Source organism: Garra rufa, chromosome 6 (assembly GCF_049309525.1).
Source record: "Garra rufa chromosome 6, GarRuf1.0, whole genome shotgun sequence".
NCBI classification, from domain to species: Eukaryota; Metazoa; Chordata; class Actinopteri; order Cypriniformes; family Cyprinidae; genus Garra; species Garra rufa.
In genome coordinates, this window is record NC_133366.1 from 35967472 (window position 1) to 36039560 (window position 72089).

The 72089-nt window shown below is 38.8% G+C and overlaps 2 protein-coding genes across 2 annotated transcripts; both read left to right on the forward strand.

The window, feature by feature from the left end:
- The first annotated feature begins 16127 nt into the window (after nucleotides 1–16127).
- chrna6 (cholinergic receptor, nicotinic, alpha 6) lies at nucleotides 16128–48084 on the forward strand. Its single transcript, XM_073841743.1, has 6 exons — nucleotides 16128–16382; nucleotides 26242–26381; nucleotides 30296–30340; nucleotides 33500–33609; nucleotides 33781–34834; nucleotides 47037–48084. The coding sequence occupies exons 1-6, from the start codon at nucleotides 16325–16327 to the stop codon at nucleotides 47160–47162; spliced, it is 1533 nt and encodes a 510-aa protein (XP_073697844.1). The 5' UTR covers nucleotides 16128–16324; the 3' UTR covers nucleotides 47163–48084.
- Nucleotides 48085–59147: 11063 nt separating this feature from the next.
- On the forward strand, nucleotides 59148–71313 carry LOC141336928 (zona pellucida sperm-binding protein 4-like). Its single transcript, XM_073842650.1, has 9 exons — nucleotides 59148–59230; nucleotides 69602–69873; nucleotides 69949–70136; nucleotides 70210–70307; nucleotides 70380–70537; nucleotides 70606–70798; nucleotides 70871–71018; nucleotides 71095–71167; nucleotides 71240–71313. The coding sequence occupies exons 1-9, from the start codon at nucleotides 59148–59150 to the stop codon at nucleotides 71311–71313; spliced, it is 1287 nt and encodes a 428-aa protein (XP_073698751.1).
- Nucleotides 71314–72089: the final 776 nt, after the last annotated feature.

Below are 72089 nucleotides of genomic sequence, written 5' to 3' on the forward strand. Positions count from 1 at the left end.
TCTTGGAAAACCTCTGTTTTGCATGGTTAAACAACATACTGCTGTTATCACTTAGAGTGTACTCACTTTTGTTGCCAGCTATTTTGACAATAATGGCTGTATGTTAAGTCATTTTCAGGGGACAGTAAATCTGTACTGCTATACAAGCCGCACATCGACTACTTTGTATTGTCCCTTGAGAAGATATACTAAAATGGTTGCTGAAATGTGAGAGGTGTACTTACTTTTGTGAGATGCTGTATATATATATATATATATATATATATATATATATATATATAAACCATCAATCAGATGACAGAAGGCATGTAGTAGTTTAAGTACAAAGTTTTGATCATGTTGATAATTTAAGACATTAGAATTTTGTGCATCAAATATGATACAGAAAGCTTTATGAAGTTGAAATATGTATGGTATATTGGATTTTTTTCAAGGTCTGACTTCCAGGAATAACTCTGGTTCTTACTAAAATGCTTCTACAAATGGCGGTTGATGAGCCACTCAATGGACCCTGAGTAGTGATATTATCTGGAATGTAGCCTTTGTTACCGAAAACGGTCTTGCTATGCTAGGAAAACTAAATGTATTTCTAATGATCCTTGAATTTGCGAGAATGCAATACTGGGATCTCTGCCACGAGGCACCATGCAAGACAAATAAACCGTCTTAGTGAAAACTGGCATTTGACCCAATCAAACAAAGGCCAAAATTGGACCGTAATGCATCAAAGCTGTCCTCACCTTTTTTTCCCCATGTACATTAATACTATTCTCTTATTTTGTCACTTACTCTAAGTGTGTGTGAATTACTTTCAATACTCAGTAGTTCAGAAATGAATTAGTCATCTTCAGAGTCATGCTTCAATGGTCGCAGATTTCTTCCATCTGTAAAAAAAAGTATTCTATTCGGTATATAAATGAACATAAGTAAGAGTGTCTGCACATGTGAACAGAGACACACAGTCTTCATTTAAGGTCTTTTTTGATGCCATTCATCTTTTCATTGCTTATCACACTGTGAGTGGTTAAATGAACACATAAAACATATAAGACCAAATTGAATGTCCTCTTCTCCACTGATCTACTCATACATTCTGTCACATCAACTACAAATTACACCCACTTCTCAGACTGGACATAAAACATTACTGATGTGTTGTTTAAATCTCTGTCAGGTATTCATAATATCTAGAGAAATGTCACAAGAAGCTGTTCTTATGGTAAATATGCACTTAAGCACTTAATCTGACTGACTAAAAATGTTTGAAATAAGCAGACAATTAGAGCTATGTGAGAATATTGTGGCCGTAAAGTAAGTGGAATGAAAGAAAATCCATGAAATATGTTATTTGTTGAGAGGCGAAAGACCATATTTTGTATGGTCTGTCAGGTTTATTTATATATTTATTTTTTTATTTGCACATATATTTTCAGCTGCCCATACCGATGATGTCGGGGGGAAGATTTAACATGGTGGAAACTTCATTGCCTCAGCAGAGACAGCCGCTGTTGTCTGCAATGCTGCTGATCAGCAGAAATGCCCCTCCATTGCTTATAGCGTGCTGAGATATCGACGTCTCTCATATTTACTGTCAGATTCTCACATATGCACTGCTGCATTCTGAAATGTGGAGGAAGGAGGAATGCGTTTGGTTTCAGTGTGTATCTTGAATAAATATTTAGTATAAGCGATTAAATAAATATAAGTGATAAAAAAACATTTTTAAAATGTTTTGCTTAAGTTATATGCACAATTAGATTTTTATGTTATGTTTAGCTGAATTAGATTTTTATCATCCCTAATAGTTTGATCTAATAGCATTTAAAACTATGTTTGAAAATATACACTCTAAGAAATGTCCATAAAAATATGACCAAACTAAATACACTACCAGTCAAAAGTATTTGAACAGTAAGTTTTTTAATGTTTTTAAAGAAGTCTCTTCTGCTTACCAAGCCTGCATTTATTTGTTCCAAAGTACAGCAAAAACAGTATAATTCTAATATATTTTTACTATTTAAAAAAAAAAAATTCTATTTAAATGTATTTTAAAAAGTAATTTATTCCTATGATTACATTTACATTTTTAGCAGCATTACTCCAGTCTTTAGTTTATATTTTTTAATTTACTTTGGGTCAAATAAATCTTACTGTTCAAAAACTTTTGACTGGTAGTGTATATTTGAAAAAAAAAAAATGTATTTATGTATTTATTATGTGCAGAATAAATCACATTTTTATGAAACACTTTCACCAAGTCTATAAAAGTTAACAAAGCCTCCAGGGCTCTTTAGATTATTCCAGAAAGTTTGCTGTGGTTGAGCGTGGCATTTCTGGGCTTATTTCTGCAGAATTATCAGTGCAAACTGCTTGGCCCTTTAGCCAAACCAGTCTTCTGCAGATTTGCCAGACGGCTTTTTGCCTGTTGTTTTGCTCTAATTTTACAGCTGGAATACTACCCATCTTCAAATGTTGAGGGAGAGAGAGAACGAGAAATAAAAAAACAAAAAAAAGCAAGTGACTATAAATACCATTAGAAAGGGGTAATCTGAGGAGCCTATGCAACACACACACACTCACACACACATGCACATACATACAAAAATAATTTCATTAGCTTGTGAGTCTCTTCCAGATATCTCTCATTAAATATTGTCTTAAGGTCACATGTCCCCAGAGGCTTATGGAGAGACTAGCTGTGCTTGCGTTTGATCACTCTTGCTGCCATTGAAGATTAAAAATAACAGAGAGCAGTGACGTTAACAGCTAACACTAACCACACACAGCTGTCATTTCAAAACAAGCACAGAAGGACTCCTGAACACTCTGTTTGGACTCTATAGTCTATACTCACAAGGTCAAATTTGCAGGCATGCTTTGATTGGATAATTGCTGTAGTTCTGCTTGATTAAAAAAAGGAAGAATTATGCACTGAAATTCAAATCCAGTCTCCATTTAAATGTCATGACTCATGTGGGTGGTTCGTGTGACTTGTGAAAAAAACAACAACACATTTTTTCAGATTTCAGCAATGTCATTTCCTGTCAAATGATGTTGCATTTTATATAATTCTGTAATGGAATATTTAAAATATTAATTGCAATAAAATGGTAAATGCACAAAGGGATAGTTCACCTAAAATCTTAAAATTCTGTCATTAATTACTCAACCTCATGTTGTTCAAACCCGTAAGACCTTCGTTCATCTTCGGAACACAAATTAAGATATTTTTGATCAAATCTGAGAGCTTTCTGATCCTAGACAGCAAGGGAACTACCACGGTCAATGTGTATCTCAAAATATCTTCTTTTACACTGTAAAAAATTTCCTGTAAATTTTACAGTAAAATACTGGCAGCAGGGTTGCCAGCCAGTTACTGTAATACATACAGCAGCACTGCTGTAATTTTAATTTACAGCATCATCCTGTATTTCCTGATTACAGCAAATAACTGTATTTTTTTACATTGCTGTGTTTTTTACAGTAAACTACTTTAATTTTTGTATTCTTTATATGCAGTATTTATTTTCCAGATTGCTGAATAATAATGACTAGCAATTTAAACAATCTATTAATTGCATAAGCTTTAAACAATATTTCACTGCATAAAGTGTTGTATAGTATAAAACTCAGTGCACCTATTATTTAATAAAAACAAAAATAATAATTTGACACATCTTAATCTTGAAAAACAGGTCCAATTTTATTTAACATATAACTCTCAAATTTGCATGAAAGAAATGTCATAGAACAGTGTATTTAGTACTATTTTTGAAGATATTTACTTGAAACATATATTACCCTGCGAAATACAAAGTTTAACCAATATTTAGCCAAAGTTTAACCAACATCAAGTTAACCAACATTGTCTTCACGAACAGTGCAACATGGCCAAACAACAAGGCCTCAAGTGAGTCCAACGAAACTTCTGATCAAAAAAGGAGAACAGTCAGCTCCAGATGCTGCTCCATCCCAGGATGCAAAGAGTGGCTAAACATATAGAAAAGTACAAAAAGGGCAATACATTAGATATTTTACAAAACAATGATACAGTCAGACAAAGACAGAGAGATGACAGATACAGTCAAATGCAAAGAGAGTGATGATTGTTACAGTTAGATCAGTATGATATTAAACAGTAAAATTGTGAAAAATTATTACAAAAAAATTACAAGTTATTACAAGTTTTATATTTTACTATACTTTTAAATATAATTTATTTCTGAGATGCAAAGCTGAATGTTTAGTATCATTACATCAGTGTTACATGATCTTTTAGAGAACATTCTCATTTATTATCAATACCCTGATTTATTGTCAATGTTGTCAGTGTATTGTTTTGGAGCCTGTGATACTTTTTCAGGATTCTATGATGAATAAGTTTAAGAACGAGTGTCTGTAATAAGAACATCAGTTATTTAAAAGATAAATTTTATCTAAAAATATAAATCTTTACAATCAATTTCAATGTAACATACTTGTTGGATAAAGGTAAAAAAATTCATGAAAGAATCCTGAAAAAAGTATCACAGGTTATTAAAAATATTAAGCAACACAATTGCTTCTAACATTGATAATAATTCAGCATATGCAATAATTTCTAAAGGATCATGTGACACTGGAGTAATTAGAAGACTAGATAAATAAATTACATTCTAAAGTATATTAAAATTAGGGGTGGGCATAGATACATTTTTTTTAATCTAGATTAAATCTTGGAATTAATCTAGATTAATCTAGACTAAAATGGCTAATTTGAATTCTGCAGAAGGCATTTTCAGAATATGTGTGCTACCCAAATAATGACTAAAAGTAAGTCTTCGAGAACGGGCCAGGTGGCGCATTAGACCAGGCGCTCATCTCCTGTTTCCAAAATGCATCACAAACTGCTTGACGATTGCATTTACAACATAATTACCTATACAAACTTGTGTAACCAAGTACTTCTGCGCAAAAGGCTGCACGACGTGCGCGTTGCCGTTAAATACACAGACACGCACGGGCATGGATTTCTGCGTGCATAGTCTTCCATTAAACTGCGTTGCTTTTAGAAGCGTCAATTCAGTTGTTGCATATAGTTTAATGTCTTTATTTCGGGATTATCAAAGTAAATTATAACTCAAACTTGAGATTTTACTGGGGCACAGCAGATTTTCACTGGGGCACGTGCCCCAGTAAAAAGGGTCTAGCAACGCACGCACCTGCCCTGAAGCGGCTTCATAACTGCATCAATGTCAGCACGTCTCATTTGATGTGGTAATTTCACAGAAGTTGAAGTCTCGTTCTCGCCTCCTACAGTGCAATTCCACTAGGTATACGTCATCCGCGCTAAAATATCAAGGTGAAAGTCATCATAGCTTACGTAGTTTACGTAACTTTGAGAATAGATTAACGAGTCTCACGTTAACGCAGCACGTTAACGCCGATAACGGCCCACCACTAATTAAAATGGATAAAACTTTTTACATTTTAATAATATTTCACAACATTATATTTTTTATGTATTTTTGACCAATTAAATGCAGCCTTGATGAGCAGAAGATACTTATTTCAAAACATAAAACCTACTGACCACAAAGTTTTGAACGCTAGTGTAGATAAAGGATAAAAGAACATAATAAAAGGGAAGAAAATATCTTGGTGTATGTGTACTTACATGTCAGTAATTCCACTGAAAATCCTTCACATTGCAAAGAAGACTGGTAACTTGGGCTCACTTTAACTGGTTTCTTCTGTGCCCTGTCGTTTTAGATGGGTCTTTTCCTTTCAACTTCTTTGTTTCTCTCTCAGGATAAGTATCCACAAAACAGTCAGGAAGAAGACAATATGTAGCCTAATTCACATTAGTTTTAGCTTTTGTACATCTGAATTATTCTCCCTAAAAAAATGTCTCTCTTCTTGAGTTGAGAAACATATTCTATCACATCTACATGTAAAATGCAGGTACTCAGATTGTTAGAATGCAAATATTACCTTTGAATGAACTCCAAAGCTCCGTCTGTCTCCTCTTGGTAACGTTACTCCAGAATATGCTGCGAACAGGCCAGACAGGACAACGGGCTGGATTAACGCATTCTTTAAATAAAAGTTATCAAAAAGCATTAACGTTACATTCAAACAATAAGCGAATAAGCAAGTTACCAAAGGTCCTCGCACATCTCACTGCTTATGTTAACCGCTTTAACAGCACCGTTAAGAGTTTACGTGACACACACATCCTCCGTGAGCGGCTGACCGCGAGTTGCGAGCCTTCAGTACGCGTTTTATTTCGGCGCCCGTGTTAACAGATGCCTGCCTGTGCAAATTTGTTTTACATCATAAAATAATCACGAGAAGGTCTGCTGACCTGCACAAGTGTCTCTCGCGCTCCGCGGACGGAGGATTCGTTAATCTGCGGTTACCGTGAATGTTTATGACACCGACCTTAATATACCACTACAGTTATGAAATGTGAAAAATAAAACAGAAATAAGTCACTTACCACAGCTGTGAATGGTTCTTCTTGCCGCTACCGAATGTCGACTGTTGAAGATAATCCCGCCTCTTTAGGTTTGAAATTTTACAGCATTATGCTGTATGTTTGCATCAAACCACCGCATCACCCCAGAATGCATTGCGGTTTACAGCAATATGCTGTATTATAAGAAATACAACCTGCTGCTGTAAAATATTGCTGTAATTTTTACAGCAATTCGTTACAGTGTACGTTCCACTGAAGAAAGTCTGTCACACAGGTTTAGAATGACATGAGGGTGCGAATAAGGACACGAAGTATCCCTTTAAGATTTACTATCTCTAAATATCCTTTAGATTGACCTGTGATTGATATATTATTTGAGAAAAGACAAATTCATATTACAACCATTCGAGTCACTACCAGCACATCTCTTTATATATTCTTCACTGTCCATAAAACTTTTATGGTGATTTGGTTCTCTCCAGTAGCCCATGGCAAGAAGAAAAAAAAATGAGTGAGAGAGAAAAAAAAGGGGCAGAAAGAGGAAATCCACTTCATCCTTTGACTGTCACAGCCAGTAAAAGTCATGGTGGCCTCTGAGCTTCCTGTAAGCTGGTTGAAGACTAGCGATACTTGAGGCAATAGACTCTGAGTCACTATTATGTAGTTGCTAAATTGTATTTGTTGTTGTATGCCTTAGTATGTGTGTTTGTAGCATAATGTTGTTCTCCACTGGTTAAAGTGATTTGTTATTTTAAAATAGTTTGGGTCTTTAGGTCTTAAGGTGGTGACTGGTCAAAAATATGTAGTGTCTGCGAGAAATTCAAAAAGATGGGATTTGAGGACAAACTTTTTTCTTATGAACACAGTGGACCAGATGGACCATGTACTCACCCTCAGGCCATTTAAGATGTGGATGAATTTGTTTCTTCATCTAAACATGCAGATTTGGAGAAATTTAGCATTACATTACATCACTTGCTCACCAAAGGTAGTGAATGGATGCCGTCAGAATAAGAGTTCAAACAGCTAATAAAACACAAAATAAAAATCAACAAGTAATCCACATCTTGTGTAGTTTCCACATCTGAGTGTTTGTAAGAAAAAAATACATTATAAAGGCATTTTAACCGCCAAAATACAAAAAAAACAAAACAAAAAAAAAACTGGTCTCTAATCCATAATTTTTTTCCCCATTCAATTATGTTGTTATAACGAGATGTTTTGTTAAAACGAGATCTTTTCTTGTAATAACAAGATGTCGTTTTAACCTTTTCTCATTTAAAGTATGTTGTTTTAACAGGAAAAGATGCCATTTTAAAATGAAAACATCTCATTATTATGAGAAAAGATTGTTTTAACGAGATAATTGTTGTTTTAACGGCATATCTAGTTTATACCGAAAATATATGTAGTTTTAACAAGAAAACATCTCGTTATTACAAGAAAAGATATAAATTTAACTAGAAAAGATATTGTTTTAATGAAAACATCTCGTTATTACAAGAAAATCTGTCATTTTAATGAGAAAACATCTCGTTATTACGAGAAAAGATGTTGTTTTAATAAGAAAATATGTAGTTTTAAAGAGATAGTTCACCCAAAAATGAACCCCCAGGGCATCCAAGATGTAGGTGACTTTGTTTCTTCAGTAAAACACAAACGAAGATTTTTAACTCAAACCGTTGCAGTCTGTCAGTCATATAATGGCAGTCAATGGGATCCACAGCTTTGAGGGTCAAAAATACATACACAGACAAAACCAAATTAAACCCTGTGACTTGTGATAATACATTGAGGTCTTAAGACATGTAACAATCGTGTGCAAGAAACTGAACAGTATTTATATCATTTTTTTTTACCTCTGATCCACCGCAATGTCCAACTGTCCTGAGCGCATTCACAACAGCCGTGTGATGTGTCAATGTGCTCTGGCATAGTAGAAGCAATGTTACGTGTGTTAAGTCCTCTATGTATCATCACAAGCCGCAGGGTTTAATTTGGTTTTGTCTGTGTATGTTTTTTTGACTCTCAAAGCCATGGGTTCCACTGACTGCCATTATATGACTGACAGATTGCAAGTGTTTGAGTTAAAAATCTTTGTTTGTGTTCTACTGAAGAAACAGAAGTCACCTACATCTTGGATGCCCTGGGGTAAGCAAATAAACATCAACTTTTCATTTTTTAGGTGAACTATCCCTTTAATGACATAACATACAGTTTTCATGATCCCTCTTATTTTGTTAAAATGATTAACATTTAGCATATTCTGCAAGGGCTATGTAAATTTATGAGCACAACTGTATGTAACAATATCTTTTCTCATAAAAACAAGATGTTATGTCATTAAAACGACAATTATCTTGCTAAAATGACATCTCTTCCAGATGTTATGTCGTTAAAATGTCATCTTTTCTCTATAAACCAAAATGTTGTCGTTAAAACTACATCTTTCTCATTAAAACGTCATCTTTTCTCGTAATAACGAAATGCTTTCTCTTTAAAACGACATCTTTTCTTGTAAAAAAAATATATATGTCATTAAAACAATTATCTCGATAAAAAGACATCTTTTCTCGTAATAATGAGATGTTTTCTCGTTAAAATGACATTTTTTTCGTTAAAAAAAATTTCTCGTTAAAACAACTTTTCTTGTAATAACGAGATGTTCTGTTAAAATGTCTTTTCATGTTAAAAAACAAGATGTTATGTCATTAAAACGACAATTATCTCATTAAAATTACATCTCTTCTCGTAATAACGAGATGTTATGTTGTTAAAACGTCACCTTTTCTCGTTAAAACGTCATCTTTTCTTGTTGAAAGTCATCTTTTCTCGTAATTTTCTTTTGTAAACTTTTGAACAGGATGATGTGTACATTTTTCTTATTTTGTTTACAGATTTTTTTTTTCCATTTAGCTACATAAATATTTTCATGTATTCCAGAAGACAATATAAGTACAATTTACCCTGAATAATCAACTTTTTTTTTCTTTTTTTTTTTTACCAGAGAAAGCAATATTATGGATAGAGGACTTGTTTGCCATTAAAGGTTGTATCAGCGATTTCTAGCCTAAAACATAAAGTGTCGATTTCAGCTTACCTTTCTTCACGATCCGCTCGCTGCCTGCCCCATAAATTGTCTGTGAAAAAAACGCGTCTCTCTGGTCAGCCTAGGGTCCGAGATATGCCAAAAAAACAATCGGCGCTATCAACACACCACAGATAACCAAACAGTGTTCCAACCAATCAGCGTCAGGGGTTTGGTGTTGTGGACTTTCCTACTGGTGCAGGGATGTGAGGGAGGCGGAGCGAAAGTCCACAACACCAAACCCCTGACGCTGATTGGTTGGAACACTGTTTGTTTTTGTGTGGAAAGGTTGGTAGTGCCGATTGTTTTTTTGGCATATCTCGGACCCTAGGCTGACCAGAGAGACGCGGTTTTTTCACAGACAATTTATGGGGCAGGCAGCGAGCGGATCGTGAAGAAAGGTAAGCTGAAATTGACACTTTATGTTTTAGGCTAGAAATCGCTGATACAACCTTTAAATGTTTATAAGAAACACACGTTATTTTACTTCAGAAGACATTCATTCATGGTCTGGAATTGTGCTTTGGATTATTGTGATGTTTTATCAGATGTTTGAACTGTTTAAGATGTTTGACAAATTATGATGGCACCCATTCATTGCAACAGATCATGAGCAAATGTATTTCAATTCCAAACACTGACTCTGGTAATGTTGCTTAAAGCAAACAGGACAATATCAGTGAGTAAATAGTAACAGTTTTTGTTCTGAGTGATCCAAAAGATCATTGTATTTACCAAGATCTTGACAGGAGCAGTTTGAGCATTTGTGGGTCTGTCTGAGGCTGTGATGATGGTGTCTGCATTTTCTGTTTTTTTTTTTTTTTTTTTTTTGTTTTTTACCCAACACCAGGAAGGCAGGGCACCCATAATGGACGATCGTGATTCCAGATATTTGTGCTGTACTAGCAAAGAATAAAAGCACTCTGGTATAATCATCTAGGTATTGTAGATGTGTGAGGTGAATAATTTACAAGGCCATAAAAGTCCTATTGGGGAATGCAACTTTATTTTTCTATTTTTAATATGCGCTAGAAGAAGGCAGTCCTGTTCCAAAGAGAGAAGAAGCTTTTAAGAGTGTTTGGGACATGGCAGGGTGGGTGGAGAGACGGAAAAAGCAGACACACAGATTTGAGAGAGAAGCATAGCAAGAGACGAGAAAAGAGTGAGACATTAATGGCTCTGTGACTCACTACGTCTTGCTTTTAGGAAGCCATGAATTAAAGATAGAGAAAAGAGGAAAGGAGGAAAGAGAAAAATCATGGTGTGATTCTAGTTCCACTGCTGATTTATGATGGACACATCACCCATGACCTATTCACTCTGTCCACCTCTGAATCCTAATGGCAAAGGGTGAAAATAATTGAAAGCAGTTAAATTGCCTGCTGTTCTTTAGAAAAAATCCTTAAGGTCCCACAAATTGTTTGTTTTTTAGCATTTTTGTGTATTAGAACCCTTTCCAACAATAACTGTATGATTTTAAAATCCATCTTTTTACAGTGAGGACAACTGAGGAATTCATATGCAACTATTACAAAAGGTTCAAACTCTCACTGATGCTTCAGAAGGAAACACGACGCAATAAGAGCCGAGGGTGAAAACTTTTGAAATTGGAAGATCAGGGTAAATGATGCTGTCTTCTGGGAAACATGTAAGTATATTCTGTATCTTCTGAAGAGCTGTACTAAATGAAAAAAAAAAAAAAATACTCAGGCAAAATAAGAATTCTGTTCAAAAGTTTACACCCCTGACTCTTAATGCATCGCGTTTCCTTCTGAAGCATCAGTGAGCTTCTGAACCTTCTGTAATAGTTGAATATGAGTTTGTCATGTTAATTATTATTATAACTAATATTTCCTTTTATTTGTCATTTATTTTTTATTTCAATTCAAGTAGTAATTTTAGTACTTAATCTCAATTCAAATGTCCATTTTTAAGTGTTTTAATTTAATATTTAAATTTTATTTTATTTCAGCATTATTTTAATGAATGAACTTTTATTTGACTTTTATTTTAAGGAATAGTCCACCCAATTTTGAAAATTATACCACTTACTCACCCTTTGTTCCAAACCTACATTATTTTCTTTCTTTTGCAGAACTCAAAAAAGGTTATTTTGAAGAATTTAGGTAACCAAACAGTCTTGGCTCCCATTGAATTTCATTTAGAATTTTTTTGTCCATAATGCATTAATGGGAACCAGTTGGTTACCATACTGTTTACAGGACTTGACCATTTTCTTAATACCTACTGTATCCGCAAAGCACTATGTGACATGATTAAAAATCTTTGACACATCCTGATAAACCATAAACCAGTGCTTTTGCATAATAAAATGCCCCACCAATCATTTCCAGTCACCACTCACTTTCTTGTCTGATTAAAGGCAAAGAGCTGAAAATATAAGTATCATAAAAGCAAAAAGGTAAAAACTATCAATATTACCCCAAGGTATTAGTCAGTTTACATTAGCAGGCGCATAAATATTCTTTCAAAAACAGGGAAAGCTTCATAGACACTGCTTTGACCACAAATCAATGTTTAGCACCATGGACAGCGGCAGCGCCATAGCCATAAAATGGTCTGATTCTCCCAAAGTATAGACAAAATATCGATCATCCTGCATGCATACACACAGTGATTCCTTACCAACACACACATTTTCTCATATGTGACCCTGGACCACAAAACCAGTCATAAGTAGCATGGGTATATTTGTAGCAATAGCCAATAATACATTGTATGGGTCAAAATGATCAATTTTTCTTTTATACCAAAAATCATTAGAATATTAAGTAAAGATCATGTTCAATTAACATATTTTGTAAATTTCCTACCGTTAATATATCAAAACTTAATTTTTGATTAGTAATATGCATTGCTTAGAATCTTATTTGGACAACTTCAAAGACAAATATTCAAAATATGTTCAAAAAGTTGTGTCTCTGCTAAATATTTATTCACCGTTCGGTATGTATAAATGTATTTCAGTATGTATAAATCTCAGTTTCAAAAAATGTACCCTTATGACTGGTTTTGTGGTCCAGGGTCACATATTTTCATTTCAAAACCATGGACAGTGCTTTTTCTGCTGCTCTAATGGCTACCTATCTATCTAAAGATATCTATCAAAAATAATGTGTTATGTTAGTACTGCAGATGACTAAGCAACAAAGGATTAAACTAAATAACATGCATATACAGGGGACAAAATATAGAAGATTACATAGAATTACAAGCATTTTCAGTTAACTAGTCATATACATTTTGCTTTTTTCGCTGAAATAATTACCTAAACTAAATCTGAACTGATTTGTTTAATTGAAATGAAAATGTGTGATGGACAAGACAAAACCCTCTGATTGAACTAACAATTGTGTACAGACTGATACAGACCTCCAAATTACTGCACCTGCTCCCTCTAGCGTACACACACACAGAGAAAGAGAGAGAGACGGAGAGCTACCAAATGAAGACAAACTGTTCCCCTACTGCACACAAAATGAGATAGAAGCACAAATACACTTCTTAACCTTGCACCCAAATTAAACACAAATAGAAACATCTTTTTTCCAATACAGTATTTCAATGAAAATCTAACACATGCAAACTTCCAACACTTACGCCATATTGGCAAGATATGCAAAGCCAAATGAGAAGGAGTGGGACATACGATAAATACCTTTATTGTATGTTTTGTATGTGTATGTATTGTATGTGGATTTGTTTCTTACAAATATACTTTTCAGTTGATGAACCTGAGTTGTGTGTGTTATTTGTAGATTATTGTAATGCTTTTATCAGCTGATGGCACCCATTCACTGCAGATAATCCATTAGTGAGCAAGAGATGTAATGCTAAATTTCTCCGAATCTGTTCCAATGAAGAAACAAACTACAGTATTCCTTTAAACTTTTGAATCTGAGACACATGCAGAGAGAGAACATAATCCATAAAATGAAATATCTACCAAAAAGCAATGGATAATGCAGATAAGGTCTTACATTTCACAAGATCATTTAGTTATGATCATATTTTTTTGTGAAAATGTTTATCATGTTATTATCTAAAGATTTAATTTTAAGGTCAAATTCTTTCTCTTTCTCTCTCTGTGTGTGTGTGTGTGTGTGTGTGTGTGTGTGTGTGTGTGTGTGCGCACAGTGTGTGTGTGTGTGTGTGTGTGTGTGTGTGTGTGTGTGTGTGTGTTTCTGTGTTTAAGTATTTGCACATGGGTGCTTGTAGGTTTTACAGTCTTTTTGCATGTGCACATGTATTGTAACATCAAAATGTTTTTCTCCCATTATCATCACAACATGCATACACAGATAAATGCAGCTGTCTGATGGGCAAGCAATAATAACAACAGCTGCTGAGCCATGTGCGTCCCTCTGGTCTATACATTTGTATTTAAATGTTAAATATGGATTTACACAAATGAAAGAACTTCATCTGTTTAACTCCTGGGATGGCTTTGTGTTTGCTCTGTGTTATTAAAGTGAGATTTAAACTAGATCTACCTAAACACTAAGTTTGATGATGTCAACGGGAAGGCTTTTATAATGGGAAGTTAAATTTAATCAATATTCCTGAGGCTTTCCCAGCGGCACTTTGTTAGTCACCTGCTGTAACCCGGAACTCTTTATCGACTGCTCTGCTTTTAAAACTTGACTCAAACTTTATGCACCTCAGAAAGCCTCTCCACTATGCAATTAAGAGAAGATAAGCCTCCTACATAGAGGTCACATTTCTGTCTGATTTTCTGTGGTGCCTAGGGTGATCATGACAGTATATTGTAGGAGTTTTATTATGATAAAGGGACAAAGGGAAGAGAGTGTGTTTTTAAAGAAATAATAAGTAATTGCATTGACATTTCAAATTACTGTGTATATATTACAGTGATATATTACATAAACATATATTGATACTCACAGATGAGTATGTATAACAATTGTTAAATGGAAAACACAAATAGCTGAATACTTTAGATTTACATATTATGAAGTAAAACAACTGTAAATGGATAGTCCTCCCAAAAATGAAAAATCTGTCTTCATTTATTAAGCTTATACTCATCCTGTATGACGTATTTTCTTCTGTTGAACACAAAAGAAAATATGGGTTGTTTCCCATTGACTTCCATTATATTTTTTGACTATACACTCTTAAAAATAAAGGTGCTATAAAAGGTTCTTCACAGCGATGCCATAGAAGAACCATTTTTGGTTCCACCAAAAAACATTCAGTCAAAGGTTCTTTAAAGAACTATCTCTTTCTAACCTTTTTATAATCTGAAGAACATTCTTTTACCACAAAGAACCTTTTGTGAAACAGAAAGGTTCTTCAGATGTTAAAGGTTCTTTATGGAACCATTTAGACAAAAAAAGGTTCTTCTATGGCATCGCACCTTCATTTTTTAGAGTGTCCAATCAAAGTCAAAGGTTTAACAAGGTTGTGTGTGTGTGTGTGTATATATATATATATATATATATATATATATATATATATATATATATATATGCATACAGAAAAGGTTTGGAGCAACATGAGGGGTTTTTTTTTTTTTTTGGGGGGGGGGGGGGGGTGACTATTCCTCTACAGGTCATTCTGTCAGCATTACACTTATGTTCCAAACCTATTTGTTTTTTCTTCTGTGAAACAGAAGGACATTTAAGTTTCTATTTACTGAAAAGTTTGGTGCCTTGATGAGATTTGTTTCTCACAATCACACACTTTTCACTTCATGAGACATTAATTGATGACCTGGAGTTGTATGGGTTACTTGTGGATTGTTGTGATGTTTTTATCAGCTGTTTAAACTCCCAATCTGACGGCACCCATTCACTGCAGAGAATCCACTCATGGTATAATATAAAATTTCTCCAAATTTGTTCTCATCTACATCTTGGATTGCCTGAGGGTGACTAATCTTTCAGCAAATGTTCATTTTTGGGTGAAATATTCCTTTAAACTTTTGAATCTGAAACACAGAAAGAAAGAACATAATCGATAAAGTGAAATATCTTCCAAAACAATGAAAATTTGAAGTCAAAGGTAAACAAATAAGTTGAGTTTTTTTAAAAACAAAAATATACATTTACGTACAGAAAGTTATACAAGTTTGGAGCAACATGAGGGTGAATAAATGATCACAGGTTTTCTGTTTTGGGTTGACTATTCCTTTACAGGAGTGATTTCTCATTTCTTAACCAGATTTCTCATTTGTTTGAGACGGGTCGTATCAATTAATTGGTTGAACCATTTCACAAAACTCTAATGATTCATGAATTAGAATTTCGAACACAGGGATGATAATTATACCTACTTTCATTGTGATTTTGCCTCCCTTTTTAAGCTTTGCATTTTCAGTCACCATTTGCAATGCGTGGAAACAAACGCACAGTACATTCTTCAAAAAGCCTTCTTTGGTGTTTTGCAGACAGTGCCACAGGACCTGAAAGATGTCAAGCTGAGTAAATGATGACTCAGTTGTCATATTTGCATGAACTACCTCTTTAAATTGCTGTATAAAAGACACTGTGATTGTGCGTCTCATTAATGACACTTGCTAGAAGACGCGCGTGGGGAAGGATGCACGCGCCCAGGGGGAGGGACGAAATCAAATCCACCTCACGCGTTTCTTCTGCTCGCGGAAAGCACAACTCCAGCCACACAACCGGGATCCACAAACAGCCTTTTTACAGTTTGTTCCTTTTCAACTCTTTTACGAATTTGTTACTGTCTTTTGGAAAGGGAGACAGACTCCCTACCTGCGACGCTCGATGAATTCTGCGGGGAGAGTCACTTTGTTTTTTCTTTTAATTGTCCTGGTAACGCAAGGTAAGTTCCACTGTATTCACGATATTAGTGCATTTTATAAATACAGTAACTTTTAAAATGAGTAACCTACTTGCTCTGCGTCTCTTGTGCCCATTGACTTCAATGTTAAGAGGGATAAAAGTATAGCCAATACTCATTCGTGAACTAATGAACAATCATGCTGTGCTGTCCAACCAAGTTTGTTTAAGTGCGTTTTCTCACCTCTCATGTAATATAAATAATTCGCACTAAATGAAAATGATGTCACCGTTTACCTATGTTTATCTAAACCTGTATGACTTACTTTCTTCTGTGGAAAACAAAAAGATGTTTTAAGCAGAATAACAGCCTCAGTCACTATTTACTGTATTATATGCAAAGATGCAACTAAAGTGAATGGCAATTGATCACTGTCGGTCACGAATATTCTGTCTCTTTTTGTGTGAGAAAGGGTCTGAACAACATGGTGATAAATAATTCATAACATCATTTTAGGGTAAAACATTACGGGGTTTTGCTAATGCAAAATATAGCCTAAACTAACACAAGTCGACTGTCTTAGGTTTGTGCATTTAAATTAGTATTTAGTGTGTTGGCGTGACCGTGACACTCACTTCGTATCTGTCTATACAGGTTGGTTATTTTGTTTGGATAATAATCTTAATAAAGATTTATGCTAAAGCATATTTAAATATAGTCAAATCCGTTCTTCAAGCTGTTGGCGTGCGCTCAGAACGCGGAGTTTTGGTCGCATTCGCCTCGCTCTGGAAAAACTGCGGGGAATCCGTTGGCTATTTTAGACAACAGCGATAGCACAATTTTGTTTAATCGCTTTAAAGCCTTTTATCGGCAGAATGAAACCGGTAGGTGAGCCCAGTGGCATTGTTGTAATGAAATGCTTTTTAATCACTTCGTTTTCCACTTTCGTCAACACCCGCTCGTGCGTCACAGCGTTGAAATATTCTAGTCTTCTCGACTCAGAGAAAGCTGTTTACGTAAAATTAGCAACAAGTCCACGTTTGATCGTGTTCACTTGTCACTGGATTAAGCAGACAAGTAAGTTCCTTCTCCGCTTGTTTGGTTTAGCTGGAAAATCTGGATCTAAAGAAGAAACAAGAGGCTTCACTTTTTTGTCACTGCCATGCAACCGTGTCACTCAAGAGTGAGTCACACATTTAGGAGATAAACTTAGAAGCAGGCAAACACTCAAAGGAGGCACACTGTTTTCATCCTGTTGAGTTTTCACATTGGTAAAATCCTTGTGCTGTTCTGAGCTTGGAAAAAAAGGAGCTGTCTGACTGAGGATGAACTTGTGTTCAACTCCAGCTGTATGTCATTCTCACTGCAAGGATTCTCTCCATGCTGGACTGATCACAAGGCCACTGTATGAAGTGAGGAAAAGGGAAGAGACAAAGAGAGAGAGAGATGTTTGGAAAGACACCAGAGGGTCTAGGAAAGGTTTCTCGGGAGATATGCACAAATATAAAGTTATGTGAGAGTTGTAGTTAGAGCTGGGGAGAGGTATGTTTGCATACCTCAGATCGTTTGCAATTATTTGTGTACCAATGATTTGCAGTGGAATAGTCATTAAATTATCTATTGATTGTCATCAGTGAGGATGGACAGTTTAATTTTGTTTACATTTTTTATTTTATTTTATTATATTATTTCTTTTATGACATGCTTCAGAGTCAGACACAAGATCAATAAAATTCAGGGTTAGATGATGATCTACAGTTGATGTCAAAAGTTTACATACACCTTGTAGAATCTGCAAAATGTTAATTATTTTACCAAAATAAGAGGGATCATACAAAATGCATGTTCTTTTTTATTTAGTACTGACCTGAACAAGATATTTCACGTTTACATATAGTCCACAAGAGAAAATAATAGTTGATTTTTTTATTACCTAGTTCAAAAGTTTACATTTTTTTGATTCTTGTGTTTTGTTACCTGAATGATTCAAAGCCGTGTGTTTTTCCCAGTTAAACTGATTTCTGTTCTTCAGAAAAGTCAGCATTTTTGTGTATTTTAACCCTTTCCAGCAATGACTGTATGATTTGATAACCATTTTTTCCACACTCAGGACAACTTATATTAGAGAAGGTTCAAATGCTCACTGATGCTCCAGAAGGAAAACCTATGCATTTAGAGCCAGGGGTGTAAACTTTTGAACAGAATGGAGAAGTGTACATTTTTCTTATTTTGCCTGATCTTTAAATGAAAAAAGTTTTCACCCCTGGCTCTTAATGCATCTTTTTAACCTTCTGAAGCATCAGTGAGCTTTTGAACCTTCTGTAATAGTTGCATATGAGTCTCTCAGTGTGAAACGATGGATCTCAAAATCATACAGTCATTGTTGGAAAGGGTTCAAATGCACAAAAATGCTGAAAAACCAAATAATTTGTGGGATCTGAAGGATATCTCTGAAGAACAGTTTAACTGTTCAGGACAAACAAGGAACTCATGAAGAACTAACACAAAAACAAACAAACAAAACACAGCTGTTGCCATTCTGGTAACAACAGACTGTTAAGAATCAAGTGTAAACCTATGTAAACTTTTGAACAGGGTAATTAAAAAAAATCAATTATTTTCTCTTGTGGACTATATTTAAATGTCTTTTATGTGAAATATCTTATTCAGATCAGTACTAAATAAAAAATAACATGCATTTTGTATGATCCCTCTTATTTTGGTGCAATAATTAACATTTTTCAGATTCTGCAAGGTGTGTGTAAACTTTTGACCGCAACTGTAATCTCTCTTAAAAAAAGGTGTATTTTGAGACACACCACAATTTACCTGTTTCTTTTACTTGGCACCTCTTTTGTGATGCAAAAAAAATCTCACAAATATAAATGATGACATTTAATAAACAAAAATCAAAGTATTCGTGAAAGTGATATTTTCATTGCATTTGTCACTTTCTGCTAAAAGAATGCTTATAATATTTGTTGTAGTTTGTGCATTTTTCTTGACATGTTTGTTCACAGCAGGTGTTACAATGCAATATACTGGTATATATATATATGGGTGTAAAATCATACTGTAGGCTTTACACATATATCCAATGTTAGATTCACAGATCTCTAAGGAAGATCATCCTCTGGGGAGGATTGCTCTTTTATCCACTCATGTGTTCTTTTTCTATAGCTTCACATCTGTGTTTTGGTGCTGAGGAGAGAAATCAATGAGGTTCCAGCAGGGAGAACGGTTATGGGAGGTAAACCCCTCTGCTCCAAAAGAGAAAAAGAAAGCAAGCTAGAGAAAGTAAACAAAAGAAAAGGGAAAATTATTTTCTTCACTTCAAGAATGGGTGTAAAGACATTTGGAATTGTTTCCAATTCTTTTTCTTTCTTTCTTTCTTTCTCATCCAAGCTTTGCCACTTCTATTTCTTCCGCCTTCCTTGGGCTGGTTTATATAGATGATGCCAAAGGTCTTAGAGCCTCAGGACCCTGCAGTTGCACAATTTGATGTTTCAGTGTGATATGAGGTAATGCTCCAATTCATATGTAGGGTGAACTGAGAGAAGAAGAAATTGTGATAGAAGATGATCGCCCTAAGTTAGCCTCGAAAAGCTTAAAGAAAGGATGACAGTGCTGAAAATATGAAGATTTCCAGGTGGCTTAGTGTCATTCTTCCTGATTCGGAATTAGTCACAAACTCACATAGACACACATGTCCTCCATACTCTTTGTTCAACATAGCGTGCACACACATATGCACCACAAGCACAGACAGTGACGCATGTCCTGACAGGACCTCATACACACACACACACACACACACACATACACACACTCACACATACAAAAGCACACAGTCTGCTATGGGGAACAGGCATGTGTGTGCTCCTGCAGGCTCAAGTCTTTGGGCAACAAGAACAGCTCACCTGTCTGATTCTATCTGTAATGCTTTTCCTCCACTGACAGAGAAACACACTTAGTGTCCCGCTCACTTTGAGAGAAAGAGCTCTCTCTCTCTCATTACTTCTAAATGAGGGCATATGTGCTCAGCAGCAGTTCAGGAGTGACTTACACATGGCTTTATATTATCACAGATGACTCTTTAGGCTTTCCAACTGATTGTACATTCTTCATCAACGTTGCTTCTGCTTGTGTGTTTCTCTGATCTCCAGCAAACCAGTTTTTGGAAACATTATTATGGTACTTTTAGGTCACTAATATAGTTTATATAAAACATAAAACATATAAATATCAATCTATATCTATATCTATTGATATGATTTTAATTATACTACCTGTTGTTTTACCTTTTTTTGTAAAGGGCATTTGACTTTCTTTGCGCGTTCGCTTTGTAAACACTGGGTCGGTATTTCAACGTGACTACACAATGCGTGAAGTCGAGCTAGTGCAAGACAAGCATTTGTGGTCAAAAAGTAAATACATTTTTATTTTTTTTAGAAAACGGCCGATCGTTTCCCTAGATATGACCCTTCTTCCTTGGCTGGAATCGTTTAGAGCTCTTTGAAGTTGCATTGAAACTGCAATTTGGACCTTCAACCATTTTGATCCTCATTGCAGTCCACTATATGGAGAAAAATCCTGAAATGTTAATTCAGGAGTGATTTTAATTCTGAAGTGAACTAATCCTTTAATGTTTCCAGAAACTGGTTTGCTGGAGATCAGAGATTAAAATGTTTAATGCAAGAAAAATCCAGTTATAAATAACTAATGTAGGCTTCCCACACTGTCTTTCACTAAATAAACACAACATTTAATTTCATTTTATTTATAAATTTGATTTTATTTTCATTTATACTGTGCCAATATAACAAAACATAGTAATAAACAGCAGTTTTCAACATTCTTTTACAAAATACATGTAGAATGCCACATAGGGACTGCAATTGACATTTCTGACTGAAAACTATTTTTGCCACTAAAATCTAAAATGTGACCCTGGACCACAAAACCAGTCTTAGGTAGCATGAGTATATTTGTAGCAATAGCCAAAAATACATTGTATGGGTCAGCATTTTTTTTTTTTTGCCAAAAACCATTAGAATATTAAGTATAGATCATGTTACATGAAGATATTTTGTAAATTTCCTACTATAAATCGCCACCTTGAAATTATAAGTTTATATCTGACATTTTCGTCAAAATTGAGTTATTCACTTATAGTCCTATTCTATGACAACTTATTTTACATTATGTGATGTTTCTTTTGTAAGCTGTGTACATTTTGGGCCTTTTTTTAAACCAAAAGGGTTCTATATACAGAAGTCTATGAAACGCAAAAACATTTAAACTCAATATCTCAAAAGCACTCAGAATGCAGATAGAACCTTATAATTCTAAGGCAGTGAAATATATCAAAGCTTAATTTTTGATTAGTAATATGCATTGCTAAGAACTTTATTTGGACAACTTTAAAGGTGATTTTCTCAATATTTAGATTATTTAAATTTTTGCAATGTTTTGCACCCTGTAGTTGTATCTCGGCCAAATATTGTCCTATCCCAACAAAGTTTAACAAGCTTATTTATTCAGCTTTCAGATGATGTATAAATCTTGATTTTAAAAAAATGGACCCTTATGACTGGTTTTATGGTCCAGGGTCACAAACAGAGTTATTGAAACAATTGCACATGCACAAATTGTGAGATATGGAAGGATCACAAAATGTATCTAATGACCTGCTTATTAGTAAACTTAATGACTAAATAAAAATGTGTTAAAATCAATTGCAACATCACAATGTGCCCATCATTGTGCGCATCGTGTGAATATTTCATATATGACCAATCCCTTGATACTAGTGCCTTTAACAAAACCCTCAAAACCCTTGCACGTGCCTTATTGGAATTTCATCATACCCTGTGCTCATGAATACAAATTGACCAGTAAAAAAATAAGACTACAGTGTATGAAATATCTGTTAAAGGATAAAGGAAGTGCAGCACATACACAATATCGGGTACTTTATTTTTTTATTTTTTTTAATGAAAACTAATTTCAGTAAAGAGGGAATAAATTCCACAGTGACTCATACTTGTGGCGTTTTAGGATGTAATTGCAATTTTAATGGGCTTCAGTGCTGAATCCAGTGGACCAAGTCAAATGTGTTGGGCTTAACCCTTATGAACTGTAATTTTAACGTAAGTACCGCTGCTATTTTTGATCAGCCTTCATCCTCATTGTGGCCACTGACAGCTCACTTGCAATTATGATAATATGTCATCTTGGCTCCATTCTTATGTTTTTATGTGAATTGGGCTCTGAAACAGAATAAATTGGATGTAATTTCCAGATTTTGTAAATAGTGTCTTGGATATAAAATATAGATTCACCTTGTTTTTTTTTTTTAACTGACAGTGTTAATACAACATATTATCAGATGACAAATATTTTTCTGTTTTGCCAGTTGTAGTAAATAAGCAGAATAATCTTGGTTATGTTTGTAATCCTTGTCCCCTGAAAGAGGGAACGGAGCTGTTATGTCGAACATGACTGACTGAAAGGGAGCCTCTAAACTCACCAGGCACACTGGACAATTGTGTAAAGAGAAAAACATTCTTAAAGGGATAGTTCACCCAAAAATGAAAATTACCCCATGATTTACTCACCCTCAAGAGTTATATTAAACAATGCCCTGGCTCTGCAGTTTTATAATAACAGTAAATGGTGGTCAAGATTTTGAAGCAAAAAAAGTGCATCCATGATGTAGGATGTAGTGCAATCTTTGGTGAAAAAGTTATGAACGTGGAAGCACAGTGGATAGAGCACAATTAGAAGTAGTCTGGTTTTCCTTTGCTGTAAACAAAACTTGGTTCTCGTGAGACTAGCATATTCTCACTCTTTTTTAAAAGAGTTTAAAATATGGATATTTTGCTTACACAAATGCATTGATTTACATCTTTATTTACCCCACAGAGCCATGTGGAGTACTTTTTATGATGAATTGATGCACTTTATTTTGCTTTAAAATTTCTACAGCCATTCACTGCTAATAAAAAGCTTGGAAAAGCCATGACATTGTTTAATATAACTCTGATTGTATTCGTCTGAAAGAAGAGTCATATACACCTAGAATGGCTTGAGGGTGAGTAAATAATGGTGTAATTTTCATTTTTGGTTGAACTATCCCTTTAAACAGATTGTTCATCCAAAAAATGTATTCCCCCTCATGTTATTTTGTATATTTAAAATATATATGTTTATATACCATACAATGAAAGCCAGTGGCAGTACATTTGGTTACCAACATTTTTTAAAATATCTTGTTTTGTGTTCTTCAGAAGAAAGAAAGTCATACAGGTTTGGAACATGAGGGTGAGTGAATCAAAAATCATTTCATTTATGGGTGGACTATCCTTTTAAGTTTCCCACCAGGGTCTGTTTAAGAGTTCAACTTTAAGATACTTTATGGTCCATGTGGACACTGTTCTACTTTAATTTAAAAGGGTTATCTTAAGCTTGATGGGGTTCCGAAAACTAACTCTAAACTTCAACTCCCCACTTTATATCTTATGTATTGTATGAGGGTTAAGTCCGTTTAATTAATGAAAGCAGGGCCTTGCTATCCTTGGCTAACCCCATTAACAGAGGGGGCCATTGGAGAGTTAACTAGTTGAAGTAATTAGAAGAAGAAAGTAAAACAAGAGCCATGCACGCATGAGACAGAAGCACTGAACTCTCAGTGTACATGAGTGTGCCTAGGTGTTTAAATTCACGGCAACTGACAACTGCTTTCAGTCCTATTTAATTTTTGCTAGAAGTTTACAGAGGTCATAACTGCATAGGGTTGTTTACAAAATGCAACTGAAGTCAATTAATGAAAATGATACAGGGCATAATGTCAAGGATTATAATTACATTATTTCTTGAAACCACATATAATACAATTCAGTATACTGTCTCGACACGTCTTGTGTTTTTTTACATGACACCGTGAAACTTAAAATTCATACCTTAAATCTTTAAAAAATTAGTTTACCCAAAAATTAACATTTGCTGAATATTTATTTGCCTTCAGGCAAACTAAGATGAAGTTGACTTTGTTTGCTCATTGGAACAGATTTGAAAAAAATTAGCATTGTATCACCTACTCACCTCAATGGATCTTCTGTAGTGAATGGGTGCCGTCAGAATGAGAGTTCAAACAGCTGATAAAAAAATCACAAATAATCCACAAACCTCCAGTCCATCAAGTGGAAAGCTGAGTACTTGTGACATATTGTATAATATAAAAGTTTGTACAATATCTGAATCAGGAGAAATATGCATAGGTCAAGCACCATTTACAAGTGAAAGCAGTTCTAAAGAAATTTGTCTGCGGATTTTGATGTGAAAAAGCATCAGGCAATAGATGTTTTCACTAGAGGAATGATAATGACAATATTATGCCAAATATTGATTTGTTTCTTATAAACACACAGCTTTTCACTTAACAAGGCATTAACTGATGGACTTGAGTCATGTGGATTACTTGTGGATTACTGCTATTTTTGAATCAGCTGTTTGGATTCTCATTCTGATGGCACCCATTCACTGCAGAGCATTCATTTGTGAGCAGTTGACCCTTTGCAAAAACCTGTTTCTATGTCCGACAAACAATTCCGCTCTCAGACTATACATCATGTTCTCACACAGTGAAAAATACATTGCAAAGCAAAGAGGAAACTTACAACTCGCCAATAGACAAGACAGAGCAGGTAAAACAAAGCCTTAGCTTTAAAATTTTGTTCTTTTTTAAGAAATACATACAATAAATCCCATTTTGTGGCCCTTTAATGTGTCATGACAGTCACTGGATTGCCTCAATTCAAGTACAGTAGCACATGTGAACCAGTCGTTTTTTCATATTTACTTAAAGCACAAAATGAACATCAGAGCATATTTTATTTTTTAAACACGAAAAGATGTCAATACACACAATTTTTCAAGCTTAAGTCCACCAAAGTTAATCAACTCTCCTGTCTGTTTTGTTTTGTCGGACAAGATGGCGTATTCAGTGTTATTTGATTGGTCAGTCAATTAAGCTCTTTGCGAACGGTCCATTGAGTAACTGACATTGCTTCTGTTTATACTTTCTGCATCAGTAAAGTCAAACATCATTTGTGAATACACTTTTGACCAGTATCCAGTTAGACTTGCCTTCAGGGAAATTGGTTAAGTTCGAAGTTGCAAAGAGTGAAATTTTATATCCCGTTTCAAGTAAAACCCTATGTTCAAGTTCGACCCTGACCTGTTCTTGACTTCTCCCGTGTTCTTCAGTGTTCCCTCAGACTTGTCTAGCTCCATCAGAGTGCATTATTTTAAAGTGATACCATTTTCCACATGACTGCACCTGGTCTCTTTGGTGATAGCTGATGATGACCTCTAACCTTGAGAGCTATGTTTGGTGCACTTAAAGTGTCTGGTAGGACATTGGCTCTGACTCTGAGGAATGTGCTAAAAGCAACAGAGTACACAAGCTTGCATACTTACAAAAACACACATTCAAACTATAATGCAAGAAATAGAGTGTGGGAAGAGCCAAACTCAAAAACAACACAATTTTGCTTTATTAAATGCATTATTAACAAATATATAGTAGTTGACCACATAACAGTGATTTTTTGAAATTGAGACTATTATACAAATATAAAATTATTTAATGATTTTGAGATTCTGACAATAGCCAACAGCTGTGTTTAGTATTCCAGTCAACTTTTGCTAATATATAGCACATTACATTTCTAATATTGAATGTTATATCGCATGTGTCTTGTTCTCTGTAGTCCCTACTTCGCCAACTACTCTATTATGAATGAAGTCTATCCCTGGGTCCCACCCAGTGCACTGCATACTAAAGTAGATTTCTATTCCTGTGTGTGTTTATCTCTGTGTGTCCGTGTTTGTGCAGATTGTTTCTCATCTAAAGGAGAAGACAGGCTGTTTCGTCGTTTATTCAGGAGGTATAATCAGTTCATTCGACCAGTGGAAAATGTGTCTGACCCCGTCACTGTGGAGTTTGAGGTCTCCATCTCACAACTTGTTAAAGTGGTAAGAAAACCAGTGTTCACTGTCCTAAAATACTTAAAAGGGTTAGTTCAGGCAAAAGTGAGAATTCTGTCATTAATTATTTACCCTTATGTCATTCCAAAGCTGTAAGACCTTCATCTTTCGAACACAAATTAAGATATTTTAGATAAAGATATTTAGAAGTCCGTGAGCTTTCTGACCCTGCATAGACAACAAAGCAAGGTCACTTTCAAGGCCCGGAAAGGTGGTTGTCAGGGTTTGACGTGCTGGACTTACGACACGGGACACGAGATAACAGATAACGATATTTAATATAAATCTTCAGGTAGACAAGCAGAACAAGCAGGAACAGGCAGGAACATCCACACACGTAGAACATCAAAACAATATAAAGACCGACAGGGAACTCAAGAAACAGACAGACTTATAAAGGGAGATAATTGAAGAAACACAGGTGATGGGGATGACAGGCTGATGAGGGCGAAACCAATGAAGACAAAGGAGAAGACTGGTTCAAGGGGAAGACAATGGGAGAAACCATGTGAAATAAATAGACAGGACTGTGACATTACCCCCCCCTCCGAAAAGGCGCGTCCTCGCGCCGTAGGAAACAACAAAAAAAGAGAAGAGGGGCGAAAAAACAGAGTCCATGTGGGAGGAGGCTTTGGCGGAGGACGGCACCCTTGGAGGGGGACAACAAACAGAGTCCAAGGGGGCGACGAAGGTGGGAGGAGCCAGGGAGTAAACAGGAGGTACCCGGAGCAGGAGGAACAGAGCAAGGCCCAGGCCACAGCCATGAAGACCCACGGTGGAGCCGACGGAGGGAGGAGCCATGGTGGAGGACGGGCTGACGACTTCAGGGGTCCGACCGACAGAGGCAGAGCAGGTGGAGGAGGAGCCCGAGACGGAGACGGAGAGCCGAAGATCCTGGGCGACACCGAGGATCCGGAGGTCCAAGGCGGAGCCTGAGGCTCTGGCGACCAAGGCGGAGGCGGAGCGACAGAGGACTGAGGTGGAGCCGGGGGGAGGGAGGAGCACAACGGAGTCGATGGGACGGAGCAACGAGGCGTAGCCAGAGGAGTAGAGTCCGTAGGCGATGGCGGGACGACAACCGTCCAATCGGAGCCGGAGGGACGAGGAAGCCCGGTGGAGCTGGTGGGCCGACGGGCGACGCTGAAGATGAGGGAGCTGAGAGCCGTGGTGGAGCCGCAGGGTCGGAGGGCTGAGGTGGAGTTCTGGACTCTGAGGCTGGAGGTGGAGATGAGGGATCCTCCATCCGAGACGCCGATGGAAGCTGGCAGACCTGCGGCGAGCCCACTGCACAGATGGTGGACTGAGGGTGAGCAAGGGGACTGACAGAAGACAGCGGGGTTTCTGGATGGCTGGACGGAACCAGCGGAGACTCAGGATGGCTGGACGGAACCAGCGGAGACTCAGGATGGCTGGACGGAACCAGCGGAGATTTAGGACGGCTGGACGGAACCAGCGGAGATTCAGGACGGCTGGACGGAACCAGCGGAGATTCAGACATAGGCAGAAGAGAGCGGGTGGGTGGGAAGTTCAGGCAGGCCAGTGGTTCTGTGAAAAAGTCTGTTAAGTCCCCAGAGTGTTGCTCATGCTCACCCCCAGTGGTGGTACAGTGGGCAGGGCTCTCTACCGCCCTCTCTTGCGCCACGAAGCACTCCACCGTCGTAGATGTAGAGGCCGGCTCACACACTTGGTCGGAGTTTATGATCCCATCGGCGCACCATACTGTTGTCGCTCCCGGCTCAGGCTCTCCGTCCGCGGTGAATGCGGGCTCATACTCTGCATGTCGGGGTGATGTTTGGCTGGGCTCTGGGTCTGGAGTGGGGCTGGTGTCATCCTTCGCGGTCAACGAAGCTCTGCTAGACACCAGCACCCACTCGATGTAATCGGCGAAGCTCTCTCGAGGACCCTCCCCGGACAGCTGCGCTTTCATGGTGATGTTGAGTCCTGCACGGAAGAACGTGCACAGGCAACTGTCCGGGTAATGTGTCTGTGGCGCGAGGTACACAAAGTCTCTTGTGTGGTCCTCGAGAGAGCGGTTCCCCTGCTCCAGGAGAATGATGAGGACGGCAGGGATATCCATTAAGGGAAAAAAAAAAAAACTAAACTCAGAATAAACCGGAAAATAAAGCAGGGAAACACGCCGTGAAACTGTTTGGGTTGGTCTTTCTGTCAGGGTTTGACGTGCTGGACTTATGAGACGGGACACGAGATAACAGATAATGATATTTAATATAAATCTTCAGGTAGACAAGCAGGAACAGGCAGGAACATCCACACACGTAGAACATCAAAACAATATAAAGACCGACAGGGAACTCAAGAAACAGACAGACTTACAAAGGGAGATAATTGAAGAAACACAGGTGATGGGGATGACAGGCTGATGAGGGCGAAACCAATGAAGACAAAATGACAGGGGAAGACAATGGGAGAAACCATGTGAAATAAATAGACAGGACTGTGACAGTGGTAAGGACATTGTTAATATAGTCCATGTGACATCAGTGGTTCAACCATAATGTTATAAAGCTAACACATGCGTTGTAGTAGTCTCGTGAATACAGGTCAAAGTCAAAATTGTTGAATAAAGTCATTAGTTTTGTTTTCTTTGCATACAAAAAGTATTTTTGTAGCTTCTTAAAACTAAGGTTGAACCAATGATGTCACATGCACTATTTTAACAATGCCCTTACTACCTTTCTGGGCCTTGAACGTAGTAGCTGCATTGCTGTCTATGCAGGTTCAGAGAGCTCTCGGATTTCATCAAAAACATCTTAATTTGTGTTTTGAAGATGAACGAAGGTCTTATGGGTTTGGAACAACATGAGGGTGAATAATTAATGACAAAATTTTCATTTTTGTGTGATCTTTAAAAATGTAATCTATATTTTTGATGCCTAAATTCACTTGTAGCATTTAAAACAACTAATTTATTTAAAAATTGTAATATTGATGAAAAATGTATCTGACATAAAATAAGCTTATCAGTAATGACCAGACTTTAATTTGTGCATCTTTGTGAATATTTTTCTAAAGAATGAACTCTGTAGGACATCTATTACTAATCATCATGTTGTTTTATGCTTGTGGAAAGAGCAAGCAAAGCTGAGATATCAGTGTCAAACACTAGAGGATTCTAGTTGACATTAATTAATATGTTCAAATTTAAGCTCAAACAAATACAAGCACTTTTGATCTCTTTATAAAGATAAATGTAGGAATAGTGTGTGATGTTATTTTGCCTTGTTGCCAAAATGGAAAAAAGGGAGATTTGCTCCGCAGGTGGCTTTCTGTGAGTGAAATTCTGTGCTGTTTTCAGTTGTTGTGAGGGCTTTTTGTTTCATTTACTGTGGTCAGAGAGAGCAATTGAGTTAAAAGCCTTTGCGCCCCACTGTTACAGGAAGTAGTGCAGACTCTGTGCTTTCCCCGGCGTCATACAAATCAGCACTCCTCTTAACACTCCTGGATTAAATTTCCACTTCACCGGGGGAAAGCGGCCAAGATTATCAGCACACCTTTGTTCTTGCTTCACAGAGACAGACACCTGAGAGATTAACAAGCCATAACCCACCACTCTAGAGAACACAGTCCTGGATTATAGATTATACTCACTCACTCACAGGATTAAGGAAAATTTGCTCACCAAGCATTTTTTTTTTCAGATGTTTTCTTGTGAATATGCAGGAGAGCTATTAGTACTGTTGAGGGTACTGTGATGAATGGCATACAGTATGCACTTGAAGCTAGTAGATGAAAGTACTTTTAGCCGTCCAAACCCCTTTTATTGTCAGATCTCTCTTTCCCATCAGACAAGAACTGTATTGATTTTTATTGCTGGAGCATGTTTCGTTCTAAACAATAGAGGATGACTGTCTTTCTTTCTGATTGTTTCTTCCTCTCTATAGGATGAAGTCAATCAGATCATGGAAACAAATCTTTGGCTGAGACATGTAAGTGATGCAGTATGTAGACCAGGAGTTTTCAACTCTGGCCCTCGAGGTCCATTTTCCTGCAGAGTTTAGCTCCAACCCTAATCAAACACACCTGAACAAGCTAATCAAGCTCTTCATCATTGCTAGAAAGTTACAGGCAGGTGAGTTTGATCAAGGTTGGAGGTAAACTCTGCAGGAAAGTGGACCTTGAGGGCCAGAGTTGAGAACCTCTGATGTAGACCTTGTGCATGTGTTTGTGTTAACTTGTTGTCTGTAAGAATGAAACAAGAAGATGTGTATAGCATGAACATACAAAGAATTGGGTTGAGTAATGCAGGGGAAGAACAAAACAGTACATATATATACATATATGGAGCAGATGAGTAGATGGAAACAGGACACAATGGAAAAGAAAAGTTAGAGTGCCTTGCAAAAGTATTCATACCCCCTCATTTTTTATATGTATTGTTAAAATTACTTTTTTTAATTACTTCCACATCAGCCTATACTCCATGCACCATAATGATAGAGCAAAAACAGAACTGTCAAAACTTCATACATTGCACAAGTATTCATATTCTTAGATATCTGCCATTCTTCGTCTGTATATTTCGTTACCAGCACACTTTACGTTTGGGATGGTACTCTGCAGGTGATGAGCAGAGGCCTGGTTTCCTTCAAACATGATGCTTGAAATTGAGGTTAATCACGGAATCTTGTTTCTCACAGTCTGAGTGTCCTTTCAGGGGCTTTTTTGCAAATTCCAAGTGTGTTTTTATGTTTCTTCACTGAGGAGAGGATTGAGTATTGCCAAACCACCATAAAGCCCAGATTGGTGAAATATTGCAGTGGTGTTTGTCCTTCAGTAAGTTTCTCCAGTCTGCATATATGATCATAAAGCTCAACTAGAGTGGCCATCAGCTTCTTGGTCACCACTCTAGCCCAGGTCCTTCTCCATCAAATACTCAGTTTGGCCAGGAGGCCAGCTCTAGGAAGAGTCATGGTTGTTTCGAACTTCTTCCATTAAGGGTAACAGAGACTATGCTTCTGTGAACCTTCAATGCAGTGGATTTTTTCTGAACTCCTCCCCAGATGTGTGGCTTGATGCAATCCTATCTCTGAGCTCTACAGGCGTTTTTTTTTTTTTACCTCGGGGCTTGGTTTTTGCTCTGATATGCATTTTCAGCTGTTAAACCTTTTATTAAGACATGTGTGCCTTTCAAAAACATACCCATTCTACTGAATTTGCCACAGGTTAACTTCACTCGAAGTGTAGTAAGATCTACAAGCAATATGAATGCTCCTGAACTAAATTTCAACTGTCCCAGATAGGGTGTGAATACTTATGCAATGGAATCATTTTTTTTTTATACATTTTCAAAGATGTTAAAAACCTGTTTGTTTTTTTTGCCATAATGGTGTATGGAGTGTAGATTGATTTGGGGTAAAAAGTAATTTAGCAGTTTAACATAAGGCAGCAACATAACAAAATGCGGAAAAAAATTAAGGGGTATGAATACTGAATACTGTAAATAAATAATGGAAAATATAAAAGTTGCGCAGTAGTTGTCTCCAAAAACGAATGGAAAGAAAGAGGTTAAATAGATGGTAATATATGTGCAAAAAGAGTTTAGTCTAACTAGATCAAACATTTCACTTTATTGTTTTTAACAATCAGCAGAATAATAATAAACTACTGTTATGAATAGTTATTTCACAGTCAGCAAACATACTTTCGTTAGTTATTTAGTTGAACTTATTAATTTAGCAAACCTATTTTTCATCCTCCAAGTAGATACATGCATGATATGAACTTGGCTTTATTGAAAATATTTTTGTGCTTTAAAAGTGATAGGGTTTCTATGAATCTTGTTAGATCTATATTACATAGATACTGTAAATATTTTCAGTGCTACAATAATAAGTACAACATGTTCCAGCATTACTATTGAACTTCCTGCTTAAATCAACATTTTGTGTTTATAGTTGAGAATGATTTGTGTGATACATTGTTTCATATTGTTACTGAGAGTGTGTTGCACTAGCTGGATTGGGGAAAAAATATTTGCTGTTTTTTTTCTGAGAATGTGTATGTGCTTTTGTTAAGCCCTGTAGTATTGTACAATAAGTCTGTGCAATGCCTGATAGCAGGATGCTTGATATCACTGAACACAGAGAGATCAGCAATCCTAATAACATATCTCTACACAGTCATGTCAACAAACCACAGAATGAGACAAAGGGGCACAAACACACAACTCTGCAAATACACTACTATACACATTTACACCTTAGTATACACATTTGATAACAAACCTCAATAAACAACATGCCAGCTCAAGCAGAAAATGTGCTTTCTTTTTTCTCTGCTGACGGAGAGATGTACAGATACAAAAATACACTCAAAGACTTTTAAAGGTTGTGACAGGGCACAGATGACAGATGTACACATACAAGTGTAAATGCCAGATTAAAACTATGTCACTTGTATGGGCACCAAAGCTTGGAGCATGTGCATTAATCTTTAGCTCATGGTTTAAAGGGATAGTTTACTCAAAAATAAAAATTCTGTCATTAATTATTCACCCTCATGTCGTTCCAAACCCGTAAGTTCTTTGTTTATCTTCAGAGCACAAATTAAGATATTTTTGATGAAATCTGAGACCTTTCTGAGCCTGCATGAACAGCAACATAACTACTACGTTTAAGGCCCAGAAAGTTAGTGACGACATCATTAAAATGGTCTATTTAATCAGAGGTTTAACCGTAATGTTATAAAGCTGCAAGAATACCCTTTGTGCGCTAAGAAAAATACTAGTACTGAATGCATGTTGAAGACTGACATGGAAAAGAAGAAATTGTTGAATAAAGTCATTTTTGTTTTCCTTGCACATAAAATGTATTCTAGTAGCTTATAAAAAAATTGCAGTTGAACTACTGGTGCCACATTGAATATTTCTGGGCCTTGAACATGGTAGTTGCATTGCTGTCTATGCAGGGTCAGAAAGCTCTTGGATTTCATCAAAAATATTTTAATTTGTGTTCCGAAGATGAACAGAGGTCTTATAAATAGGGTTTGAAACGACATGAGGGTAATTAATGACAGAATTTTTATTTTGGGGTGAACCATTTCTTTAAGCATGAAATTAAAAGTGTATTTTTGTGATTTTGTTATAGATATGGAATGACTACAAGCTGAAGTGGTCACCAGCAGAGTTTGATGGAATTGAGTTCATCAGAGTCCCATCAAATAAAATCTGGAGGCCTGACATTGTACTTTACAACAAGTGAGTCAAGAATTCACTTCTATGAATTTACATTTATAGTAATTCTAGTGATATTTTCAAGGTCCTTTTTTATTTGGAGCCAAATGAACATGGTCAGAGCTAGCAGTCTGAGAAAATAAAATATGAATGCACCAACAGTCATAACATTCATATGTTCTTTTTCTGACACAGTGCCGTTGGGGACTTCTTGGTGGAGGACAAAACCAAAGCTCTTTTGAAATTCGATGGAACCATCACTTGGGTCCCTCCTGCAATCTTTAAATCATCCTGCCCTATGGACATCACTTACTTCCCCTTTGACTATCAGAATTGCTCTATGAAGTTTGGTTCCTGGACTTACGATAAGGCCAAGATTGACCTGGTCCTTATTGGCTCGAAGGTAAACCTCAAAGACTTCTGGGAGAGTGGAGAGTGGGAGATTATTGATGCACCCGGTTATAAGCACGACATCAAGTACAACTGCTGTGAAGAGATCTACCCAGACATAACCTACAGTTTTTACATACGGCGACTACCCCTCTTTTACACTATCAACCTTATTATCCCCTGCCTCCTCATCTCCTTTCTAACAGTACTCGTCTTCTATCTTCCATCAGACTGTGGTGAGAAAGTGACATTGTGCATCTCAGTACTCCTTTCTCTCACTGTGTTCCTTCTTGTCATTACGGAAACCATCCCGTCCACCTCACTCGTGATCCCTCTGATAGGCGAGTACCTTCTCTTCACCATGATTTTCGTCACCCTCTCCATTGTCATCACCGTCTTTGTATTGAATGTGCACTATCGCACCCCTATGACCCACACTATGCCTAGCTGGGTCCGTACCGTCTTCCTCCGAGCTTTACCCCGCATTATGCTCATGCGCCGGCCTCTCGATCTATCAGAGTCCTCTGGAAAAGGAGGACTGGAAAGTGGGGGCTCGTCCGGGACTGGAGCAGGACGAGAGGGCAAGAAGAGGAAAAACAGTGGATCTCAACAGGGAGCAATGAACTCTTTGGAATTTGGAGAGGGGAAAGCAGCATTAGAAGGAAAGAAAGGAGGATGCCCATGCCACCCGATGAAAGAGGCAACTGAGGGGGATTGTGGGAAAGTGAGTCGTCAGTTGAGTCCACAGGCTATTAACACAGTTGTGGCTTTCTCTGTGGTGTCACCGGAGATCAAACAGGCTATTGAAAGTGTGAAATACATTGCTGAGAACATGAGGAGCCGCAACAAAGCCAAAGAGGTAAAGTGGTTCCCATTCAGTCAATCCACTCAGTATAACACATTGACTATAAGAAATTGTGCTTTCTGGATAAACGCAATGCCAAAATTATTATTCCTTGACATGAAATTTGGATCCACATGCAAAAGAGATTTTCTGTCACAGCAGAGATTGTTCACGGTCGTGTCAGCTGGGCAGAAACTGCACTTCTGTGCCTGCTTGGGCTGATGGCCCCGATAATAGCAGAAGTCAAATTAGGCTTCATGTTTTTTCCAGCCATCTGTGTATATCCTGTTCACCGGATGGTGGGAGTGACATATCTAGGCCCATGGAAAGAGCTCTTTTTACAAAGGGAGTTTCATTTGGCAGGATTCTGTTTTGCCGAATGGTGAACCATGTGCAATGTAATGTCTACTAGAGGGCTGTGACTAGTTGCAAAAGCTACACTCCCTAGAATTACTGGAGGCCTTTGTCTCCAATTATACAGTTTCACTTTAAACAGAGAGGTCCGCATGTTCTGATGAGAACAGACAACACAACTTTAAGTCTTTCATAAAGGTTCATTAGAAAATACATGCTTCTACATACATTTCTGCAAAACTGAAAAAAAAAACTGATGCTTTTGAACGTTGTCATCACATATACAGCTTCATATGTTTGAGTTTTCTAATTCAGTAGGTTTGCTTGGTAGCTCACGAGATACGCCGTTGCATCTGAGCGATGAAGATCTCCGGTAAAACTCTGACAAAACAGCTCAAATCTGCATAAGAAAATTAAAATACCACGTTTGCATCAACATAGCAGTCTTTGTTGGAAGTTGACCTAAAATTGGTTAAGAGGCTGTATCTCAGCCAAACTTTGATCAACTGAAATTCAACTCGGTATGCTGCATCAACACCATGACCTGAGGGTCCATGCCAAAGTTGGGAACAGCGCCACCTACGGGTCATTAAAATAGCACGGTTGCATAAACAAATGCATTTTTATATCACTTTTGCATTTGTTATCACTATTGGTTAAATTTTGGGTTGAGTTTGGTGTAGGGGATATTTCCAACACAATCGAGCATTAACTCCCTGGATATTTGAATTCTAAACAACCGCAGTAATAAAAACGCAACAGTGCGTACCTGTGTTAGCGGAATAAAAACGTCATGTATTGAACGTGTGTTTTAGTGCCACTCTTTGAACATTTCACATTGAAAATGACACGAAACGTGCAGTAAGGTACATAATTACAGTGTTGCAGAAATGTTTGAAGAGGCACATATTTCCAATGAGCCTGGGTTGGCTAAAGGGTGCCACTGCGCCAAGCAGGGGAAGACCACTTTTCCTATAGAGGACCCTGTGTCAGGGAATGGAATCTTCAAGGGTTTACATAGATATCCTATGCCAGTATAGGTCTCTAAGAATTGCATGGAATCGCCAGGTGTACTATGTTTTTATCCAAAACAGATCTGCATGCTTCGCTAGGAAAAGATGGATCCATGCAGCAGTGGCCCAAGGCTATTCATTTAGCCATTGTCAAAAACATGGTATGCTGACATCATCAAACTTCTAGTAGAACAGCCTTGGTGTTTCCTATTTGCGAACAGATCTACTCAGCCAACCAAAAGGGAAATTAATGCATCCCTGACTAGAGCTGTGGGCTTTGAGGTCAGTGTTGTGGGCTCAGTGTTGTTTCAACAGTTCATAATGGTAGAGTCTGCATTTTATAATTCTGAAAGTCTAGCAGAACTTTTAGAATGCCGTAAGGAAATCTGTGGGGTTCCCTTGAGAGATCTGCAGTGCATCAGATTTAACTATTCAACTATATGTCTAAGACCTTTCCAATTGTTTGATCAACTCTTTGTCAGTTTTGCCCAGCCAGCTTATTGTACAGTGCAGCCTGAGAAACGTGTCTCTTACTGGATTGTGGAGGCTATCTCTTGGCATGTAACAGCCTGAGGGAGCGCACAGTCATTCAACTCGTGGGATGGCTGTTTCTGAGCTGTCGTATTAATTCCTGTTCTATATTTGCTAGATTCATTGGGCGTGAGTATTGGTCCTGTAGTCAATGTGTTGCACAGAGCAGAGCAACTATATATAACTATGAATACATAACAACTGTCCCAGAAGCAGGGGGAGAACAATGTTCAACACATCACAGCCCCTCTCTACCTTAGCTACCGTGAAGCACCTCCTTAAACAATAGGAATGGTGTATAAAGCAGTATTTGTATTACTGTCTGGTGGATGTAACTATCTGGTCACTGTGTGTTAGTGGCTTTTTTTGCATGCGTTTCTGGTCTGATTTCCAATAGTCAATGTGTTGTACCTTGTTTCCTTCTGGGAAAAGTAATTATTTGCTTAAACCAAACAGTGAAAATTCTGTAATTAATAACTCATCCTCATGCTGTTCCAAACCCAACGCAACCACATTCAAGGGCCAGAGGGCGAGTAAGGACATTGTTAAAATAGTCCAAGTGACATCAAGGTTCAACTTTAATTTTATGAAGCTATGATAATACTTTTTGTGCGCAAAATAATATAAACAAAAATAACGACTTTATTCAACAATTTCTTCTCTTCTGTGTCAGTTGATGCACATTAATGAGAGTATCACGATGATGACGATGCAAAGACTGATAGGCTCATGATCTTCGGACTGAGCTGCATAGAAATTAATGAACAGATTTTTGGTATATTTATCTTTGTTCAAAAGTCACAACATCACAGCTTGTGGAAGTTGACCTAAAATTGGTTAAGAGGCTGTATCTCAGCCAAACTTTGATCAATTGAAATTAAACTCGGTATGCTGCATCAACACCATGACCTGAGGGTCCATGCCAAAGTTGGGAACAGCGCCACCTACGGGTCATGACATACCAGGAATAGACATTTTTGCTTATAACTTTTGATCACTTAAGCCGCTTTTCCACTATCGGGCCGAAATGTTCTTAGAACGGTCGAGTACGGTTCCAGTTGTGTTTCCACCTGAGCCTGATACGGCACGGCGCAATTACAAACCGTTCTCGGCCCGGAATTCGGTCTAACCGTGCTGAGCTGGGCTGGTAAAATGCATGCATGATGCCGCCACTCTGTTGCCTGGCTACCAGTTTCTCTATGGCTGAGCGGAAGCGCAGTAAACGGATACGGTAAATATAAATAAAAATGACACTTTGGTCTGTGAATGAAACATTTGCTCTAACTGATATTTGGGCAGAAAGAAAAATTCAACAACAGCTCGAGGGTGCAAAGAGAAATTAAAAGGTTTTTTTAAATTATAGCGCAGTGTCTTGCAGAGAAGGGCATTAAGAAAAGTTCAAAACAATGCCGGGAAAAAATAAAAAAACAACTCAAACATACATATCGCGTCCAAAAAGACAATAACAGTAGAAGCGGGGCTGCCAAAAAACAGTTACCAAGGCAACAACTGACGCATTTGTATTTACATTCCAAAGAGTTTCAATATGTTTTTAACTATTTGCCATATCAGCACAAAGATTAGTAGGCATCATCGACAGCATGTCCCAAAGGTACCTGAAAAGTTTGAACACAGCGCCACCTGTTCGGATCTGTGTTTTGTCCATAATTAGAACGGCCGCATCTGAGGCAGTAAATTAATCACATTACATTTTAATCATTTTACTGGTTATACAGTTTATTGTATCTATATGGGCGCTCAGTTGTTCTTGTTGTTCAATACATTTGGCCAAAATCTCATGATATCTATGCACAGGATATTTAAAATGTACAAAAGTATTGGCTACAACTAGACGGCAAATGCTAAGACACTTCTGTGCCATTCAAACACACAAAAACATTACCCTTTATAGACAGTGTTTCTTGAGCAAAGAAAACACTGTACTTATTCAAACATCAGTTCCCTTCCGGGAACTCGAGCCGCGTCTAGAAACGCTATGGGGAACGCCATTGGCGGGCCGCACTCTGAATCATGTCTACAACCAATGAAATGACGGGAGTGACGTCACAGGCGCGGTGACGTCATCGACCAGGAAGTATAAAGCACGTGCGTTTGAAGCCCGCGGCAGCTTTTGTCATTCAGCGAGAGCGCTCTGTGTCTGTGTCTGTCCCGGTCATACTGCTGTTTTTTCGTGCCAGTTTGCACGACTTTTATTTGAGTAGTATGACCTTTAAAATGCAACCATGGGGGAAAGAAGTGTTACGAAACTAGGCGGTACAAGCAGCCACAAGCATAGTGTGTTCCTCCCTGCCAATGCTTCATTGCTGGTGGGGATACACACAGTCGATGTGCGGTCTGCTTGAGTGTAGAGCACGCACAGTCAGCCCTCGAAAAGGCTGACTGTCCACAGTGTGAGCATAAAAATCTCCACTGCGGGTGCTCCACAGAAGGCTCTCTTCGAGGAGGGAGCCTTCGCCAGCGTTTCTCGCGGGTCTGGCCCCGCTTCCGCCGAGGCGGAGCGGTTGCTGCACACGCTGGGATCGCGGCTCGATCTATTAGAGGGACGGGAGACGGGTGTTTAAAAATACCCTATCTCTTCTCCTATCTCGTGGATCGGTAAACCTTATACTGGATAGGAAGCCCGCAATGCGGTTACTTCCCTCCAGAAAAGGTTTTCAACGCTTTCCATATCTTCCTCCGAGGAGGTCGATGTGAAGTGCGTTGTCAAAAGTATTCAACCGCCCCCCCTGATCGCCTCAGTATGATGAGCTGGTGGTTGTGCTGACTAATGCATTAGCTAAATAAGCAGTATGAGCCGCAGAAAAGCAAATGTTATGCTTCCTGCGGACTAAGTCAGCACTTCCAAACGGAGCTTTCCGTCCTTCTCAAACTAAGAAGCTAGATGATACCGCGGGTTGGACAGACGCTATCTGCTATCTGTCGCCCAGTCTGGCATCATCCTTGAAGGCTCCGTCTTTGCTTTCCAAGCCGCCTAAATAAAATTTCAGGCTTGATCAGCAAATATATACGTCTGGGGTTCTTGACGGGAAAAATAACCCCAGCCGTGTACCAGCTCCTCACATAGAGGCTCATAATAGGAGCATTGCAGCCCGTTTCCCTCCGGTGACACCTAGAGGGCGGGATTAGCAACACTCCTGACCGGGGGCTTCCTGGACTGAGCACGGTCCGAGGATCGTGCTTCGGTCTAAAAAGCCCTTGGACCTAACGGCCCGACTTTAATAAAAAGAATATATTTACATAGGGCCGATGAGGGCAGCCCCTCTCCGGGAGATTTGTGGTGCACCATAGAAAAACACGGTGACCACATCTTCTCGGGCCCTCAGGAGATATGTCGGTGAACCCCGCCAGTATTATAGGGTGCGGCAATCTCCCGCGAACATCATTCTCTAGCTCTTCCGCCCGGAAACGTAGCGGTCCTAGGGAGTTCCCAACCCCCACGGGGGTCTTCAGAGAGACTAGTTCAGGATTATCCTGCCAGCACGCTGTTACAGGTCCCTGAACTAGTCCCTCAAACAAACCCAGAGGCCAGTCTCGAGAGACTGGTTCCCTTAGTAGATTGTTCGGCAGCGTGGAAACTACTGCCGAATGTCTCCACATGGGTCCTGCGCACTGTAGAGAAAGGGTACTGCATTCAGTTCGGCGCCAAGCCGCCACCTTTCAGCGGGGTATTCCCAACTCTGGTGAGCCCCGAGCAGGGTCTGGTAATGGAACAAGGAGTAGAAACTCTATTAATGGAGGAGGCCATCGAGGTGGTCCCTCCTCAAGACGGTGTATCCGGGTTCTACAGCCGGTACTTCCAAGAAGGATGGAGGGCTCCGGCCCATATTAGATCTCAGGCAACTGAACCACTCAGTAAAGAAACTGAAGTTCAGAATGCTCACTATCAAGCATGTAGTGTCAACAAATCAGGTCCGAGGACTGGTTTGTCACGATAGATCTAAAAGACGCATACTTTCACGTCTCCATCCTTCCTCAACACAGGAAGTTCCTTAGGTTCGCTTTTAGGGGCAAAGCTTACCGATACAGGGTACTTCCTCTCGGCCTAGCTCTCTCTCCCCACACTTTCACAAAGTGTGTGGATGCTGCTCTGGCTCCTCTGCGACTCCAGGGCATCCGCATACTCAACTACATAGACGACTGGCTCATCCTAGCCAGCTCAGAGCAGTTAGCGGTTCAACATCGAGGTGTCGTTCTCGCTCATATGAAAGATCTAGGGTTGAGACTCAACGCCAAGAAAAGTGTACTTTCTCCATTACAGAGGACCACTTACTTAGGCGTGGTGTGGGATTCGACCACGATGCAGGCACGAATGTCTCCTGCTCGGATCGAGTCGATCCTTACTGCAGTAAATGCGGTCAAGCTAGGCCAGTCACTCACTGTCAAACAGTTCCAAGTACTGTTAGGTCTTATGGCAGTCGCACCCAACGTGATACCTTTTGGACTGCTGCACATGAGACCACTACAGTGGTGGCTCAAAACCAGGGGGTTCTCCCCGAGGGGAAACCCGCTCTGCAAGATCAAGGTCACACGGCGCTGCCTACGTACCTTGGCTATGTGGAAGAAACACCTGGTTCCTCTCTCAGGGTCCAGTTCTGGGAGCTCCTTGTCGCCGCGTCACGCTAGCGACGGACACATCCCTCACTGGTTGGGGAGCGGTCATGAGTGGCCGCTCAGCCACTGAGAGCAGTCCAGTATCTCTGGACGTGGGAGCAGACGTCCTGCTGAGGCAGGGGCCGAGGCCCGGGGAATACATGCTTCACCCAGAAGGTACAAGAAGCAGATCTGGAGAGTGTTTGTCCAGGTTCAGTGGACCTCTTTGCGACTCAAAAGATATCGCAATGTCCCCTCTGGTACTCTCTAATGCCTCCAGTTCCTAAAACAGGACTGGACGCTATGGTACAGATGTGGCCGAGGCCTCATCTGTACGCCCTTTCCCCGATCGCTCTGCTCCCGGGAGTTCTGGAACAAGTGTGACCCCCGAGGGGGCACACCTCATAGAGGCCGGTCTCTCAATCAAGGTTGCCGAGACCATCCCTCACTCCAGAGCTCCCCGTATGAGGAAACCCTATGACCTTAAAGGAAGTGGTCGACTGCACGGTGTAACCCACACCAGTTTGACCCAGTTTACTGCCCGCTCGGTACAGTACTGGAGTCTCTGCAGTCTCACCGTCCGCAGGACTAACCCACTCCACCTGATGCAGAACCGGTTAGTGGGCAAAATCCCCTGGTCACACGTTTCCTCCACGGTCGGGAGATCGAGGCTTCATCAGGAAGTAATGAAGCATGGAGAATTCTAAGCATAAAGACTCAGAAGATAGATATCGCAAGGTTCTCTCTGTTCTCCTTAGTGCCTCCAGGTCCGCTCGGACTGAACGCCATAGCACAGACGTGGCCGAGGCTGCGTCCATACGCATTCTCCCGATCGCTGTGCACCCTGGAGCCCTGGAAAGAGCATGCCGGCATCGACTCGGCTAGTCCGACCATGGTCTCGGACCTCCCCTCTCAGGCTGGGGGCGCGGTTCGCTACCCCCACATGGAGAGGTGGAAAGTTATGGCCCCTGGGGGGGCGCAACTCATAGACTCGGGTCTCTCAACCGAGGTTGTTGAGACCCTGCTCCTATCCAGAGCTCCTTCTACGAGGAAACCTTAAGTGGAACTTGTTTGCTTCATGGTGTCACGAACACCATCCAGACCCAGACTACTGCCCTTTGGTACAGTACTAGAGTCCCCGCAAACTTACCTGTCCACAAAACCAGCTCACTCCACCCTGAGGGTGTTCGTGGCGGCTTATTGGCCTACCACGCCCCTCGTGGAGGCTTGTCGATATGGTTTCCTTGGTGGTGCACTCAGGTTGAGACCCCGAGGGGTCTCAAGCCTCTATTACCTCCATCCTTGGAGTGCGACCCATGGGAAGTATATCTGTCCAGTGTGAGCACTGGGCATATACGGCCACAAATAAAGCATGTGGCACGATCAGAGCTATCAGTAGATGGAGCACGGATGCCATTCCTACTACTTCTAAGCCCTCTGGTCTCCCAGCTCCATGGGGAGCCAAGACTTGCTCTTCCTGAGGCTGTCTGCCTCTAGAAAGCTCTGACGGCAGGTGTCCCCATTCAGGACATCTGCAATGCTGCGGGTTGGTCCTCGCCCCTGACGTTTGTCAGGTTCTATGGTATTGACCTAAAAGCCACCAAGCGTAAGAGCTGATGGATCGAGCGTTGCCAGGCTTCCTCTCATTTGGAGAGTACTCTATGAAGCCTCCGTTCTCCAGAAGCTCCGCTCACGAAAGAAATCAGCCATCTCCCTAGCCAGGAGGAGACTTCTCAAGGCGCATTCTTTTAGTTAAAAGAAGAGAAGTCGTTACTCGCCACACCCTCCTCGTGTGCCTGAGGGCCGAGGAGTGGTTCCGGATCCTCGTGGGCCCGAGGGCCGAGGATCACACTACTCTGCTAGTCCCCCCTGTGCTGGCCAATTCCAGACAAGGGACTGCTATTCCCCGTGGGCCTGAGGGCCGGGGATCATGTCACCTTTTGTCCGTAGAAAACTAGACAAAGGTTCTTTCTCTCAAGCCCTGGTAGGTCCACCAGGCCGAGCTCATTCAGTCCCTCTTGCTCTGGCGTATCCCCAGACAAAGGACTAAGACTCCTCGAGTGCCTGAGGGCCGAGGAGTACCTCTCTCTACGGTTTACGACTCAGCAAGGCTAAGATAAGTATAGTTCGGTCCCTCTTGTTCTGGCCTTCTCCAGACAACGGACTAAGACTCCTCGCGTGCCCGAGGGCCGAGGAGTGCCCCTTGCACTAACTACGTAAGCCAAGTAGAAGGTCTGCTCTTATCCTCGTGTGCTCGAGAGCCGAGGATCATACAACCCTCTTGTCCGCGGAATGCTAGACAATGGTCCATTTCCCTCGCGTTCTGGCAAATTTCCCAGACCGGGTGTAATTCGGTCCCTCTGGTTTCTGGCTTTCTCCAGACCACGGACTAAGACTCCTCGTCTGCCTTCAAATAAGGCCGAGGAGTGCCTCATGCACTGGCTGGCTACCAGGCAGAGGCCCATACTGTCCTCCCCGTGTGCCCGAGGGCCGGGGATTGCAGTGCCCTGTTGTCCGCATAAGGCTAGACAAAGGCTTATCTTCTCGCGTCCTGGCGGAGCACCAGGCCGAGCCCTTGAGTCCCTCTTGTTCTGGCAGAACCCCAGACAAAGGACTACCCTCTCCTCGTGAGCCCGAGGGCCGAGGAGTACCTCTCGCTCTGGCTGGCGACCAGACAGAGGCGGACCACCTGGCTGAGGTCCTTTTCTCCCTCTGCACCTATCAATGTCAAGCAAAGGTTGAGAACCCTATCCTCGTGAGCCTGAGGGCCGAGGATCTTATCACCCTCTTGTCCGTAGAATACTAGACAATGGTTTATCTTCCTCGCGTTCTGGCAAATCCACCAGACCGAGTGTAATTCGGTCCCTCTGGTTTCTGGCTTTTTCCAGACCAAGGACTAAGACTCCTCGTCTGCCCAAGGGCCGAGGAGTGCCTCCTGCACTGGCTGGCTACCAGGCAGAGGCCCATACTGTCCTCCCCGTGTGCCCGAGGGCCGGGGATCGCAGTGCCCTCTTGTCCGCACAAGGCTGACAAAGGCTTATCTCTCGCGTCCTGGCGGAGCACCAGGCCGAGCTCTTGGGTCCCTCTTGCTCTGGCAGAACCCTAGACAAAGGACTACCCTTTCCTCGTGAGCCCGAGGGCCGAGGAATACTCTTGAGGTCGATCATACCATCCTCGTGGGTCCGAGGACCGAGGACCACTTCCCACCTGTCCGTACAGACAGTGGTTATTGCAGTCCCTCTTGTGCTGGCTGTTCCCAGACAACGGACTAAGACTCTGCGTGTGCCTGAGGGCCGCCGAGTACCTCTCGTTCTGGCTGGCGACCAGACGGAGGAAGACCTCCATTCCTCGTGTGCCTGCGGGCCGAGGAGCACTCTTGGGGTCGAGTGCACTGTCCTCGTGGGTCTGCGGACCGAGGGCTTCCTACACCATCTGTCCGTCGAGTGCTAGACAGTGGTCATTCGGTCCCTCTTGTTCTGGCCAACTCCCAGACAAAGGACTAAGACTCTGCGTGTGCCTGAGGGCCGTCGAGTACCTCTCGCTCTGGCTGGCAACCAGACAGAGGTAGAACCCCATTCCCCGTGTGCCTGTGGGCCGGGGAGCACTCTCGAGGTCGGGTGCTGTGTCCTCTTGGACCGAGGACTACCGTATACCATCTGTCCGCCGAGTGCTAGACAGTGGTCATTCGGTCCCTCTTGTTCTGGCTAACCCCCAGACAAAGGACTAAGACTCTGCGTGTGCCTGAGGGCCGCAGAGTGCCTCTCGTTCTGGCTGGCGACCAGACAGAGGAAGACTACCATTCCTCGTGTGCCCGAGGGCCGAGGATTACAGGGCCTTCTTGTCCGCGGAATGCTAGACAAGGGCTCCTTTTCTTTCCACCCTGGTCAAGCAGACACAGCGCAGGGTCCTGGAAATTATGGGGGCGTTGGTAGTCTCGTTCCCCATAGCGTTTCTAGACACGGCTCGAGTTCCCGGAAGGGAACGTCTCGGGTTACGTATGTAACCTTAGTTCCCTGAGGGAACGAGACGCCGCGTCTCGGACCATAATTCCCGCCCCTGCGGCGCTCGCTTCATTCCTTAGAGCTGCCGCGGGCTTCAAACGCACGTGCTTTATACTTCCTGGTCGATGACGTCACCGCGCCTGTGACGTCACTCCCGTCATTTCATTGGTTGTAGACATGATTCAGAGTGCGGCCCGCCAATGGCGTTCCCCATAGCGTTTCTAGACGCGGCGTCTCGTTCCCTCAGGGAACTAAGGTTACATACGTAACCCGAGACGTTTTTTATGTACCCTTGTATTGTAAGGAAGTAGACGTCTGTCTTCAAATTGCGAGTCGGCATCACTTCATTCTGAATGGAGGCGGGGTAAAATTATAAGGTGTTTGACTGGCAATTTGAGGATCCAATGGCGTTACAAGGTTTAGTCACAAGCTCTTTTGAATGCATTTTATTGGTTAAATAAATGTGAAACCTACAACAATGAACAATAGCATTGATTTAAAATAATACCAAAATATTATAGAGATAGGAAGTTTTCCACAGCACACCCGACAACCTGTGGTTGGAAAACACTGGTCAAAATTATGTTATTTTTACATTATTTCAGTCCCTGGGTTAAGGCAATTCTGATGATATCTCATTTGTCATTTTCCACAAATGTGCCTGTCTTCCATATTGAAGTAAATGAAAAAAAGTTTTTTCGCTACTTCTCCTACAAATTTTGTCCAATTTTGTCCAAAATCAAATAAAATGATCTTTGAACTGAGCCGTGTCAGAAGAGAAGAAATTGTTGAATATTGACTATTTTATGGATATCCTTACTACCTTTCTGGGCCTTGAATCTGGTAGTTGTGTTGCTGTCTATGGAGGGTCAAAAAGCTCTCAGATTTCATCAAAAATATCTTAATTTGTGTTCCAAAGACAAACAAAGGTCTTACTGGTTTGGAACGACATGAGGGTGAGTAATTAATGACAGAATTTTCATTTTTGGCTGAACCAACCCTTTAAATGTACCTTTACTTACATCACAACGCATGCACTCAATCTGTCAGTCATTGTTCCATCCTCTTGTTCATTCACACGTCATAATGTCTTCATAATAAAGAGCCACATTGCCCATTAGAAGAAGGTGCCCACTTAGTGTATGACTCAAATTCCGACATCATGTCATGCTTTGTCTGTAATGCCCTCAGAAGGACAGGTTATACATCACAGACATCCAGCATAAGCTTACGGAAACGACTCTCTCAGTGGAAATGTTTACTGAGTGCATCACTGACAATAAGTGCTTTAGATCCCTCAGTGGAGACATCACACTTTGATATGGAAAGTCTCATCACTTCATCCTTCATCTTTACTCTGGGCTCACACCCTCACTACTGAATCGCATTAGCATTGTAATGCACCCAGTGCCTAAATACGTGAAGGGAAAATGTTTTGCATAGCTCTGCTTTTAGTAGCACAGTCTAATTTAGCTGATCCCCGTGTAGTGTGAATAAAGCATTCTGGACATTCAGCAGGCTTGCTTTTCACTCATTCTCATCATCACGTTGCCATTTTCTCCTCCATTTACCTTGCTTTCTTGTGTTCAAATTTTCCTTCTTTCTCTCATTTTCTTTCTCTGTTACCTCTAACCTCTCTTTTCTTTCATTTATTAACCTTCAATCTCTCCTTTTTTCTCTTTTTATTGTGTGCCCTTTCTTTCTTAGGTGGAGGATGATTGGAAGTATGTTGCCATGGTGATTGACCGCATCTTCCTTTGGGTCTTTGTGCTGGTGTGTGTGCTGGGAACTATAGGCCTCTTCCTGCAACCTCTGATTGGCTTCTTCTCGTAATTAACTATGCCAGCTTGCCTGTTCCAACCAATAATTATCTGAGTCACTGACATGCTCCATATTTAATTAGTAACACAAGTGTTCCGTCACTACAACAAGACTCTCCTAAACTATATGGTGTTCTCGCACAGCAAATAAATAATCAGGTGTTCTGTTTTTCTCTCTGCCACTCACCAATTGGACTTAAAGACTGCTTTTTGCCTTTTTAACAATCAGCCACTCCAAGTGAACTTTCTTCTAATCACCATCTATCCAGAAGCACTGAAATGTCCATAAGAAGACTAATCAGACTGATTGGTGTTCTGTGTCCACTACTCAAAATTACATTCCACTTGCAATATCTGATTAGACACACGACACGTGGCATTTTGTACCAAACAACATGGCCATTTTCTCTCACCTACTTGACAGTCACTCAGGAAAATCTGTAAAAGACAGTAATGGTGTGTTTCTTGCCAATTGCAAATCCAGTTTAAACACAAAGAAATTTGTTGTGTAGATTAGTTCACCAAAATCTTCAAGGATAAACAGTGAGCCGTGTGATTATGGGATGAATTAGTCAAGAATATGGGTGATCTATAAATAACTTTGATTTGTAACGTGGCTGCACTCCAGATAAAAATGGCTAATCAGGTCCCATTTATGCCAAATAATTTGTGTTCAGAATGAGATTAATTAATCTGTTTTTTTCCTCAGTGTGTCTCATCCCTAGGATACTGCATGTTTTTTTTTTTTTTTTTTTTTAAGCAGATGCATTGACCATGATATCTAAATCCTTAACTGTTTTTAGTAGTGTGCAGACTATTAAAATGACTGCTTCCCCTCCCTCTCTTACACTCATGCTCTCTCTCTCTCTCTCTTGCTCTATCAGACGTAATCCCTCTTTAATATCACCATTTCCATTTTTTCTCCACTTCCACTTGTCAGCTTCTGACACTTTTGTAAAATGTTTTTTTTTTTTTTTTTTAAACGGATGTCTTTCAAATAAAAAGGAGTTCTGTTTTGTTGTACACACTAGCATCTCTGTCTTACTGGCTCTGTGTTAAACTCAGCAAGGGATGAGTGTATTTATATGGTGTGTGTGTCTGGAAAATGTAGCACATGTCTGTGAAACGCACATGCTTATCTTGACTTGGCTGCTATGGCAGAGGTTGGAAGTGCCTCTGGTTTTAGTAGCAGCTTTTTATAATCATTTCCAAAGTGTAAAAGCGGTTTCAGAACTATCTGACTTAATTCTAGCACAGCTGTAATCCTTCGCCACTGTTTATGGTGTGTGGAAATGACATTTTTTTGCACTTTAAATGCAATATAGTCCAGTGATTTAGCAGATCAGTCTACCAAGATGAATTATGTGCTATATACAGTGCCTTGCGAAGGTATTCACACCCCTTCATTTTTTTCACATGTTGTTATATTGCAGCCTTATGTTAAACTGCTTTAAATTACTTTTTTCCACATCTAACACTTTTTTCCAATCTACACTCCATACACCATAATGACAAAGCACAAAACAGGTTTGTAACAACTTAGATTTATTAGAAATAAAAAAAAACTAAAATGATTCCATTGCATAAGTATTCATACCCTTTTCTGGGACACTTGAAATTTAGCTTGGGTTGAAAACTTTTGCAAGGCACTGTATACTACAAAAATAAAAGGTTTCAATATGATTTTAGAGCAGTTCATAAGCTCTAAAAAAATTATAATATAGATTAATCTTGCTGCAATTCATTTATAATTCCGTTTTTAAATTACTGCATGAGAATGATTTTTTTAAAATGGTAAACGGTTAATTGAGGGCATTCAAAGTTCCTACACTGCCATTATTTGAGAAGAGATTATTTGAGAGAGAGAAAAAACTCAAATGTATTAGGGTAGAAACTGTCTAGGGTAGACTGTGCTGTGTCTGCATTGGTTTATATTCAGGAATGTCTGTTTTCTTCTTTATACCAGCAGAATGTCTTGGATCAATAGCATCTTAAGCATACAGACTGCAGTATCATCTTTAATATGTGCCAACATTTGGCTGTGGCTCTAAAGGCTCATGTAATGCATTAATTCCGAAGAAAAATTCTTCTGTACACATTCAGATTGATGTAAGGAAAAAAGCTAATTACCAACATTTGGCTGGAATTAGCATAAAACTAAAGAGGCCGCTTTCTTTAATCTGCAATTTTGCACACAACTGCTTATTACTGATATAATAGCTTCAGGCAGCAGACACTTTATGGTAGGTTTTGTGAAAATCACAGAATAATGCTGGAAATGAGTTTGTTTGTTTCTTTGAGCATTAGAGGACTATCAAGGGGAAAATGCACCATTTCTGCCCTAGTCTATGTGAATGGAAAATCATAATGTACAGTGGAGGTCAAAAATTTACATACACCTTGCAGAATTTGATAAATGTTAATTATTTTATCAAAATAGGAGGCATCATACAAAATGTATGTTATCTTTTTATTAAGTACTGACCTGAATAAGATATTTCACATAAAAGATGTTTATATATAGTCCACAAAATAATAAAATAAAGAAAATAATAGTTGAATTTATGAAAAACGACCTGATTTAAAAGTTTACATATGCCTGATTCTTAATACTGTGTTGTTCCCTAAACGATCCAAAGTGGATTTCTCAAAGTGATAGTTGTTCATAAGTCCCTTAAAGTCCCACAAATTCTTTGGTTTCAACTTTTCACACTGAGGACAACTAAGGGACTCATGTGGAACTATTACAGAAGGTTCAGAAGGAAACACAATGCATTAAGAGCTGGGGGTGAAAACTTTTTGAATTTGAAGATCAGGCTAAATTTAACTTATTTTGTCGTCTGGGAAACATGTAAGCATCTGTAGCTTCTTAAGGCCAGTACTAAATGAAAAAAAAAAAAAATATATATATATAATATACATATAAATATGATATTTAGGCAAAATAAGAAAATGTAGGCATACACATCTTCATTCTGTTCAAATGTTTTCACCCTCTAGATCTTAATGCATTGTTTTTTACTTATGGAGCACCAGTGAGCGTTTTAACCTTCTGTAATAGCTGCATATAGTCCCTCAGTTGTCCTCAGTGTGAAAAGATGGATGTCAAAATCATACAGTCATTGTTGGAAGGGGTTCAAATGCAGAAAAATGCTGAAAACCCATAGAATTTGTGCAATACACAAAATCACACAGGGTAAAAAAGCTAATTTGTTGTCTCTCATAATACAGTCCAGTGGAATTTGGGACACAGATTATAGTCCAGGATCTGTGTATTTTCGTTGATCTTCATAAATGTATTCATTCATTCAGATGTCTTCTGATAAAACAGTGAAATAAAGGATCAGAGTTTTGTATCTGTGCATGTTTACTCAAGTGGATGAACATTAAGTTCATTTTCTTGATTGTTGTTTGAAAGAACTTTGCATAAAACTGCTAATCAAAACCTCTTTCTCTCTCACCCCCTTCCTTTCGGTGTTTTTATCTGATTCATTATACTGATTACTGTGCTGCGTATCCAAAATTAACATTTGTTTGTTCATTTGCATGTTTTTGCATTTGTATTACTCTCCCTTTGTCACTTTTTTCTGGTGATAACTGGATGTGTGTGGCTGTGGCATGAGAGCGCATAAGATCCACAAATAAATTGCACACATTTACCTTCCTGCAATCCTCTCTCTTAGAGGATACTACTTTTATATTGTTCTCTTATTTCACAGTGCTTAAATTATGAGGTCAGGCTTACCTCAAAATACCACATTTCTGTCCTCTCAGGATTAGTCGGTCAACATTGTGCTGTTGTCCTATTATTGTTACTCTTGTTATTATAGTTGTTTTTGAGCTCTTTGTTGTGGTGTGCCTTGGTCTCCGTGGTCCAGGCTATAGCCTCCTTGTCACTATATATGGAATCTGAAGCTTTTGTCACGGCAACAGCAGCCCATAATCCAATAGCAAAGCCTCCTTCTCCAGAGCGTATTGTGTATGTGTTCTAACACACACACCCGCTGATGTAACTGGGCTGAGCCAGCAGGAACTGCTGTTCCTGTAGTTCCTGTTCTTTTTGTGAGAGTGTTCTTGTAGCTCATGGTGCTAGCAATGCCAAGGTCATGGGTAAAACACATTCTTTGAATTTACTGTAAGTTGCTTTGGATAAAAGCATCTGTCAAATACCTGAATGTCAAGAAAAAATCCTGCAGTATTGACAGAAAAAGCAAATGGCAGAATAGTTCTGTAAAAATACGGTAAAGATATAAACAGGTTTACAAAACAACCTGTACATAATAATAATAATAAACATTTTTGATACGGTATATCCAACAGTCCCTTTCTGATTATCCTGCCAGGATGGCATCTAGCATTTCTTGTCTCTGCCATTTGTAAGCTCTTTTAGTAGCTGTGCTCTATTAAAAACTTAAAAGGCATCAGGGCTAAAGTGGAGAGAACAAAGACACGGATCTTTAGGAAGTTTTAATCGTCCACAGGCATCCTCCCATTCTTTTCTCCTCTTCTTATCGCTAGGAAAGAAGTGAAGACTTACATCGCTTCTCTTGTTGCCCTTCGACTGAAAATTACAACCAAAAGCCACACGTGTCATTGTATCTTTGAGTTGTGTTGCGGTAAAAATAGCAACAGGCAGTGCCAGTAGCTCACCAAATCCAGCCATTTTACATCATTGAATAATGCCCATTATGTAAAATAACCCCCATAATATAACAGATATGAAATCAACCCATAGCAGATCTATACAGGAGGAGCTGGGGAAGGTGGAGAGTTTCTGAAGCGCGCTGCAACTGATACAGCAAGCACCAGCCGAGTATTTGAATACTGAGCAGCAAGCTCATTGGCTGCTGATGGGAAAAGAAACCATTTATGTCAACGAAATGTGAAATATCACATTGGGAATTCTGGCAATTTCAGTTATCAATAGTTTACTGTGTAATTACAGGAAATGTAAGGTTTTATGCAGAATTCAGTAGAATTTGACACTCACTTAGCTGAGCTCTAGGGTTTACCCTGAACTTCAACCTGATGTTTTTAATTGTGTTTCTAGTGTCTCTTAAAGTGATGTTTGCAGGAGTGACTGACGTGGTTTGCTTTGTAGTGGAGCAAACACTTGAGTCTCTTGTTAAAGGCAGCTATTCAACACCAAGGACAGCAGCTACTAAAACTCAACATGACACACGACCATGTAGAGGAATAGCAGAACAGGACCCATACTGTCTATGAGCATCTATATAGGAAGAGGGTTTTCTATATGACTACCTACCTGCTGTGCCTCTGCTGCATTTTTTTATAGTCCTCGTCGAGATGATTAAATCGTGCCATCCCATAGTGAGAGACCTGGGATTCTTATTAATGCCAAACTCAAGGCTAGTGATCATACTATGACATTCAACACCAGAGACCCAATCATAGTGCTTCCTACAGCAACACCCTACCTTCATAACTCAAACACAGATTCTGCTGCTGTCAGGTTGGTTCATGGTGGACTGACCTATTTGTAGTATGCTTCCATCCAAGGAACTGTATGTTCATTAGCTATGCTTTAGAGACAAAATTGTTCCTAGAAATTAGCTAAATCTGACAAACCTTGCTTGGGGGATTTCCGGGGATGTCCTTAAAGGTTAAATGATTCATAAATAAAGTACCTTTTTTTTGTAAAAATGCTGAACATTATCAAGTCTGCATCATGTCCTCATTTAGTTACAGGTAAGTGTGTGTGTGTGTGTGTGTGTGTTCGTACAGGTTTAACCTACATTGTGGTCCCCACAAGAATAATAAAACCTGAACTCAGCTACAGTTGAAGTCAACATTTTACATACACCTTGCAGAATCTGCAAAATGTTAATTATATTACCAAAATAACAGAGATCATACAAAATGCATGTTATTTTTTATTTAGTACTGACCTGAATAAGATATTTTGCATAAAAGATGTTTACATATAGTCCACGAGAGATAATTGAATTTATAAGAAAAATGACCCTGTTTAAAAGTTTACACACACTTGATTCTTAATACTGCATTGTTACCTGAATGATCCACAGCTGTGTTTTTCTGATGGTTGTTCATGAATCCCTTGTTTGTCTTGAACAGTTAAACTGCCTGCTGTTCTTCAGAAAAATCCTTTAGGTCCCACATTGTTTTTTCAGCGTTTTTGTGTATTTGAACACTTTCCAACAATGACTGTATGATTTTGCGATCCATCTTTTTACACTAAGGACAACTGAGGGACTCATATGCAACTATTACAGAAGGTTCAAACACTTACTGATGCTCCAGAAGGAAACACGACGCATTAAGAGCTGGGGGTGAAAACTTATTATTATCTTATTCAGGTCAGTACTAAATAAAAAAATAACATGCATTTTGTATGAATTCTCTTTTTTTGGTAAAATAATTCACATTTTGCAGATTCTACAAGGTGTATGTAAACGTTTGACTTCAGCTGTATATTGTGGGGACCAGTCAAAAAACAGGAAAACTAGTTAAAAAAACTTCTAAAGAGTTTGAATTAATACATAAATATGCATTAAGGGTTCTGAGTAGGTTAGAAGATGAAAGTCAGTGGTAAGTCCCCAAAAAGATTAAAATTAATGTCTGAACTTTCTTAACCATTTATTGGAGACCAGTTTGAGTTGCATATAACAAAACCTTCTTTTGTAAAAAATGTTAAGTAAATAAAAAAAAAAAAAATAGCTGTAGAAAAAGTGTGTATATGTGTGTGTGTGTGTGTGTGTGTGTGTGTGTGTGTGTGTGTGTGTGTGTGTGTGTGTGTGTGTGTGTGTGTGTGTGTACATCATAGCTCTGAATTGTATCATGCACTTGGCTTTGCTCAACATAGTGTTCAACACTATCACACAGGTTTTTAAATATGATTGTGATGGGCCTGAAAAGCCCAAAACTGTTACTTGATTTGTGTGTGCATTCTATTCAATCCACTAATAATCGGCTTCACTGTCAGCACAGACGAGCACACAGCTGTATCCCTCTCTGTTCTCAAAATAGAAATGGTTTATGAAAGTTTATAGCTACAGTATCCATTAGGATTACTCCAAGGGAGGTAGACAATCAAAATGCTGAATCTATTTTTGAAATATGTTTGAATAATAAACATTTTTCCATCAAATAGAAAGAGATTTAAAAAGTGGAGCACTTTTATGTGATAAGTAAGAACTGTCATTTCTTTAATCCCCATTTTATCTGTGATATTTTCAAGGAGTGGCACATAAGAAGTCAAATATTTTAGGGAGTTTTAGGGATGTCTAAGGACAGGCTGTCAATTACATTAGCAGTGAGGCGTTTCATTCACTCGGTCTCACTTTCTCTCCAAACAACATAATAAAATCCTCTATCTTCGCTGTTTTGATCAGGCATGCAGAATCATTTCCTAAGCTTGACTGACTGGCTTGGTTTTTATCTTGTCACTGCTGGTCTTTCAAGGACATCGCCTCATTTCAACTCACAGAGCACAAAATGCTGCACTGATCTTTGTATTTGAGCTTGTGTAGGGCCGTCCTCAAACAGTGAAAATGAAAACTCAAACTTTTTATTGTCACCCGTTCACCGGCTGCTCCTTGTACTCCCGCTGTCTGTTGTGTTTATGCTCTCTTACTTTCTAAGGTATAAAGCAGAGCTGAGGAATGTTTGTTGCTGTCCACACACATAGAGGCACATTGGAGGGATCGAGAGCTTTTAAATGTCTAATGGATCTCTCGGAAGGCTTTAACCAGGATATGTTTTACGAATAAATCAATGCGAACACTCTTTCTAAAAGCAGTGTACTCATCACTGAAGTAATTTCTGAAAAATTACAGGGGGAAGAATATTAGCTATTGGCACACATGGAGTATAAAAGGGCCCCAGGTGTGATTTTTGGATGGTTCATCTGCTGCAGCCTCTTGTGTGTTCAGTGTAAAGGGTTCACAGTCCAACACAAACAAGCACAAAAACAGATGCACAGTCACATACAGATGTCATTCATTCCTATTTGAGTTAGATAGGAAATGTAAAGTTGTTTGTTTATGTATATAGCTGTTTATCGTCGGCAAGAATACATGAGGAAGAGAGTACATGCTAATGCAAACTTGTGTGCACATTCACTCACACGTGTCTCTGTCAAGTCAACTGGAAGTAAAGGGAAGAGGCTATCACTCAATAATTCATTCTTGTGTGGAGAGCTTCTGTTGGATTACGCTCGTCCAAACCACACAGCAGCTTTTGTTTTACTAGCAAGAAAAACCCTCATAAACCAGCTTTTATCACCATAAAGCGCTTTGATTATGGTGCTATTCAGAAAGCATTTAAACAGCTGTGATGTTAGGGTTGTTACATTTATGTTTTTGTTAAAATTACAGGGGAGTAGTGTTCAATATAAAGGTACTCACGGGGATGGTTAGTCCTTTATTTAAGGGGCCATTCAAGGCCCTTACGTTGCAAATTGCTTCTTTGTCATTATACACTGTTCTTTTGTCATGATTCATAAGGTCATTGACAAAAGGTCAAATTTAAGGTAATTTGATGAGACTTTTTAATGTGTATAGCAAATTTTGACATGTATGTACATGTTACCTTATCAATAAATATGATAGAATTGTTTTGCTGTAATAACATATGTATAACATATGTTCTATTTTATATTTTAGGCCTTTATATGTACATTATTTTTAATTAAAACAAATATTTTTACCACTTTTTACACACAGATTTACCAATATTTAATAAAAATTTATTATAAATATAGTATTATAAATATATTTTATTACATTATATATTTAAGGCTTTTTGCAACTGGCTGTCTTAATATGTATAAGTATAATGTATAATTTTATCAAAACATTTTTACCACTTTTCCTCTTTTTACATGCTATTATATATATTTATACAACAGTTTGTTCTGGTTCTCAAATCTGATGAAATGAATGCTCAGATTCGTCACCTTAAATTTGACATTTTGTCAATGACTGTATGAATCACGACAATTAAACAGTGTATGATGACAAAGAAGCAGGGGCGTCGCTGGGAATTCTGGGCCCTGTGCACTGACTCAGCTAAGGCCCCCCCCCAAAAAAGGTGGGGGTTAGGGGTGTGTTCGCGAACGCCTTCAGTGATGCGCGGGTCAATGTATAAACAACCCGAACCCGACCGACGTTTTCAACAAACCCGCCCGCAACTCGGACCGCAAAAAAAAAAAAAGAAAATATTGTAGCCGACCCGCTTTCTGACCCTTTAATATTTGCGACTGACACCAGCGATTAAATGCGGCTATGCGGTGGAGATGCGTTCACTGTCAAAGATCATTCTCCGTTAATTAGGTTATTTTGTCAAAAGAAATGTTCTTGATTACAAGAAAAATACAGATTGTTCTTGTTGTGATTTATTTTGTCTTTCCTTTATACAGATTTAAATAGTTTCGTTTTAAAAGTACTCTAAATTATGTCAGTGATTCTCCGATGTTATATGATCAAGAATTATTTTATTTCGATCTACAGTGTAATAAAAGTTAAGAAAAAGATTAGCCTATAGCCCTAAATATATATAGACTACAAGCTAATTCCTTTTTTCTTAACTTTTAACTTCTAAAAATTATCAAGAATATTAAATCAACTTAATAGGCTAGGTTAACAAATTTTCTTATACAAACATAACGAATGCACTTCAAAACGAAGTTTTCATATATAAATTCATGAATCACGAATATGACAAAAGAATATTATTTTATATATATTAATTGTATAGCTATAATAGTTGTTTCAAATGAATAGGGAAATTATAGTGCCTTGAATTTATTAAATAATGTTTAATTTCGTTGGTTTCGCTCTCTGGAAATGTAAAGAAAAAATACAGTTTTTACTTGGAATTCGTTTTTAATCCCTGGTTTTAAACAAGCATATACATGAGATAATTTATATATTATTGCTTGAATAAACGTTTAAAAATAGTGCTAGAAATTTTATAATTAAGGAAATTAAACAGACCTAGGCATTTGAAAAGACAGTGAAATGTGTCTAATAATTCCAAAAAGAAAGATAAGCATTGGACATAATCAAAATATTCGAGACATTTATTAGGAATACCATTTTCTTAAAGGAACCATATGTAAGAAATTTATGTCAGTTAATCATAAAATGGCCCTGAAATGTCACTAGACATTAAGAAATCATGTTCATTTCAAATACTTATATCACTGACAACAGTGGTCTGGCCAGGATATTGTCATTTAAAAGTGAGAGTTGCAGCCCACAACTGATGTTATTGTTGTCGTTTTGTGTTTTGGTCTGAGGCTCCACCCTCCAGCTATCGACCAATCACGAAGTCAGTAGAGTTTCGTGAGACGGGTTGCCAGCTCTGTTACAGCTGCGGCTATACTAACGTGTCGGATTAAACATGTATAACGTTACGAAACGAAAAAGACCTCGTTTTGAAACCGAAATACGTCGTGACAAAGTCCGAAATAAAACAAGGATTGGTATAGGAGATGCCTTTGAAAGATGGAGACGGCTGAAAACGGAGAAGAATTTGAAGACAGATGCTTTCGTTGGTAGTTTTTTCCTGAACAGGTAAGATTCATCTATGCTTGGCTAACTTTGCTTCAGTACTCAGTGGACTTTCCGCGGTCGGCCGAGCTAAATGCGTTCATAAAAAGCTTTATATCGCACCACTAGCAGGGTTGGAAAACAACCTATGTTCCGACTGAAATGTGGTATTACAGTACATCTTTGCGAAATATTTGGCTAATCGCCATCTGTAAATTTTTGCAATACATAATTACTTCGCAAAACATCTCTTGTGAAGCATAAACATAATTAACAGAAGAAAAACAAATTACTGTGTGTCACTTGCCGTTGGAAGCTCCTTATTGCAGCCTACTCCTGCAGCTTAGCTGGCAACCTCGAGTCAGGGGGGAGCGGGAGGGGAAATTACCATTCTACAGTATTTTGAATGTGATTGCAGTACCAGTTTTGGCCACAATCCTACATACGGTTCCTTTAACAATTAAGATGCTGCATGTGTTTTTCCAGTCTAATCGAAGTGTGCGTCTCTCCCCCGACTTTCCCAACAAAAATCCCATCCCCTCTAAAAAAAATACATAAAACTGACATTACTGAGCTGTATGCGTTTAAAAGTAGCCTATTAAAATGGTACAATGGCATTGCTCAGTTCAACGTATAGGGAAATCGGGCATTTTGTCCCACGTCAGCATTTATTCAACAGTTAAAGCTCAACATTCAAAAGGTAAATATTATTCAGCCAATAAAGTGTACGCACAGAAAAGTGCTGTAGGCTACGATCATTGTCACAGGCGGTCCACTAACAATTTAGGCCTACTTACAAACCCACCTTTTCTTGTGAAATATTGGGTAACATACTGTCGACCCTTTGCCTCTTTCACTTCTCTTATTTTTTTCTCTTTCCGTTTTTGACTTCCAGATTTTTGAGGCATTTTCACTTCCTCTTCAAGTCAAGTTGATATTTTGCCGGCGCTATAAGTGAAGTCAAGCTGTTTGTGTTGCCTGGATATAATTTGGGCGGACTGAACCATTTTATGATAATTGAGAGGGGGAGAGGGGCCCACGGACATTTGTGTTTCCTGAACAAATTCATTTTTTTTGACACCAGGAAACAGCAAATAGAATAATTTAAAGTTAATCATTTTTACAATCAAATATTTTTTTTAGCACCACAATTTTATTGGGGGCATCTCTGGGCCCCCTCTCAGTCATGGGCCCCGAGAATTGTCATCGTTTACCCCCCCTTTACAGCGCCCCAGCAAAGAAGCATTTTGCAACCTAAGGGCCTTTAATAGACCCTTAAGTAAAGGACTAATGCTCAGTAGAGTCCGCAATGCAAAACAATACTTTGCAATCTGTCAGTGTGAGTGTGCAACCTTTATAGTCCTCCTGATATTAAATAGGTGATAGCCGATAATGACTTCCTAGGCAAAACTGAGGGAAACTGTGAAATGTATGGAGTCCGGGGTGAGCAGTAATGGTAAGAAATGGAGTGCCCTCTAGTGGAGCTCACGTGCAATCCAACTGGTGATTGTAACAATATCACTCTGCTCTTGCGGTATTTCTCACAGTGAGTGTCATGGCCGATGCCCAAATGCACTATTATTTTATAAATAATACAGTTTTGTGTCACATAATTGTTTTAAACATTTTTGGGTGAGAATGTACTTGTTTAGACTTCAAATATGCATTTTGTTATCAAAGATAACGTCTATTTGAAAATTTGTTTCGATGTGTTCGGAGATGTGAGCTCCAGGGCCAGTGGCCATTCAGCACTCATTAACCCGCCAGGAGTAGCCTCACCTTGGCCAGTTGTTCTGGAATTTGCTGCTGGTACTGATGTCTCTATAGTGGTTAAACATGAGATGTAATTTGCTTTGGGTAAATCTAACAGGCAGTCTTTGGTGTCATTAATCTATTATTTGTTGCAGAGCAAATAGATTTGGCTGAGACTCATTATGTTATATTTTATGTAAACTTAATGCTGTATATCAGAGTGCTGCCTTTGTACTTTTGACTGAATTGCCTAGAAACTTTTATGATGGCTGTTGTTGCTCATTAAATATTATTATTCAATAAATAATATTTTATATAAATATTAGTAGTATTTAATAATGTTTGTGATGGTTATTAGTTTTATAGTTTTGCCATTGGATGGCAACATGAGTGAGTCAGCAGTAAAGACTTTTATATTGAAAAAACTAAAATGGTTGTAATCAAGGAGGTTATTTTACTTTCAACAACAGCTTGTAAGATACAGCCGACAAATGCACTGAGCTGCACTGTCACAATTAACAGCGGAAATCACCATTAACAGATGAAAGGATAGTACAACAAAGATATCGCTTTCCTCAGTCGACATTCAAACTACTGTTTTATTGTGAATATGAGATTAAGCTGAAGAATGAATGCTGTATCAGATGCAGGTAATCACACTCACTCAGCCTATCTCACTCATAATACTTTACTACACATAATACAGTGAGCTTTTAATACAGTAATACAATACTCTTTCGATGATACAACTCAACAATATGAATCCATTGCGGAAGTAGTTCAATATATAATACAAATATATTTATTTTATATATGTTATTATAAATATTATGACAATCCTAAATTCATTTGATGTGGAAAGCTTTAAACTCATTTCAAAGTCTAAAAAATAATTTAATAAATTAATAAAAATATGCAAACAACTGAATTCACAGTCTCCCAAACAACTCTCCTGTGCTTCGTTAGAGAGAGTGTCCGTATTATTCTCAGTCTCAGTTTTATCTCGCCCCCCCTGCTGTTAAAGCTGTGCTGCTCAGCTCTTGCAATAAGCATTGTGCTCACTACACAATCAGAGTGCTTTTATCTGACCATCGAGCACTTTGTTCATTAGCGGCATGTTAACGATGAGTCACATGACCCTTACAACCCCTCTAAGAGACTAACAGCCTTTTAAATGCCACTTACATAGTGACCGAGGCTCAGCAGTGCACCCTCATGATTATAGGGCTCTAAACATACTGTTTACTGTGTGTTGTGTATATCTGTATGACCTATGGTGGGAGTCAGAACATGTGATTTATTACATGACTGCACTGCAGGTCAGTCTTTTTATATGACTATTGTGCAAGTGATTGGCATTTTAATAAAGCTCTCTATTAAAAGCAGGCGTAAAAGAGCTATTTTATTTGTGTTCTGTCAATATTGGTCAGTGCTGCAGTCAGGCAGAGGTTGAGAACTTGACAGTGCAGATATCCTTCTTGTGAATGCAGAGATAGGCTCATCTCAAAGCTGTCTAGAAGAAAAAGAAATATATTTAAAAAACTGACAGTCAGAGGGTCCACATCTCATTGTGTATATTTCAATGTAAGTTTTATAAAGCTGGTGTAAAATAGTGCAGAAGAACAGACAGAATGAACACGATTTAATATAACCGTAATTGTATTGTTTACTGAAGAGAAACTGGCATCAGAAAAGGTCAGAGGTGAATAAACAAAACTGTATCATGCAGTGGAATGACTGTTGCAATCTTCTGTTTGTAACAGTCAATGTTTAATATGCCCCATGAAATGATATTACTGCTATTTTAAAACCCAGTTTCCCTGAAATTAGACGTTATGAAAAACAAAATGCAATCCTTTAAAAAAAAAACTATGTACCTGTATCTCTATCCGAACAAAAATATTTAGGCCAAGGGTATTTATCTCTGGTGTCCTAATTCTGTCTTATCAGTGCACTAAAACTGTCAAATATGAGCGAGGCTACATTTTTAGTGGCCAGCTGCATGCTAATGTCCAAATGCAATGTAAAGCAATACATGACACTCAGGGACTTATAACTGTGGACCATTTATTTGTACACAACACAGACACAGTATGTTTGTCATGAGACAACATGCCCTACTATTGGACCACTAAATATCAACATTTGTTTCATTGAACCTTATATTTTTTTCTAAGCAGTAACTCAGTACCTTTGAAATTATCAGTAAAAACCATATAACTGTGTGAAAATTGATTTTTAAAATAAATCTACCCTGGAAAATATTACTTGCAGTAAAAAAGTGACATATACAAGCCATCATCACTTAATAACTTAATGACCAAATTAACAACGCTTGTGATTTCTTGGTAACTCTATTAGCTCCGTTGACTGAGGAGTTCTTGCCAGCTCTTTTTTGCTATATGATAGAGCTTTCTGTGTTTATTTATACTGAACAGGTCCTGGTGCTATTGATAGTTAAATCAAAGAATTATTGACGTTCACAAAGTTCAGCCTTACTCAGCACCCCACACACACTAACACAATGACACAAACACACAGAAAACTACTTTGAGGAGCTATGCAGCACAATTCATCTGCCCACAGGGTGAATCTAATGAAAGTAACTCCCTCAAACACTTTTTCTTTCTAATCCTTCTAACCTACTCACTGTGCCCTGCAGCTGTGTGTGTGTGCACCAGAGCCATGTAAAGTATGCATCACTGCATGTGTAACATTCAGAACATAGAACAAGGCAAAATGCAGAAAAACATCAAAGCTGCACCATACAAAATTATTCAGATATTTAAGTCTCGCTAAAAGTCTATTTTAAAGCATTATAAATACTTCATTACTTATAGTTCTGTCATATTTTTTGTTTCAAAGGACTCAAGATTAGCATTTGAAATTCAAAATTAATTATTTTAATGTCGAACAAATTGTTTTGTCATTTGGTTTCCTTTGTATTTGTCTGTATTTGCAGGTTTACACACTTGTCAGTCAGTCAGTGGGATTTCATAAGCAGTGAAAGATGGATTCATGCTGCCTTCAAACACCTGAGGCATCTCACTAGCAGAATGTGACAAACATTTCTATCTGTCTGTATATGTCTGTGAAGGCAGCATTTTCAAGTTTTTTTTTTATTTTATTTTTTATTTACACTTCCTCATGGAATGTCAGAATTAGAAGAATGTACAAATGTAAAAATGTACGAATATATGTGCGTATGGTAGGTGTTGTGAATCTTTCTGTGGTCACATTTTATATTAGGTGGCCTTGACTACTAAGTACTAACATTAAATATCTATGTGACTTTTGATTCACTGTGTAGCTACTACTAAACTATGTTTTTCTAGGTGATTCCCACATTTACTGCCAATTAGCTTGAGGTATAGTTTGGTTTTGGGGTAAGGGTTGGGTTTAAAGTTAAAGGTGAAGTTAACAGTGACTACAAATGTTCATTAAATGCAAGTATTTTAAATGTAATTAATGCACCGACATATACAGGTGCATCTTGATAAATCATAATGTTGTGGAAAAGTTCATTTATTTCAGTAATTCAACTCAAATTGTGAAACTCATGTATTAAATAGTTTAAGTATTTGGTTCTTTTAATTGTGATGATTTGTCTCAGATTTAACAAAAACGCACTAATCTCAACAAATTAGAATACTTCATAAAACCAATAAAAAATTTTTTTTAGTGAATTGTTGGCCTTCTGGAAAGTATGTTAATTTACTGTATATGTACTCAATACTTGGTAGGGGCTCCTTTTGTTTTAATCACTGCCTCAGTTCAGCGTGGCATGGAGGTGATCAGTCTGTGGCACGGCTGAGGTGGTATGAAAGCCCAGGTTTCTTAGACAGTGGCTTTCAGCTCATCTGCATTTTTTGGTCTCTTGTTTCTCATTTCCTCTTGACAATACCCCATAGATTCTCTAGGGGGTTCAAGTCTGGTGAGTTTGCTGGGCAGTCAAGCACACCATGGTCATTAAACCAACTTTTGGTGCTTTTGGCAGTGTGGGCAGGTGGCAAATCCTGCTAGAAAATGAAATCAGCATTTTAAAAAGCTGGTCAGCAGACGGAAGCATGAAGTGCTCTAAAATGTTTTGGTAAATGGTTGCAGTGACTTTGGTTTTCAAAAAAACATAGTGGATCAACACCAGCAGATGACATTGCACCCCAAAATCATCACAGACTGTGGAAACTTAACACTGGACTTCAAGCAACTTGGGCTATGAGCTTCTCCACCCTTCCTCCAGACTCTAGGCCCAGGTAAGACGCCTTTGATTCCTTGACATGTCTTTGTGTGGTGGCTCTTAATGCCTTGACTCCAGCCTTAGTTCATTCCTTGTGAAGAGTTCTCTCAAGGCTGTGGTTCTACCGGTTAGTTGTGCATCTTTTTCTTCCACACTTTTTGCTTTCTGTTAACATGCTTGGATACAGCACTCTGTGGAAAGCCAGCTTCTTTGTCAATGAATGTTTGTGTCTTACCCTCCTTGTGAAGGGTGTCAATGATTGTCTTCAGCAGTCTTCCCCATGATTGTGTAGCCTAGTGAACCAAACTTGCTATGAATTTCTGAAATTTAACATTATAACTTTATCTGTACACCTACACAACTGTCCAAATTGAGGTCAGTAGGATTTTTCTTTCTTTTTTAAAATAAATTAATACTTTTATTCTGCAAGATTAAATTGCAAGATTCTGCAAGATTAATATTGGCATTAAATACTTGCAGTAAATACTGGCATTTTATTACAATCAAGCGATTTTTTTCAACTGTCATAATAACAAGAAATAGTTCTTTTTGCAGCAAATCAGCCTATTAGAATGATTTCTGATTGTTCTGATGGATGATGTGATACTTTTTAATCAAAGGAATAAATAACTTATTTTTGAAATATATTGAAATAGAACCTTTTTTATATAGTGTAATAATATTTTAAGGTCAAGGTCAATGTTATTATCCCCAAAGGGCAATTTGCTTCACAGCCTTCAGTAAAGCCATACAATCAACAAAAACAAACAAAACACACAAACAATAATAATGGCTTCCATTAATACCATACATACAACCTCAACAACATGATCACTAATAACCACAGGAGAAATGACCTTAGGATTCTTTTCACAATCTATAATCTTCTCTTTAATTTTAAATACATTAATGTCCAAAAAGGACACCAATCAACAAAATCTGCCAATACAAGACCATGATCAAAATCCTCACTCTTTAAAAGGGAAACAATCACAGAATCATCCACAAACTTGATGATATGATGTCTCTCTAGTTGTGTTTGACACTCGTTAATAAAAGAGGTGAAAAAATGCATCCTTGCGGTGACCGAGTCGAAGAAAAAAGCATACACACCTGTTACCCATCTGTGGGACCATTTAAGCTGCACACATTCACACACTCATTGCTGAGTCTTGTTTTGCTATTGTGGACTCTATGTAGCATTTTCCATCCTGGTTACCCTTGTCTTGTCTTGTTGCCATATTTTTGACTTTAGACTGCCTTCAGCTTTTTCATTGTTTTGCTGCCTGTCCTGACCATTGCCCGTTTGCATGTATTGGCTACGCTCTGTTAAAAAAACCCTGCAGTTGGATCCCCACTCCATTGCAATGCTTGTACGTTACATTTACTTCTGATAAACTAAGAGACTTTCAAAAAAAAAAAAAAAAAACATTAAAATATCTAATATGAAACATTTGAGTAGTAAGTACTCTAGTACAGTAGCGTAACTACTTAACTTGTAAAATTATTAATTAATGATGGATTTACTCCAAATCTTTGCATAAGACTGCTGCAGAAAAAAGTACCTGTCCTTGATGATGAAAATAACCTCTAAAGACTGATGCTACCACCGCCATTAACTGCATATGGTGTTTAACACATAGATTTGTGCCAAGAAAATATAAAAGCTTTAAAACGCTCTCACCTGATTACCTAATCTTTCCCATTTTGCAACTAGGTCATTATTAAGCTTTTTGACAAACACTATGTGATTTTAGTGTCACATGGATCCTGTGGCATCTCTGTATAAAGCCTAGTGTTATGTAGAGAGCGTTATATGGTTTACTGGTGCAACTTCAGTTTGATCTCTGATATTGAACTCTGTAGCTCTTTCAAAGCAATCATCTGTGGCTGTGTTTCTCACATGTTTTCTTTCTTTGATTGCGAAAAGTTTTGAAGGTTGACCTTTTCTAGGCAGCGTTTGCTTTGTTTCATGTAACTTACATTTCCTGACAGTTGCATCAACAGGGCTCAGTGGGGTTTCCAAACACTTGGCAATTGTTTGGAAGCCTTTTACAGTTTCTGCAATGGTTTTACTTGTATCTTATGCCTTTGATATACATTTTAGTATTCACTGCTGTCCTGTGGAATCACAAACTGAATCACTGAATCATTATCTTTGAATTTATAAAACTGTGTGGCTCTGGAACACAGAGGACTGAATAGTGCATACTAATGCAAGCACATATCAGTTGTTTGGAACTTAAAAAACAAGTTTTAACTTTGACAATTAATAAAAAAAAAAAGGAAAATGAAGAAATTTGTACTTCTTTCATTCAGCAAAGATGCTTTAAATAATTTCAAGTTCGTTTGAAATTTCTATTTATCAAAGACTCCTGTATAAACTTTTTTTTTTTTATATTATGTTTACAACATTTAATAATGATAAGAAATATTTTTGAGCACCAAATCAGCATATTATAATTATTTCTGGAAATGAAGACTTGACTAATGTCTTCTGGAAATTTAGCTTTGCCATCACAGGAATAAATTAAAATATATTAAAATAGAAAAGTTATTTTAAATTCAAAGACTTTCTTCTGAACAAAATCTTACCAAACCCCAGTAATAAAAATATATATAGATAAACATATACTGATCCAATAATATACTTATCTCTGTTCTCATATATTTTTCACAGTGTGATTTTATATCTCACAGTTGCAACTTTATTGTTATTTAGTTATTTACAAGATTCAGTTTAAAAGTTTGAAATGTACATGCATGACACTTTCAATAAAAATAAGTTGAAACACATTGTTAGCTCATTCACTGACATTTAAACATTATGCTTACATAATCCTAGTTCCCTTCCGGGAACTCGAACTGCATCATACAACGCTTTGGGGAACGCCATAGACCTTTCTCACAACTTCCGTATTTTGCACCGGAAATACGCAATTGCTGTGTAAACCTATTTCCGCCCCAGTATGCCGGTAACCAGTTAAACAACAAAGATGGCGAAAACATCGAGCAAGATTGTTTGTAACATCAAGACCACGACTGGTATATTGCTTTAATAAAGTTGTACATGTCCTCTATACTATCCATACATAACCTTATAACCCTAGTCCTCGGTCTAAGTGGACACACTAGTAATTTGTTAGCCTGATTGCTCTCTAACGTTAGCTACGTTACTTACCTTGAAAGTTATGGATAAACGGGACGTTCTAAAACGCTTAAAGTTTCTGTCAAACCTTACTTGGAACAAACACTAACTACTATCAAAAGAACGAGCCCTTATTCCACAGATAAAGTGAATAATATCACGTTAAGCGTTTTCTCCCCCAAATAAGCCCATTATAAGGAAACAGTTTAACGTGGTTTACGTATCTCAATAGCGACCAGGGAAAACCAAACTTCTGTTAAATTTTTACTTATAATAAATACTTGCTGCTGTCAAAAGAACGAGCTCTTATTCAGCATATAAATTTGATCGCCCCCCATAGAAGTCCATTATAACAAACCATGTTAAGTTTTTTCCTTAATGGAGTTCTATAGGGAGAAAAGCGTGATATTATTCACTTTATACGCTGAATAAGAGCTCATTCTTTTGACAGCAGAAAGTGTTTATTATAAGTAAAATTTTAAGCACGTTAAGCTTTTTTTTGTATAATGGATTTCTATGGGGGGCGATCACTTTATATGCTGAATGAGAGCTCGTTCTTTTGACAGCAGAAAGTGTTTATTATAAGTGAAATTTAACAGAAGTTTGGTCTTCCCTGGTCGCTGTTGAGGTAAGTTAAACCACGTTAAGCAGTTTCCTTACAACGGGCTTCTATGGGGGAGAAAACGCTTAACGTGATATTATTCACTTTATCTGTGGAATAAGGACTCGTTTTTTTGATAGTAGTTAGTGTTTGTTCCAAGTAAGGTTTGACAGAAATTTGGGGTTTCCTGGTAGTTTTTTACGTACATTAAGCCACGTTAAGCGTTTTAGAACGTCCCGGATAAACTCTTAGTGGAAACATTTATATGTTCAGTAGGCTACTTCCAAAAATTCTCAAGACAATTACTCTGAACAACTTAAGGTCCAGGTCCAGTAATGTAAATGAATGTGCTTAATGGTAAAATTACAAACTGCACAAGTGTGTATGGTGTTCACTAGTGTAATTTATTCTGAGTTCGGATTAATAGTCTGTGCTGTAATGGCTTTATTTTATCTTGTCAGACTGATTGTGTTTTAAGAGCCAAACTTGCACCACAATATGGCAATACTCCACTTTTCAGAGGTTTAAAAGTGAGGCAAATGGATCATAAAGCACCTGTCAGTCATATTAGAGAAACAGCCAATGCAGGCACACACTGTTGAACCAATTATGCAGCATTGCCCATATGGAGGGCCACTAGAGGGAATGAACACATCAGAGGGTGGGCCGATTCACTGAACTAAGGCCAGTAACTTTGATCCCATTGCTGAAAAGGAAAAGTTCCTCTGTGATTCTTGACACCTGTAGCTTGTTTTAAGGAGTTGGATCATTCGTGCGCTATTGTAACTTCATGGCTGTTCAGTGGTGATGAAGTAAAATGCAGTGTGCTCTGGAGCGCGTGCATGTGTGCAGTGGATGGACATAACGATCGCGGGATGCGGGTGCGTGCGCAGCGGCTCCGGTTCGCTCTCCTCCGGCTCGACGTGTTAAATTCAAGTACGTAAAAAAAAAACAGTACTCTTATTTAAAATTCTTTGTTTTATTTAATCCAGTCTTTCTGAACTCCTACATATTCATAGTTATCCCTTAAGAATATTAATGTGCATTTGACAATAATCATGTACATCTGCACCACCCCCCATGAGATGGCTATCTTTTAAAAAAGAAAAAAAAGGCTTATCTTAGTATTTTTATCTTGTTTCTAGTCAAAATTTCTAAAAATTCTTAAATTAAGGCGAGACACTGCCAGTGAATAGGGGAAAAAAGAGAACTAATAGTTATCGCCTTACTGACCCAGTTGATCGATTACATTGATAATATGAAATATGTGTTTATTTGCATACATTTCTAGTCCAGAAATCTAAACACTGGATGAAGTCAGTTTCAAAATTCTTGTTTAATTTTTTGACATAGTGTCAAATGCTTTTACAGAGGGAATTTGGGGTATATCATTTCATCGCTCCATAATTCAGGAAAAAACTTTGAACAGACAAAAAACATGTATTTCTTACCATTTTGGGGAGAAAATGTTGTATAAAATCAAGCTAATATGAACAAATCCCTCTGTAAAAACCTTCAGGATATAGACAGAATACAAATGTAAAGTGTGGTGTGTGTAAGTGCTGCTGAAGTGGAGATTTATGGCTCAGTGTAGGAGAAAAAAACTCTTGGCCTTAAAAATATGTATTGTAATTGAAATCTATTGATACAAATAGATAAAGTGCTATAAAAGAAACACTTATCAGTGATGTTTGGCTGTTTTCTGAAAAAACACAAAGGCCTAAATCTCAAACTTCACAGCTGCATGAAAAAACAGCGTTTTTGCCCGTAAGATGTATTTAAGATATTATCTTGTTTTTTGCAAAATGCACTTAATTTAGTTTTTTCTCCCTGGAAACAGTTAAAATTATCTGGCAATGGGGTAAGTAAAATATTTTAAATGCATCTTAACTTAGGAATTTGTAGAAATTTTCACTAGAATCAAGACAAAAATACTAAGTAAGATGCAGCCACTGTTGTTCAAGAACATCCAATCAAATGTGAAGTTAAAGTTAATTAGTCAGAGCAGCTGTAATGGTTCTTGATTAAAGGGGGTGTGGTTGATAACGACTATTCATTTGCAGAGTATAAATAGCAGTCCAATGCCTCCTGAAACTATGCTCAGTTGTTTAGTAATGGCAGGAAAGTGGCATTTATGTTATTTCCAAACACTATGTGTTTTGGCTTGTTCTTTTTGCAGTGCTCTTCCTCAAATGGGTTTTCCAGCTCAGAATCCTCAAGCTCTGATGTTCCAGCCGTCTGACCATCGGTTTAAACAGTCAGCTCAACAATCTGCTCAGCAGGTTCCTCAGAAGTTTCAGCTTCAGCAGCCAGTGAAGGCCGAGCCTGTTGACAAATGTGCTGTAGCTGATTATGAGCAGATCCAATGTGGACAACCTGGTATCAGTGGTGCTGAGTGTGAGGCTATCAACTGCTGCTTTAACGGACAACAGTGTTACTATGGGAAAGCAGGTAAGAGTTTCGAATCTGATGAAATTTGGTTAATGTTTGTTACCCACATTAATCTACTCTTGTATGTCATTCCAGTGACTGTCCAGTGTATTAGAGATGGTCAGTTTGTGGTAGTGGTGGCTAGAGATGTTACGCTGCCTCGACTGAGTCTGGATTCGGTCCGTCTAGTGGGTGGAAGTGAACCACCTTGCGCTCCTGTGGACTCTACACCTTTCTTTGCTATATACCAGTTCCCTGTCACCGCATGTGGCACGAGCATGATGGTGAGGAGATGCTTCTGGCTTTATTCTGCATGGCTTATGATGGGCTGGATGCCAACAGTGTTCATATTTGCAGGAGGACAGTGGATATGTGGTGTATGAAAACAGAATGACCTCCTTGTATGAAGTAGGCGTTGGTCCGTTTGGTTCCATCACGAGAGACAGCCATTTTGAGTAGGTGACTCATACCCTTTATCTTAAGTACCATCTCTGACAAACTCTACAAGTTGACCGTTTGTTGTCCAGGCTTCTCTTCCAGTGTAGGTACTCTGGTACTGCTGTGGAAGCTCTGGTTGTGGAGGTCAACAGTGTTCCTGCACCTCCACCAGTAGCTGCTCCTGGACCTCTCAGAGTGGAGCTTAGACTGGCCAATGGCCAATGTGTCACCAAAGGTTGCGCAGAAGGTAAGACTTGTCTTCAGTCTTAAAGTCCAGGTTGCAGTGGACTGTGGTTAAACCCCAGTGTTCCTCAGGGGATGAGGCCTACATGTCCTACTACGGTGCTGCTGATTATCCCGTCACGAAAGTCCTGCGAGAGCCTGTGTATGTTGAGGTGCGCATTCTGGAGAGGACTGACCCCAACCTTGTCCTGATGCTGGGACGTTGTTGGGCAACATCAACCCCCAGTCCACTCAGTCTGCCCCAGTGGGATCTTCTGATTGATGGGTGAGTCTACCGACAGTCTTTATCCAGCTAGTCTGCTGTGAGGAACTCTCTAACTGCCTCTTTCCTCTTCAGATGCCCTTACTATGATGACCGTTACCTGACCGCACTGGTTCCAGTGACTAGAGCGTCTGGTCTTCAGTTCCCAACCCACTACAAGCGCTTCGTTGTCAAGATGTTCACGTTTGTTGATCCAGCATCACTGGCTCCTCTGCAGGAAACCGTATGCTCTCAGCTCTTCCTGAACCCCTAATATTACTCTTTAATGGATTCTATGGCTTAACTCTTTTCTCTTTCAGATCTTCATCCATTGCAGTACAGCAGTGTGCCATCCCTCTTCTGGCTCCTGTGAGCAAAGCTGTGGCAGGAAGAGTAAGTGCACGCAGTAACTATTTCCACTTGATTTGTGACTTCGTGGCCTTTCTCACTACTTCTCCTTTTTAGGAAGAGATGTTGCTGTGAGGACCTCCACTATTGGACAAACTGTTTCCAGTGGAGAAGTGAGATTGGTTGTATGATTGAGTTGTCTTTTAATAAACCATGTAGAACCTTACACTGTCTCAGTGTTTCATGCCAAGCTACCTAAAGTTGCTCGTTTATTTGCTATGTTAAGATCAATTGTGACTCCAAATCTACCTTCAGTCATTTGGTGCATCAACCATTGGGCCTGTTTTGGTTCACAAAATTTGTGTTCTCAAAAGGTCTGCTAGACACCCTTCCCTTAAGATCTGGTTCAGTTAGGGTGACCAGATGAGATTGGTTGAAATTCGGGACGGGAGGGGGGGTGTAATGAATAATAAAGCTAATGAATTTCATGTTTTTATTAATATAAGTAGCCTACATATAATAGAAGTAACGTTAGGCATTTTTATACATCAAACTGAAGTTAATGAACAATCATATTTTTATTAACAAGTACATATGCATATAAATTGATAGCCTAATACGTAGGCTATAGAAGTATTATTTTGAACACGGTGCCTCGCCCTCGACCGGTCTGACTTCACGCGACTTCTGCCTGCACTTTCAACTGTCCTAACGGCTGCTGCAACTTGCGCTCTCTTCATCTACTCTATAAAGCAAAAAGGTCGTATTGTCTTTGTGCGCATAGCCTAGATGAATTAGATAACTTAATAGAAACAATATAACTATAAATTCACACTTGAGCTATATAGCCTACCGAGGTTGTGGAGGCTCGACATCAGCATATTTTGCAGAGCTTTTCACTGCTGCCAGCACTCCTGTCTTTCCCAGGATGTATTTATGGAACTCTGCACAAGTCATTAAATTCATT

Bases quoted from the DNA above. Each gene is read 5' to 3' on its own strand.
- LOC141336928 (XM_073842650.1), top strand. From the start codon at position 59,148: ATGGAGTGCCCTCTAGTGGAGCTCACGTGCAATCCAACTGGTGATTGT. The intron at 70,538-70,605 runs GTAAGACTTGTC...AGTGTTCCTCAG, and splicing joins CACCAAAGGTTGCGCAGAAG to GGGATGAGGCCTACATGTCC. The intron at 71,019-71,094 runs GTATGCTCTCAG...TTTCTCTTTCAG, and splicing joins TGGCTCCTCTGCAGGAAACC to ATCTTCATCCATTGCAGTAC.
- chrna6 (XM_073841743.1), top strand. From the start codon at position 16,325: ATGAATTCTGCGGGGAGAGTCACTTTGTTTTTTCTTTTAATTGTCCTG. The intron at 26,382-30,295 runs GTAAGAAAACCA...TCCTCTCTATAG, and splicing joins TCTCACAACTTGTTAAAGTG to GATGAAGTCAATCAGATCAT. The intron at 33,610-33,780 runs GTGAGTCAAGAA...TTTCTGACACAG, and splicing joins GACATTGTACTTTACAACAA to TGCCGTTGGGGACTTCTTGG.